General features: G+C 54.9%; 3 protein-coding genes across 4 annotated transcripts; 2 read left to right on the forward strand and 1 right to left on the reverse strand.

Annotated features, from left to right (window-relative positions):
• The first annotated feature begins 2,642 nt into the window (after positions 1-2,642).
• On the forward strand, positions 2,643-4,677 carry MFSD6L (major facilitator superfamily domain containing 6 like). The gene has a single exon (XM_057423933.1). The coding sequence runs from the start codon at positions 2,668-2,670 to the stop codon at positions 4,675-4,677; it is 2,010 nt and encodes a 669-aa protein (XP_057279916.1). The 5' UTR covers positions 2,643-2,667.
• Positions 4,678-12,241: 7,564 nt separating this feature from the next.
• Positions 12,242-26,683, forward strand: LOC130607124 (bMERB domain-containing protein 1-like). 2 transcript variants are annotated; one of them, XM_057423980.1, is made up of 7 exons: positions 12,242-12,348; positions 18,087-18,207; positions 21,318-21,391; positions 24,730-24,844; positions 24,975-25,048; positions 25,717-25,871; positions 26,419-26,683. In XM_057423980.1, exons 1-6 carry the CDS (start codon positions 12,282-12,284, stop codon positions 25,833-25,835), a joined length of 570 nt encoding a protein of 189 aa, XP_057279963.1. In that variant the 5' UTR covers positions 12,242-12,281; the 3' UTR covers positions 25,836-25,871; positions 26,419-26,683. The 2 variants fall into 2 exon arrangements, with proteins under 2 accessions (XP_057279963.1, XP_057279964.1); XM_057423981.1 differs by having other exon boundaries at positions 24,975-25,015.
• A 6,941-nt stretch (positions 26,684-33,624) lies between these two features.
• CCDC42 (coiled-coil domain containing 42) lies at positions 33,625-38,011 on the reverse strand. Its single transcript, XM_057423935.1, has 10 exons — positions 37,827-38,011; positions 37,455-37,571; positions 37,022-37,124; positions 36,814-36,918; positions 36,417-36,614; positions 35,492-35,713; positions 34,762-34,875; positions 34,581-34,637; positions 34,334-34,492; positions 33,625-33,961 (listed from the first exon to the last, which is right to left on the reverse strand). Exons 1-10 carry the CDS (start codon positions 38,009-38,011, stop codon positions 33,890-33,892), a joined length of 1,332 nt encoding a protein of 443 aa, XP_057279918.1. The 3' UTR covers positions 33,625-33,889.
• Positions 38,012-68,869: the final 30,858 nt, after the last annotated feature.

Here is a 68,869-nt window from a genome sequence, read left to right on the forward strand (position 1 = left end):
TGAACCTCTGAGTACACTTGGGATTTTGCCGTGGCTTCGCTACACAACCTCTCCACATCTGGTCTGGAGCCTCATGAGCGCTGGTTACATCCCTCCAGTTGGACGTCTCAGCAACAACCACCTACAACCCCAGCAGCAGCAGCAGATCTCCTCTGTGAGGTCAGCCGGCAATACCTCTGCATCCCAGTCTGCCATGCAGTCCCAGCCTGTCCATGTCTGCTGCATGGGTAAGAGATGTAGAAGAGTGCTCCTGGGATTGATGGGTGGGCAGGATGCCTGCAAGACTTCAGTTCTTTTCCTTTCCTGCTGCCACGGTGTACAAACACTCCCCTGGTTTGCGGATGGGCAATGATAGGCTCAGATGAAGCCGCTGTGAAGGATGATGGTGCAGGAGGACCCTGACTGCATTCCACTCTGTGGCTGACAAAGAAGAAACACAGCGTGTATTTATTGACTTTCTGAATGTGACCTGTGGTTTCTGCACTGTCTCCAGGGAGTCTTCCCTAAATCCACATTGAGAGGGGATATGGGGGGTTCCCTCTATGGCACTATTCTCTCAGCTCCCTGATAACTCATTACCCGGGTTGCCTTCACTCAGGGGTGCTTGCTTGGATCAGCAGCCCAATGAAAATGCCCTTTAGCTTTGCCTATGTGCAGAGCAGCTATCCCCAGTCATGCATGGCTGTCACTGACGGGGAGTCCCTGTGCTACAGGGTGATGCTGACCCAGCTGTGGTGGCTCTGGCACACCCCTGTGTTAGCCCTGATGGCTGGGGACAAACCCATTCCCTGTCCTGTCTGCCCGGTCTGCCCAGCCCTGGGGAGCTGCACCTCTGGAAGTCACTTCAGCTTCTGGAGTCACACCAGGAACAAGGAGCTCCTCTGCAGGTATCGCAGCCTGGGGCACCAGAGAGCAGCTTCCCTTGTGCAGAACTGCTCTGGGCCCTCCTGGCTGGTTGGGTCCCACGGAAATCTGCCAGCTCTTCTTGCATCTCTTGCCATCTGCACAAGGCTTTAAAGGGCTCAGCCCTCAGATTTCCCTGTTCCCTCTCTTTGCCGACAAGCACACGGCTGCCATGCTCCCGCTCCTGTCCACATTACCACCTGGCACAGCAGGCATCATCGCTTCCCGTTCCCAAGCTAAAGGTTTATCCACCCTCACTTTGAACGTACCATGCGGTCCAAAACAACCACTGACACTCGTGGGGGCATAGCAGCTCTAGAGCTGGCAGCATGTGATGGGGTATTCAGCAGTGTGAAAAGCCTCCACGTCCCAGGAGCTATTTAATCATAAACCAGCACCAACAGCTGAAAGGTCCTGTTGGGCAACAGCAACGTGACTGTTTCCTAAGGAAGCTCCTCGAAATGCTGGCAGATGTAGCCCCTTGCTCCCAGCTGAGCCAAGCACAGTCCTCAGGCCTTAATGTTCTTCCCCAGGAGTCACAAGGCTGCAAGATCTCAGCAGCAGCATTCGGTTTTTCAGTACTGTTCTTCACCTCACAAGTCAGACACGGCTGATCCTCACCAACACCACACCTGAGCAGTGAGCGCTTCGGTCCTGGAGGAAGCTGAATGTCAACAGGACGCTCAGGAACAAGTCAGGAAACCCCTGCTTGTCCTCCTGTGCTGCTGCATAGGGTAACACAGAGCTCAAGGGAGGACCAGTGGCTCTTCACATCTCTGCTTCCTCGGGGCTTCACTGGGGGGGTTCATGTACCCTGGCACACAAGGCAATTGCTTGCAAAGCCAAGAGACTCTGTGCTGGGTTAGAGTGTGGTCTGTGGTGTCCAGAGTTTGCTCTGTACAGCTGTAAATGATGTAGATGGATTATAAGTTATTTGTATAGTGTCAGAGGTGATCTGTGTCAGAAGGTGCAATCCTTTTAAAGCCATTTAAAAAAAAAAATATATTAAGCCAATAGAAACTGTCAGTTTGGTTGGTTTTTATATTTGTGTGTGGCTGGGGAATAAGCTGGTAGGAACAGAAAGACATCAGTGCCATTTGGCCCTCTATGGCTAATGTCTTCCCCCCACCTTGGGGCTACACACTGTGTTACACAGATAGAGACTTCATGGCCAAAGAGTTCTTTACAAGGGCCTGTAGGGACAGGCCAAGGGGAATGGCTTTAACCTGCCAGAGGGGAGACTGAGATGAGCTCTTAGGCAGAAGCTCTTCCCTGTGAGGGTGCTGAGGCGCTGGCACAGGGTGCCCAGAGAAGCTGTGGCTGCCCCATCCCTGGCAGTGTTCAAGGGCAGGTTGGACACAGGGGCTTGGAGCAAGCTGCTCCAGTGGAATGCAACCCAAACCAGTCTGGGATTCTATTCTGTGAAATAGGGAAAGCGTTTCCTGTCGCTTTGTGACCAATGCAGGAGGATTCGGCTCTGAGTCCATCCTGGAGTTTAGCTTTTCTTTCTCCCTGCGCACGGGGAGCTGCACAAACATCACCTGCCCCTGGGACCCGCCCCGCCCCGGGCCACTCCTGCCCCCGCCCGCAGCGGGGCGTTGTTTTCCCCGCGGCCGCCAGGTGGCGCTGCCCCCCCCCCCCGTCCCATGGCAACGGGGCGGGCCCGGGGCGCGGCGCCGCGGGCGGTGGCAGGTGCGGGGGTAGCGGGGGCCGGGGCCGCGCCGTGCAGCTGCGGTGCCCGCGGGAGGAGCATGCGGCAGCGCCATGAGCCAGCAGTGGGACGTCGGCCGAGCCCTGGCGCTCTCCGGGCTGTTCCGTGCGCTGCAGGGCGCGGGCCGGGCCTGCGCCGCCCCGTTCCTGACGCTGTACCTGCGGCACCTGGGGCTGCCGGCCGCGCTGGTGGGGCTGGTGGCCGGGGCGCGGCGCCTGGCGGCAGCGCTGTGCGCCCCGCTCTGCGCCCGCTGCCCCCGCGCGGCCGGGAGGCGGCGGCTGCTGGTGGCCGGGGCCGCGCTGGGCTCGGTGGGGGCCGGGCTGCTGCTCACGCTCGTCCCGCCCGCCGCAGCCGGCGCCCGCTGTAACGACACCCGGCAGCCGGGGCACCGAGCGGCCGCCGGGGGGCCGCGTCCGGACGCCGGCAGCTACGGTGTGCAGAGCGTGAGTGCTGCGCCCACCGCGAAGGCCGTGTCAGAAGGAGCGACGAGAAGGGCTGCAGGCGGTTTAACAGCGAGCGGGAGGGCAGCGGTGAGCCCCCCAGCCTCCCGGGGGCTGTTTGGCCTGGCAGATGTGCTTGAGAAACAAGGCGGAGGGGGTGGTGAAGGTGGCACAGAGACAAACGGGGACCTGGGTGGTGTCTCTGGCTGGACACCGCCTGTGAAAGCACTTAACTGGGAGACACGCGAGCCAGAAATGCCGGATTCCGGCGGACCTCCCCCGAGTGGACGCGAGAAGGAAACGAGCATTCTGGGTTCTGCTGCAAGAGGTGCTGCTGGTAATGCTGAGGAAAGGCTTTCTGCTACCAAGAGTAACGAGCTCCCCGTGTTTAAAACAACCCTTCCGACTGCTGGAGATGCTTATGTGTCTGGAAATCTTTCAGACCACCAGAAAGATTCTCAAGATACCGGCTTTGAAGCAACGCAAAACATCTTTCAGGACAGAGAGTACCAGATTTTCCTTATGGTGCTGGGTGCTGTGGTGCTTTGGGAGCTGTTGGCCACTTCTCTCGAATGGACAGTGGATGAGAGTCTCTATGAGTTCCTTGACTTTGTGGATGCGACTGACGGTTATGGCAAGCTCTGGATTTGGAGTTACTTGGGTGCTTCTGTAGGTGCCTGCAGCATTGTTGTAGTCGTGGATCATCTGAATTGCTTCCTGAGCAGTTCCATCACCCGCCTTGCTGTCCATTTCTATGGCTACGCTCTCCTGGTAACGCTCTCACTGCTTGTCACCGTCTTCTTTCCCATCCACCTTCCCAAGGAAAGCAAGCGCGTTAACAGGAGGGGCAGAGCGCTGGCACTGCTGTGGGGCGATGGCCGGGCAATGCTGTACACCAGCACCGTGCTCCTCACCGGCGTGGCTGGTGCTGCCGTGGACAACTTCCTCTTCTGGCAGCTGGAGGACCGAGGCAGCAGTGAGCTGTACATGGGGCTCTCTGTGGCCGTGGGGCTACTTGCTGAGATGTTGCTTTATTTCTTCAAAGGGAAGTTGCTGAGGACTTTCTCAAGCAGCACAATTGTCGCAATCAGCCTCAGCCTCCTGGCAGCGCAGCTTCTGTGCTACTCCTTCTTGTGGACTGCATGGTCAGTTCTCCTCATCCAGATTTTATCTGCCTTCAGTAACGGTGCTTTGTGGTGGGTGGTCAGCATGACCGTGGATGACATAGCCACGCCGGGCACGGCGAGGTCCCTGCACGCTGCTCTCCAGGGCCTCTGCCATGGTGGAGGAGCAAGCTTGGGCAGTTTTGCAGGAGGATTTGTGGTGGAGCACTTTGGCCTGGCTGTTCTGTACCGGGCGTGCTGCGTGTGCCTGGTGCTGTGGCTCTTCCTGTTCTTGATCGTCCAATCTAAACTGCCACAGCAGAAGAAAATTAATTATTCTCGTCTCCTGGCTGCTGGTTCCAGTGATGGGAGTGACTCTGGTGAGGAGAACGAGAGGGACTGGCTGGTGAAAGCCGTGAAGGATGAAAGCTTCGGTAGGAATTGGTCACACCGGCGTGGGATCAACTTGAATGCAGGGGGTGGAGTGGTGACGTGGGGTGATGATAATGCCTGGAAATGACCTTTAATTCTAAAGTGCTAAATACATGCAGTATATATCTGACAGGACAGATTTTTATTCTTGAAATTTTATAAATCTTGTAATTTTCTTATGGTAATTTTGCCTTTTTGACTGAATGATTTTGCTTCCAAAATCATACTGAGGTATTCCAGGTATACATTTGCTGAAATGAATGTAGCTGTTTGTAGTCAAAAAAAACAAACTTGAATTCCTGCTCCCCAGAGCTGGTGCTGTGGAAACTGAGCAAAGCTGTGACCTCTACTGACAGAGCTGAGTGAAAACTGCTGCCATGCTGACAGCACACTGAACTTGTGCAAGGTGCTGTATCCGAACTCCTTCTGCTGAATAAGGGCTGTGAATAAAAACATGGTTCATTTGCTCTCCTTTGATTTCTAAACTCAGGTTTTGCTACAGGCTGTCCTCTCCTGTTTGGGGATTTAAGTGTGCTGCGTTGGCATCTGTTGGTAACAGTGCACCGTGTGCGCTCACAGTCAGGGCCTGCTGGCTGGCCAAACGGAGCAGAGCAGCCTCTGCACTTCCTTGTGGTGAATAGATTGTGTGATTGTTTAAGGTGGCAGGCAGCGTCAGGGGTGACCAGGAAGCAGGCTGCCCTCCTGAGCCAAGGAACTAATGTGTGCTGGGAATTACCGAGGGCAGTATTGGTTCCAACGGAACTTGGCACTGACTGAGGTGACCTGGTGGAAGCTGGAGATTCCCCCCCGGGTCAGTTTGGCCTGAGGGCAGCCCTCTTGTCATGTTTCCTTTTTAAAACTGTGCCCTGAACAGGGCCTGCTATGAATGATCCTCAGGCTGCTTTGTCTGCCTTGCCTTTACCTCAAAGGCACAGAGATTTCGACACCTCTTCAGTAGGTAAGATTTGCGTAAAGATTGAGAAGTGGATGGTCTGATCTCATTAAAACACTGGCAGAGAAGCTGTGAGCATTATGGTCCTTTCAGTTACATCAAACGCTGCTGTCAGTTCCTTATGTACTTCCTTGGTCAAGGACAACACCTGTTTATTCCTTTGCAGAGGGATAGATCTTAATAACATCTTCCTAGTGTTTTACAAGCCATGAGATAGGCAGCTGCAGAAAGCAGAATATTTAAATGCGTAATCTGTAGTATGCAAATAGCATTGCAATCTGTTACCCTGCTGCGTTCTGGACTCAGTAGAATGGGGTTGCAGGCAAAGAAAAGCAGTGCCACTGAAGATAATCTTTCTCTGTATGCATCAATTCCACATTATCTGTGTATCAGATGCTTTCAGGGTAATTAGGTCTGTCTTTTCCTGACACAATCCACTCTGCCATGCAGAATACTTTACTAGAATGACTATAGATAGAACTGTCCTCGTGCCAAGAATAGCTGGAACTTTTCATTAAGATGTTACTTTCCCCCAGGAATTCAAACTCAAGTTGAGAGCAGTTTTAGTGTCAAGTATTTATCACAGCCTTATTATATAATACCTCAGGAGCTCTATTTACCTGCTAATAGAGCATCTTTCTTCAGTCGAGTTATGTAACGTAACTGCACATAGCACATCACGGAGCCATCAGCCCTTTTGTGAGAAGAAAATGATGCAGGAATAGCTGGAATGTTTTAAAATGCAGTCCCTTCTTTAGCTGGAAGTGACTGCTCTCATTTGAAGCCCATTAAACGGATGATAAATTCTCCTTTTACCTGCTTTGGCACAGAAAACAGCTGCTGTAATTCCAGCTTTGCAAAGAGAAACCTTGAAATGAAAAGTGCTTGTGTGTAATCCATCCTGTGACTGGGGCGGAGGGGTGGTGACAGCGTCATGCTTGTCTCGGCCACGGATGTTTAGATGTGCTGAGCCACTGCCCTTAAGAACAGGGAGGATCTAAAATATGGCCCAAAGCTCACCTCTAGTATAATAAACTTGCATCATAAGATTTATTATGATTTTTTACACGTTATTAATACAACAAACATTTGGTGCTGATTCGGGGGGAATCCTTTATCCAGTTTGACACATGTTCTGAGTTACAAACCGCTGTGGAAGTGAATGTGGCAGAGGGCTCATTCCCTGAAGACATTGCATCAATTTGATGAAATCATTTTCCACTGAGGTTTAGACAGTTTCTGTCTTTGAGCTCTACAACATCAGTGACTCCATTTCTTCCTCTCTGATGGTCACAGACCCTGCAAGGCAAACGGGGACAGAAGGAAGAGGCTCAAATTAAACTGTGTGAGACTTCTTTGCTCTGAGCGTGGCTTTTAAGAACATGCCAAGGAATGCTGAGAATAAGATGTAACTGAGAAGAACTAAACTGCCTCTGGGGAAGATAGATTCTCATGATGTATTTCCAACCACATCAGCACTTATTTTTGCACTGCTTTGCAACTATTTGCCAAAAAAAATGATGTTGCAACTTCAGGGGTTTTAAGTTTTTATCCTTAATCAGCACTGTAATGTTAAAAGTGATTATAAAATCATGTAACATTTTACTGTTTGTCTAAATCATGGTGAGCTTTAAGCAAATTTCAGAGGCTTATGTGTACAAATACTTTTTTTTTTGCCCCTTTGTGTCAGTCCAGGGTCTAAGTTGAGCTGTCCTTCTTCTCTGAATACAGTTCTATTTGATTGAGCTCAGGAGGCAACCCATAGTTAGTGCTGAGGAACAAGTTCAGCACAATGCTGGTCTTTGTAGCTCTGAGATTTGAAATGCAGCATAGCCCGATGTGTGTGTACTTTGTGAGAGGTTTCAAAGGATCTGGGTAAATCAGTTTTGTTAGATAAGGCCAAAAACTGACAAAGGGCTCTTTGCTTATCATGAAACACTGCAGGTAGTTTTAGTGCACCGCTGATGCAGCTGGACTGGAACCCGAGTAACCCATTGGATCAGACACCTTCTCCTGCTGTCTAAAATTCCATTCCTAAGTTAGAAGGAAACTCAAATAGCAGAATGTGTCTTTCTGGCAGTTATTTTATGATGGGGTATTGCAGATGCTTCCTTCAGCTCCTCTCTGTGTGCACCTCACATCTGCGATTGACTTCACAAGTGTGGCACTCAGCATATGAAATCAGGTAAAACTCGGTGGGCAATGATCTCTAAATGTTCGTTTTTCCTGTGGATCTGATCAGCATAGTAAGATCCTTTCCAGTATTCTCTGAAGATTTCTACAATCCAGCAAACAACCGCAGCCTGCGCCTTTGTGGACTGCAGTGAAACCTGCCCAGATGAATTCACACAGAGCTTTTGTAGTTTTGCAGTGAGTTATTTCCCAGCATCGTAGATATGAACCATTGAAAGTAGGTCCATTTAGCTGTAGTTTCACAAGATGGGGAGAGTGATGTTTTAGAGAGCTGTGGGGTTATTCTGCATGTTCTGAATCTTAAAAGCAAGAGCTTCTGAATTGTCTTTTATTCCAGGATGGGGTGTGACATCTCTAAAGCACGCTCTGTGCTCCTTGGTGCTGCTCGTGGAAGCATTTCTCCTTTTGTTCATCTTTGAGGTCCAGACAAGACATTCCCATGCTGATTTGAACTCTGAGGAGAATTATGGTTACAGCATGATACCAAAATTCCATGTCTATAATATGGGTCCTGTATAGAATCCTTGAAAGTATTGGGCAGCTCGAGTGTTGCTGGCATCAGCCCTGAGTGGTACTAATGCAGGAAGGGGGCGGGGGGGAAGAATCTGTCTTGAAATATCTTGACACTCTCGGCTTGGCATTACCTATTGCTGTATTTATCAATAGGGAGCCAGTGTAAAGGAATCTGCTCATTTAGACTGTGCATTTCTCAGGGAACTGATACTTGGGGGGGTTATTGCATGGTTTCTCCCTGGGGCCTGATTTTACTCTTATATAAATGATATTTCTGTCCAAGGGCAATTTCTCACTTCAAGTTGGGTATGTTGAGACCATAAAACTGTGAACCCAAATGTAGAGGTGAGGATGAAGCAACTTTAGAATTAACCTTTGCTTCACCTCTAATAGAAATCTTGCCTGAAGAAATCCAGGAGCAGAGCCTCTAGTTACCTTGGCTTGAGCTCGCTGGTACAGCAGACAGGGACGCTGCAGTTTTGAAACCTTGAGAACATTTCCGCCTCTAATTAGGTTGAAAGGTCAGAACTAGGGGGGTAGTTACAACCCAAAATAGCATGCTTGTGTTAACACGGGGGTTTATTGTTGGGAAAAGGAATTTTGAGCCAGAAAACACAGCCACGTGCTGAAATAACATGAATATTCAAAGTGTGGCTTTGAGAAACATGAACCTGATGTTTTGATGACTCCTAAGGAAAATACTAAATGACTCCAGTTATTATGACATGTACATGCATTAGGGTCCTTGGGACCTCACTCCTTTCTCAACAGTGACGAATTAAATATACGGCTTCCTTCTGTCCTCAAGATGCACCTGATTGAGTTGGCAAAGAAGGGCCCTGTGAGCATCACCTGGGATATGTTTTTGAAGGCTTGGAATCAGTTCAATGTGCCTTAGTGGTTCCTATTGTCTGCTGTTGCCTGCTCAGGTTGTTTCTTTAAAGACTTTCAAATGACTTTGTCCATTCTCATGGTTTCCAAGTTGTGTTTTAAATCTGTTGGCAGCCCTCAGGTACCTGGGAGATTGTGTTACTCTTGCTTGGCACAGTTACGAGCTTACCATGTACATGAAGCTGCTTCATTCCTAGAGAAGTGACTGTGTACAGGGAGATATTTGTGCTTTTAAGAAACATTCTGCTCATGCCCTGAAAGCGCTGCTGCTGGTGACTCAATTCACACACAGACCCACGGGAAAGTCACCTCAGGACACACTAAAGCCTCTCAGCTGAGGATGTAGAGTGCACGTGGGGGAAGGAAGAGCTGTGGGGTTCGCCTGCCAGGCAGCATGTTAGATTATAGCTCTTTGTGTGACTCTGGGCTGTTTGAATCCCATGTTTTTATTAAGTCAGTGCACAGAATGGGGTGAATTCACGCTGCAGCCCACAGCAGATCTGGCTGCTCATGGCACAAGGAATCCTGTCCAGTACTGGACTGAAGAAGTGATCAAAATATTTGCACATCCGTTTTCTCTGCATGGGGAGCGATCAGAACGAGGTGAGTCACTTCAGACCTGAGCTCATGATCACAGTGCTGGTGGATGCTCATCATTTAATGAACAGTATTTAATGGCTGTTCTTACCTTTCCTATTAAGACAGCCAGACCACTAGATCTTGAGGTGGCTGTGTCCCTCAGTAGAGCTTTGCCTCTCTAACTGGGGCACCATCCCCCTTGCTCGTGTTCTGGTTTAAAACACTGGGCTGGATCAAAAGTCAGCAGCTCCTCCCTAGGTTTTGGAGATGGGAAGTCCAAGAAATTGCTCAGATTTCTGTCAGTTCCAGTGAGGATGTTTCACACAGATTAGCTTGGCTGCCTGTTGCACTGGGGAGGGGAGCAGCTAGAGGCAATGCTGAGAGGGGTACAGAAAGCAGATCCCACACTCTGGTGTCTCTCTGCAGGGGTTGATCCTCCAGACCCATCCCTTACAATGCCACCCCTCTGTTTTGCTCACTGAGAGCTTATGGTTTTGCACCTATAATCAACTTCCAGCAGTGACTGCCAGCCAGATGAGAGGGGAGAAACCCCCTGGCCTGGCCCTCACCTCCACAGCCATCACTCCTGCTGCTCTCCAGCCCAGAGGCTTCCTGTGGCCACCCTGGTTTCAGCTGGAATGGAGTTAGCTTTGTTCTCAGTAGCTGCTGTAGTGCTGTGCTGTGCTTTGACTTCAGGGTAATACTGATAACGAGTGGTTTTGTTACTGCTGAGCAGTGGTTGCAGAGCATCAAGGCCTTTCCTGCTTCCCACCCTACCCCACCAGTGAGGAAGCTGGGGGAGCATGAGGAATTGGGGGAACAAGGCTGGATCAGCTGACCCCAACTGATCCCACACATATTCCATACTAAATGATGTCATACTCAGCATGTAACACTGGGGTAAGAAGGAAGTGAGGGATCACTGGGAGGGATGGCATTTGTGTTTGTAAGTAACAACGTGTGATGGAGCCCTGCTCTCCTAGACATGGCTGAACACCTGCCTGCCATGGGAAGTGGTGAATGAATTCCTTGTGTTGCTCCGATGTGGTTTTTGCTTTACTCACTGAACTGCCTTTATCTCAGCCCACGAATCTACTCTTTTACCCTCCCAGTTCTCTCCCCCATCCCATCCCAGCAGTGTGTGAGCAGCTGCTTGTGCCTTGGCTGCTGGTTGCAGTTAAACCACAACAGTGGCACTTCCCAAGATGTGCTGGAGGGTCCCTGAGCCAGCCCTGCCCTTGCCTTGGACCTGTGCCCTTGCATGAAGCCAGCATGGAGATCTTGGGCACGACCTGCAGAGAAACGTGTCATACAATCATACCATAGAATCCCAGACTGGGTTGGGTTGGAGGGACCTTAAAGCTCCTCCAGCTCCACCCCCTGCCACAGGCAGGGACACCTTCCACTAGAGCAGCTTGCTCCAAGCCCCTGTGTCCAACCTGGCCTTGAACACTGCCAGGGATGGGGCAGCCACAGCTTCTCTGGGCACCCTGTGCCAGCGCCTCAGCACCCTCACAGGGAAGAGCTTCTGCCTAAGAGCTCATCTCAGTCTCCCCTCTGGCAGGTTAAAGCCATTCCCCTTGATGTCCCCTGCTAGCTCAAGAGATGCATTCTCCAGGCAGATAGAGATGATGCTGAGTTCCTGAACCCCAGCAGCCACAGGCATGGGCCAGGTGACAGCTCTCCTGAGGCCCTTGTCCCAAGCCCCTCTCCAGCTTTCCTGCAGCCCCTTCAGGCACTGGAGCTGCTCTCAGGTCTCCCCTTCAGGAGCCTTCTCTTCTCCAGGCTGCCCCAGCCCAGCTCTCTCAGCCTGGCTCCAGAGCAGAGCTGCTCCAGCCCTCGCAGCATCTCCATGGCCTCCTCTGGACTCGCTCCAACAGCTCCACGTCCCTCTTGTGCTGCTGCCCCAGAGCTGGATCAGGGCTGCAGGGGGGTGTCCCCAGAGCACAGCAGAGGGGCAGGATCCCCTCCCTGAGCTGCTGCTCACGCTCTGGGGGTGCAGCCCAGCATTAGTGTCCTGGCAGAGGATGTGTGTCCCCTCTGTGTGCTTTGGGAAAAGTAGTGCGGAAACAACCGTCACCAGCGTGAGAAGTGTGCAACCCTGTGAGCAGGAGGGTTCCCAACCAACTCCATCCTGCTTCCCCATGCCGTTGTGCTGGGACAGGCCTTCAGGATGGTGGGACCAGTTGCTGCAGGAGATCCCAGCCGGAGATCCCTGCTGTTGTGCGTGCTGCCAACACCCCGCCAACCAACGTCCGGATTTCCGACCAGCGCGAACCCTCAGGTGCATTTTGAACACCTGCTGTTGGGTCTGTCCGTAGGGAACAGGGACTCGTGCCGGGAAGGAGCAGCTCGGTGCCGTGTCACACCGGGCTCGGCAGGTCCCGGGCGGGACCGGAGCGACCCGGGCGCGTTCCCCGCCCGCCCCGTGCTCCGGCGGCGGGTGCCGGGACCGCGCGGTGCGGAGCGGCCGGGCCGAGCCCCGGCGGGGGGGGAGCCGGGGGGTGTCGCGGGGGGCGCGGCCGGCAGAGGGCGCGGCGCGGCGGCGCGGGCAGGGCTGCGGCATGGAGCGGAGCCGGAGCCGGAGCCCGCCCCGGTACGGGTCGCTGGAGCCCACCCGGTGGCATCCAGGTGAGGGGGGGGGGAACAGCCGGAACCAAACCGGCCCCGGACAACCCGGGCACCCCCGAGCGGACCGGCGGGGACCGCTCCCCGGGGCGGTGCCGGTACCGGTACCGGTGCTGCCGGAGCTCCGGCAGCGGGAGGGGTGCGGCGGGAGTAGGGGACGGAGGGAAGGGAGAGAGGACGGAGGGAAGGGACTGAGCGCGAGGAGGGAGAAGGACGGAGGGCAGGGGGGTGGCTGGAGGGAGCGGAGCGCTGGAAGGAGGGATGCAGCCCGGTCGCGGCTGGTGCTGCCGGGTGTGACCGAGAACGGGGTCCCACCGCCCTTAGCCGCCTTTTTCCGTCTCTAACCGGTTCCTCCGGTGCGGAACGGGGTGGACACAGGGGAGACACGGACGAGGGGGATTGTCCTGGGCAGTCCCCGATCTTGGGGTGGGAGCAAAGAGGTGCCCAAGCTGGGCTGTGGGCAGCATCCTGAGGAGGGGAGGCTCCTGCAGTCCTTCTGCCATGACATCCCTCCGGGGTCTTCTCTTCCTGGTCCCTTATCCCCCTGCATCCAACGGGATAGGGACAGGCAGTTGGAAAGGCAGGGAAGGAGCGATGGAGCAAACTCCAAGCATCCTGCTTAGTACGGCTGTGGAGGGGTAAAGCTGCTCAGCTCCTTGATGAGATGCCTGAAGTTTCAGTCCTTCTCCATTGTGCCTTTTAGCATGGCAATGGCTCTCTGTTCACCTCCCCTGCCTGGGAACTGTCCCTGTGGAGACTTTGCCCTTGCAGGGTCTGAGCGCTTCCACACCTGGGTCCTCTGCTCCCAGCAGCTGGGTGACATCAGGGTGCTCCAGCAAGGGTCCAACACTTGCTGGACTCAGGGTGCTGGGTATGGCCTGAGCATCCCCCCTCAGGGGCCTGTGAGCAGGGTTGTGGTGGCTTTTTGCTGCTTCAGTGCAGTTCTGTAAACCCCAGCTGCTGGGGGACCTTTGTGCTGGGGGACAGGCAGGAACACGGCAACAGCCAGTGCCTGGTCTCTGAATGATGCTCTGCTCCTTGCTACCACCCCAGGAAACCTCAGGCCAACCCTGTGAAGCCCCGAGCAGCCTCTTGTGCTCAGGACGTGACACAGGGCAGTGTGCACACCGGGGGGCTAAGCCCTGGTGACACCCCTGTAAGGCCCCCAGGCACCCCACCTTGCACTCTGGCTGTTGTTATGGCTGTCTCACAGGGCCCCGGCAGTGCCGGCTGTGCCGGGGGCTGCACAGACACAGCCAGAGGGATGCCCCTGCCTGCAGGGGGAGAAGGATGCACACTTGTCCCTGGGGCACTGGAAACTCCTGTGGTTTGCAGCTGGGATCCCTCCAAGCGGAGCAGGAACCTGTCCTCTGGGACCGCTGTGCTTGGCCAGGCATTGGTGGTCCTGGAGGCTGGTGTCTCCCGTGCGGAGCAGGGAGGGTGGTGGGGACACAGCCCCCTTTGACAGGGCAGCCCTAGCGCCGGGGGGTGCGTCACCATCAAGCTTGTGGAGCAGGGGCTGGTTCTGACAGGCTGGGTGCCCCCTGGCCACCTGCTTCCTGCAGCACAGACAGCGCACGGCTGGGTTAAAGGCACCCGGGATGGAGCTCAAGGGAAGAGCTTCGACCCCTCCTCAGCACAATGTCACTCAATCGCCAACTTTAATCACGAAGCAAATTGCTTGAAACAGCCCCGCGCTGGTGCTGCTGTGACTCATCCCAGGCTTGCTGCTGCTGTCTAAATATTTTCACCAAAGCCATATGGAGTGGAAGACTCCGGCTATTATACTCCTCATTAACGGTACTTGCTCCCCGTGGGCCATGTGTGATGATGAGCATCTCCAAGTTTCAGTTGAAGCTTTCTCCCCTTCCCTGCATCGCCAGGTTGAGATGATGCCAGTCCGGGGTGCTTTAGGCAGCATGGGGATGGCTTCTGTGCCTGGCTGTGCTGTTGTGTGTGCAGCTGTGGGAGCAAAGGGAGCCCTGGCCAGCGCGGCTGCACATGGGCATCATCCCTCCATCCCCAAAGGGAGACTCAGGACTGTGAGCTTGATCCCAGCTCTAATAAACCTGCCTTAATCCCTTGCTGGTGCCAGGCACTCAGGGTGTAAGAAACCCATGTGCAGCTTTGGCAGAACCATCTCCATTGAGATCTCTTGCCCAGCTCTCTGCTGCAGGATGCGCTGTACTCCGAGTGTCCGAACTTGCTGTTCCTGGTTGCTGGATGGTGTCGCTGGCACCGTGCAGGTCCATGGACACACAGTGCCCTCTGGTCTCACCACTGCCTCAGGAGAGCTGTCCCCTGGCCCATGCCTGTGGCTGCTGGGGTTCAGGAACTCAGCATCATCTCTATCTGCCTGGAGAAAGCATCTCTTGAGCTAGCAGGGGAGGTCAAGGGGAATGGCTTTAACCTGCCAGAGGGGAGACTGAGATGAGCTCTTAGGCAGAAGCTCTTCCCTGTGAGGGTGCTGAGGCGCTGGCACAGGGTGCCCAGAGAAGCTGTGGCTGCCCCATCCCTGGCAGTGCTCGAGGCCAGGTTGGACACAGGGGCTTGGAGCAAGCTGCTCTAGTGGAAGGTGTCCCTGCCTGTGGCAGGGGGTGGAGCTGGAGGAGCTTTAACATCTCTTCAACCCAAACCCATCAGGGATTCTGTGATCCCAACCAGCTGTCACTCACTGATCACTATGTGGAATCACTGAGGAATTTGGAGGGATCTCTGGGGTTATTGTGTTCAATCCCTTGCTCAAAGCAGGCTCAATAGATCAGGCTGCTCACAGCCTTCTCCAGGAGGGATCCTGGATCAAAGGTGGAGATCCCCCAACTCTGTTCACTGTTCCAGTGTCTGAACAACCCTTCAGCCTCTTCTCTCAGTCGCTCCTTGTCCATCCCATGCTTCAGTCCCTGGCCTCAGATGTTCAGGTCTTGGCAGGATGACCTGTGGTCCTGGGCAGATGCCTGTTCATCACCTATATGGATTCATTGATTTCTCTTGAGGATCAGTGGATGGCTTTGATGCAGAGTCCTCTGTGTCCCCTTACCCCAGCCTCCTGCCCAAGCACCACCACCTCCGCCCTTTGCATGCACAGGTGAGGAATCACCTCTCCCACCTGGTATGGCTTCTGCTAATGAGGATGATCAGGGAGAAGCGATGCCCCACTTGTCACAAACCCCTGCACTCACCCAGCGGGAAGCAGCTGGCTGAGAACCCCAGCCAAATTGTCTGCCACCAGTGATCAAAGATGTTCTGGGTTATTCATCCTCCCACCCAGGCCGGGAGTGACAGTCCTCCTCCCCCAGAGCCACCCCTGTGCTCCTGGGGGGTTAGATCTGTCCTTGGCTAATGAAGGCTGCAGCAAGCTCATAGTTGTTGGCGCATCTCTCACATCATCAGCCCTGTCGGTTTACCCTGCTCACAGCAGCATCACTTGGAACAAGGCAGCATTTTCCCAACAGGTCTGGAGCTGCACTGAAGTACAGCCTGACCTCAGGGAGTGGCTGCCTACAGGCACACGCCGGCTGTACCATGTACACCTTCACGTGTGGTGTCACCTGTGCTGGCCACCACCCGCAGGGATAACCTGCTCCGAGACACTGAGATTGGGTGCAGCAAAATCAGTCACAGAGTGATCCTGGGTAATGATGTGCCCAGAAATGATGCCCTGGGCAAGAGGAGCTCTGGGGTGGCAGAGCAACAGGATGTTTTGGATGAGGGACCTCGGCATCCCTGTCCCCTAGCAACTGCACTCTGGTCCCCTAGCAACCACAGCCTGGTCCTGTAGCAACCACAGTCCAGTCCCCTTAGCAACCCCCTTCAGGCCTGTAGAGACGAGGCTAAGGGAGGGTTTCTATGCAGATCTGCAGCAGAGCCAGTGAGCAGGAGCTGAGGGAGGGCAGCGCATCCTGCCCTGGACTTTGTCCAACCTGTGTGTCTATCAGGCTGTCCTGTGCTGGCTCCTGAGAGCATCTCGACAGCTCAGAATGGGGAGTGATCGAGGATTCAGCATGCTGGCATGAGCTGAATGGAGCCTTCATGGCTCAGAGGAGAGGGAGGGAATCTCCAAGTAGTCATGAGTTTCTAAGCCAGAAACAGCAGACAACTGTTCTCCAAACCAGTGACAGTAACCCAAACCACTCATATTTCCACTATAAACCCTCTCTGCTGCCAGCCTTGGAAACATACCTCACGCTGGGAAGGATTTCTCAAGCAGTTTCACATAATGGGTAGAGGACTAGTGGATACACAGTGTTTTGCCTTGTGCCTTAGTGCTGCCCTGTAACCCTCAGCACTGGCCTGGGTCCCGTTTGGGATCCCCATAACCACACGCTCCAGCTCTGACATCTCCATTTCCCAGATCTCAGCTGCCTGGAAAATCCTGCTCCTGCAGTCAGTGCTCCCTCTGTGCTTTTAGCTCTCCTTGTGCAGGGGAGCTGCACCCTGTGAAGATCCGAAGGAAGCAGAATTTGCCCCTGGTGTTTGTGATCTGGCTTTGCTGTAGCTGCCGAGCCCCCTCTCCCCAGCCTGTGCTGTGTGTGTATGAGGGCAGAACCAGATTAACCTGCCTGTGGTAAACGTGCTGCTGCTTGTCAGTGATAACAAGCTCAGTGATGTCTCCCAGAGCCAGAGCAGGCTGGGAGGTGGGAGCTGGCCTGAGTCAAACCTCCCCTATGCCAGTGGAAGGGGTCCGGAGCTCCTGTGGGATGTGCCGGCACTGTGGGAATCAGCACGGATCCCTGTGCAGATCAGTGTGAGCATCTTGTGCAAAGCAGGGGGACATCAGAGGGACATCTGTGTATGAATCAGTGGAGATGGGGGAGGCAGAACAATAGACAGAGGATGCTGGGCTCTCATCCTGACCCTGAGCTTGCCGCTCTGCTCCTCTTAAACGGAAATCACAGCTCCTTTTACCCACATTTTGCCATGAGTCTCTTGCCCTGAACAAGTGACACCCCTTTCCCAGCCCGTTTCCCCAAGGGGGTTGTAGAGGTGATGCTCAGTGCTCCAGAGGATGATGAAGCCAAACTGGCCTGCTGGATACCTTAAGGGCTTTTTTCCCCTGTGAGCTGGGAAGGATGGGTGGGGGACTTCTTCCATCCTGTGATAGAAGGGGCGCAGCCGTAGGAGCACCTCCGTGACTCCTCAGCTTGTGCTGTATGGACACAGCATTTGTTCCTGGCACGTTCTGGAGGAGGGTGCACACAGAGGCTCATGGCTCTGTGCTGGAAATGCCTGAGGCTTGAAAGAGGTGCTCCTGCCCTTCCCTCCCACAGCTTTTAGCCCCTTGTCCTCCTGCCCAGCACTGGTGTGAGCAGGGTGTGCTGCAAAGCAGCACCAGCAGGTGAAATGCTGCTTGTTTCTAAGGCTCAGAGAGCTGCTGGCCTCTGGGGTCCTCTTTCCTGCAGGCACTTCATGCACATTGCATGTGTGTATGGAGCTGTGCTCAGTGGGACGAGCTGGCTGTGACCTAACTCACAGTGCCCAGCTCACACAGAGCGCAATCAAACCAAGCCCAGTCCCAGCAGCTCAGTGCCTTTGCTTACACTGGTGACCTTCCATGTGCTTGTTGGGCTGTTTCCTCTTGCAGCACCCACAGGGTATCAAGAAGCCTGCTTAGCGCACATGCTCAGGGGTTTTGCTGGCCTGGGGCTTGCAGGGGGTTCCGTGCTAGCCATGTGGTCCCTCTCTGTCCTCAGCACCCATCTGAGGTCTCCTGCTGTGTAACGTGACTCCTGTTCCGTTTGCAGAGGATGAGATTGTCTCCATGGCTGACTCAACCACCACCATCGATGACATTGAAGGGGAGCTCTTCAAAATCGAGCGGATCAGGGAGATCCTGGTGAGGAGGGAGTCAGAGCTGCGGTACATGTGAGTACCTGACCCCTTCCCAGGGTCCTCCAGCGCCTTCTGCCTGCCCCATCGAGCATGGAGCATCCCAGGGATGAAGCAGCTGAGGCTGCTTTCCACCTTGTTCCCACCTGGAGGTGCGACCTCTCCCTCTTCTCTGGCCTTGCTCTTGGAAGGGGCTTCGATAGGCGCCTGTTACAAAGCTGCCACTGATGCTGTGATGATTTGAGCCAGCCTGTTCCTAAGCAAACAGTTTATGGCACAGGCCAAACTACACTGAATGTTCCCATATTCAACCACGAGCACCTCATCTTCCTAGTGGCTCCATACTCTGCCTCAGTGTGTGGCTCTTGGGCTGCGCTTGGGAATGGACCTGAGGTTTGGGGGCAGCGTGCAGATCTGTGCTGCTGAACAGCCACACAACCACGGTTTTCCCTCCCCATTGCGAAGTACTACACATCCTCCCAGCTCCTCTGTTCCTCCCCCATCCCCTGAGTGCTGGAGTCAGCAGCACACAGTGGGGCTGGAACAGTACTGGTGCCTGATGCCTGTCTCCGTGCCCCATCCTGCTTTCTGTTCCCAGCACAGCTGGGGAAGGATTTTCCCTAGGGTCTATTTCAATGATCAAAGCAGGTACAGAACATTTTCCCTGGGTATATTGGGAAATGTTATGGTTTGGGAGGAAAAGGACAGCATTCCATAGTCTGGGTTAAGCTTTTTAATGCCACTACATTGCTATAGTCAGCCCAGTCCTGATATCCCGAGCTGGCAGTTCAAAAAGCCTGGGATTTTTACTGGGAATGGCAAAGATTGTATTTCCTGGGCTGCAGCACTTGATATGTGCTTTGTTAATGTGCCTGCGTCCACACTGGTACCTGCACTAAGGGGTCACCAAAGCCTGGAAGTGCCTGTGTAAATCCACTGCCTGGGGAAGCTGAGAGCTGGTTTAGGGGCTCAGGCTTGGAGCAGTGATGTCTTGGAGGCACGGCTCCCCACGAATGTATTGTTGAAAAGGACTTTTGGAAACCACAAAGTGTTATCCTCAAATGCTTTCCAATGCAATCGGTGCCTAAACCCCACAGGTGCTGTCACACCTCTACATCCCCCACTTTTCCTATCCCTTTGTTTTCTTTCTTGGCCAGCCCCTGGAAAACAAGAGGAAATCGCCCACAGTGACCACACACGGGGGTGGGCATGCAGGAAGAGATCACTGGGAAGTCTGGGAATGCCAGGATGACGTCTGGGTTGGCTCTGCAGATCACAGCAGTGGGGAGGAGTGTGGGGAGGGCTGAGGGCTTCCCTGGGCATCACTGCTGGAGGAGAGAGGTCCCAGACCTGGCTCTGCAGGACAGGGATTAAAAGGATGGGAGCTGGGGCAGTGAGGGCTTTATTTTTATCCAACGGGAAGATATTGTTGTTTGGGGTGTCTGGACTGTGGGGAGATGGACGTCCCCTCTGGTTGCTGAGGAGTGATCCATCTGGTCAAATCATGATCAGGATCTGTTTTGATGGAAACAGACTAAAGCTTTCCAGTTTCTGGGATGTCTGTGCTCTGGGAAACAACAAAGCTCCAGGTAGTTCCCCTTTTATAGGGCAAAAAGAAGGGTCTGATTCCTATGGCAGACTCAGCTCCACACCTCACCTGCTCAGTGCTCTGATCAGCTCCCTGGGACGTGCAGGGCTGCCGTGGCTATGGCTGAGCCTGCAGTGAGTTTTATCCCCAGTGGCAGAAGGAATCTCAGCTCCAGCAGCAGCCTCCCGGGTGCTGGTCTTTGCAGCTTTATTGAACTGAGTGCTCATGATTGCCCATTTATTATTCTCATGATCACTTTTCACAGCATTAAATTCCAATTTAATGTTAATATTTCAGTTGCCATTTGATTTTGATTTTAGTATCACCAGCAATCAGCCTGTTGCCCATGTGTCCTGTGCAGACCTGCTTGGTGCTCCTTGTACAAGCTCAGGGCTTGGCCACCATGGGACTATGAGCAGGCAATAAAAGGCCAAACACCTCTCCTTCTCCACGTGCAGCTCACAGACATTGGCTAGATGTGGTAGGCAAACAAAGGAAGACGTTGTCAGATGGAGCAGAAATCTGACAGAGCTAAGAAGAAGTCTCCCCTGCCTGAGCAATATCTCACAGGGTCCCTCTTTAGGCACCTAAAGTCTCTCTATTTTCCCTTCCCTTATTGATACCTCTGGTGTCCTCTGCTCAGCTGGTAACGCTGCAGCTTCAAGTAGCTCCAGCAAATGACTCATCCCAGAAGGGGTGGATGCTGTGACTCAGTGGAAGGACCAGCAGGATTATTGAAGACGCAGACAGGGCTTTTACTAACATGTACTTCAAAAGGCAGCAGAGGCACATCTGTTCTAGGTGGCATCAGCTCATAAGTCCGTTATCACAGCAGCAGCTTTTCCTAATCATCCCAGAGAGGGATAGTGTGTGAGGAGCCCTGGGAGGGCTCAGAGCAGAAGGAAAAGCATCAGGTTGTCATGCTTTGGTGGGAGATGTGGATGGCCAAGGTTGGCCCCAGGCTGATGTGACCTCAGAGACTGCTGGAAGGGCAGGTGGGGCTGGGCAGCCCTTGGTTTGTGCTGACATTTGCACTGAGCCCATCTTGACCAGTGTCTCGCTGCTGTGTGTGGTTTGAGCTGGAGGTGGTTTCAGTGCCCGCAGCCCCAGCAGGCTCCTTTCTGCTGTTGACATGACCTTGTTTCCCAGTGGATGCTGCAGCATTCGCACCATTCCCTCCTCTCCTGTGGTTCCTTTTTCTGCCTTTTTCTGGTTCTGCAGTAAGGCAGCATGAAAACGACACATCTTTACTGTGGCAGCAGCTCCTCTTTGCTTTTGTGTTTTGCTGTTTGGGGATAATTGTTTAGGAGGAGAAACCCAGCTCCTGTTGCGTTGTGGATGTGCCAGGTTTCATCAGAGCAATGAAACCTTTTCTTTGCCAGCAGCCAGTGGCACAACCCATGTAGCTCTACCAACGGCTCTGAGATGACGTTCCATTTCCCATGGGAAGGCAGGTAAATCTGTGCTCCCCGCTTCACTGCCTTCCAGTGCTGGTTGGGTGCTCCTCTGGAGCTTCTGACCCTTTCCTCTCTCAATGGTTCCCTTTGTGTCTCTGCAGGATGGATGACATTCAGCTTTGTAAGGAAATCAGCCGGCTGAAACAGGAGCTCCAACAGCTCATCGCGCTTCCAGGTACGGCTCCGTAAGGCTCCGGAGAGCTGCACCCTGCCGCTGCTCTCAGCAGAAGTGTTTCCATCAAACACAAGAAGCTCTTGAAGGGCTCCCACCCCAGGGTGCTCCGGAGGCGCTGCTGCTGCGGGCAGGGTGTGAGCCTCAAGGAACATGGGTGTCTGAAACAAGAAAGGAGAAAAACCATGAGTCCCTTGAGGGAGAGCATTGGTCTGGTCCAGGAGGAGGACAGGAGGCGAGGGAGGTGCAGTGAATGCTGGCACAGTGGGACCTGTTGTGTGCACTGAGGAGGGTTAAGATCAGGAGTCATTGTCAGAGCACACCATGGAGAGTCCTCTCTGGAGGTAGCAGGAGGAGATGCCTTCAGAGGCCTGAAGTACATGAAAAGCCATGGATTCTTGCTGTGGCCACGTCAGAACTGCGAGTCAGTGATGGGGCAGGGAAGGATTCCTGGGTGCAACAGTAGGATGGGTGCTAGGGACATGTCACACCTCAAGGGCATGATGATGTCCCTGATTTAGGTGAAATCATTGACATTGAAAAGAGGCAAACAATCCAGGGCAACCTGGATGAAAACTTCAGCTGAGAGGAAATGCTGCTTTTGTCACCCCCTTTATCGTGACCAGTGACCTCCATGCTCCTGTCAGAGCAACCCTTGTCCCTTCACAGCCCAGGAAAGGTCAAACCTCATTTTTCTAAAGGATCCCACTCAAAGTATTCAGAGGAAAGCACATCCGAAGAGCTCAGGGTTTGAATGAGGAGGAACAGGAAAGGCTTCCCTCCAAGCTGTGTCCATCAGCTATGCCTCCTCCTAGGGCATCCTCATTCATCCCCCAGTAAGGACTTTAGGTTCATTTTCAGAACCAGGTGGGAGACATATCCCTGCTTATTTGTACCTATCCAAGCATTAACATTTGGCCCTCAGTTATCTCCACCACAAGCCTCTCTCTGAAGATGCTGCACTCACGGAGACCAGTGAGTGTGTAGCAGGGGGCGATGCCTGGATGCAGACAAGGGACCAGCTGTGCACATCTGTTCCCCAGAGCAGCAGCTCAGTTCATAGGTTCTATACCCAAGGTTATCCTGAAGCCAAGAGTGGCAAGAAACCTTGACTCTTTCTAATGCCATAGTGCCGCTATGATGTGTGTGCTTGTGAGTCTTCAGCATGCATTTAGAGTCCAACTGCTGCTTAATATGCACGTCTTGATTCATTTACTACAACCTGACTGCATCCAGAGGGAGGTTTAGACAGGGGAGGAGAGCAGTCTGCCATAAAAATTGGAGCTGCTTGCAAAGTGTAGACCCGAATCTGTGAGCTTTTAATCAAAGACCTTCTAGTTCATAAGACAAGACTTGACAAATGCTGGCTCAGGACCAGAGATAAACTTGGCCTTTTCTGAAGCTGCAGAAATGTGGCTGGCTTCCCCTCATCTGCTTCTGTCTTTTATTTCTATCCTTTTTTAGCACTCCCAGGTTCAGATGAGAGCAGAAACGCTGCTTGCATCAGGGATGCTCTTTTTGTCTTCTTTACAACTTAGACTGTGCTAGAAAGATCCTGCACATCACTGGTCTGGTGGGACTGTGGCAGCAGATCATCTGTAACAGTGGGCACTGAACCTTGGTTCAGATAAAGACTGAAACACGTCAGAGCTTACTCAGAGCTCAGCCAGACCTGTGGCTTGAAACCTCACCAGACCAAGGTGCCTTTCCTGATTCAGAGCGATACCATGGTCACGATGGGCTCTGACATCAGCAAGTCAGGAAAAGAAGTGTGCTGTTTATGCAGTGGGTATGTGAATGCTGACATGCTCTAACGCAGGGCTGCAGATTGTTAATGAACCCCAAGGAGCTGGTGTGTTTGTGTGCACCCCAAGTTGCTGATTAGTGTGGCATCCAAACGACACTGTGAAGTGCTCCTATTCCTGCCAGGCAGGTGGAGCAGAGGCAGTGCCCATAGTCAGGAGACTCCGGGTTAACTCTTCATGGTAGAAGATCATCAGCCCAGATCTCTCTGCCTGGAGGCTCGAGCTCACTCCCTGCACAAGACGATTGTAGGAGAACCTTTGTTTGCTGGGGATGTTCCTAACAACGTGATGATGAGAAGTTCCCCCTACTCAGAGACCTGCAGCAGCACCTCTGATCAATACATAACAGACTTTAAACTACAAGTCAATACATAATTTAGGTAACTGCTGAGACCCAACCTACAGAGTTTGCTCCACACTGTGTATTTCTCCATTATTATTTAGCTGAAGGAAGACTGGAGATGGATCCATTCTGTGCTGGATTGATTTTGGAGCCAGCTGCTGAATTCAGAAATGGCATTAAATAGCTGCAGCACAGATGGTTATAGTTTCCACCTTAGGTAGCTTTCTATTTGTATTTAACACTCCTTAGCCCTATCTCTATCATCTTCACATATGCCATTTTACCATTATGTACCAATTTATATAGGACATGACTTCATAGCGAGGTGAGAGTTTTCCAGGTCCTCACTAACTCACTGCCCAGACGTATGTGGCACAAGTGAGTCCCACCGTGCTCAAGGTAGGTCAGTCTGAGGGTTCAAGTGACAACCAAGGCTCATTCAAAATAGCCAGGCAGGCACCTGCGGTCAGCCTTGGGGTGGGAATGGAGCTGACAGTGGTTTGGAACGTCAGATGTAGAGGATGAGCTCACTGGGACCATGTTTAGCTAAGGGAATAAGGCTCAAAGCCTGTGGATCATACTGGTTTTCGTGTTTCTGTAGGTGTGGGCTAAGTGGTGGGATGCGTTGTTCGTGAAGCATCGGCATTGTTGCTAATTCCCTATAGACCTGAGGCCCTGGCTGGGTTCTCAGCCACATGGAAGATGTGGCTCAGAGATCTCTGGATCCAGACCCAGCTCAGGGCGAAGGGTTGTGCTGGCATGGGAAGCGTGGGGTGAGCACATCCAGGGTGAAGGGTGACATCCGAGTCTGGCATTGCTGAGCTCCTTCACACTGGTACACGGCCTCTCCTGCAGCACAGGGTGAAGGCCCCAGGGGAGCTGTGGTTGTGGAGCACGCGTTGAGGGGCTCCTCTGCAGAGCTCAGCTGCGTCCTGCATGCAGTGAAAATTCACGGGAGAAGCTAAAACTTCCCAGAGTGATGGCACCGACCCTGACCCCTCCCAGCCAGGGCGTTTGGGATGAGGTGGCTGCTTATTTAGCAGCTTATATCTGCATCCAGGTGCTTACCTTGGGTTGGCTTTTACCCCCACACTCGTATCTGTTCCGGGGTTAAGCAGGAGCAGAACAAGCATTGCCTTGGCATGGGTGGGATGGCCCCTGTATGTGTGTTAAATGTGTTCCCTGTGCTGCAGAGAATGAGAAGTCCAACGAGGAGAGGCAGAAGGAAGAGGAGCTGGTGCAGCAGATACACAAGCTGGTGGAAACACGGGATTTCCTGGTGGATGATGTGGAGTTTGAGAGGCTCAGGTAGCTGGATGCTGAGGATGCTGATTCCTTTGCGCTGAGGACAGTGCAGTCTGTCCTCTGCTCTGCACCGTGCCATGCTCCTCGTGCCTTGCTGGCTCTTCCTGAGTGGTAACCAATCTCTTTGTGACAGGGAAAGGGAAGAAGACAAGGAAATGGCAGAGTTCTTGCAAAGTAAGCTCTCCAAAAGCTACCTCCAGAAAACAAGTAGGTGGTTGATGAGTTTTATTCCTTCCAATGAACCTCCCTGACAGTCTCTCCCCTTCCCTAAGCACTCTGGCTCCAAGATTTCATTGCTCTTCATGGGGCCAGCTTACCTGGACGCCATCTGTTGCTAGAGGAGGGTGTGGGGAAGTGGCATCTGGGGGATGCTGGTGCCTGAGGTCCCATTATGGCAACATCCTGAATCAGTTCAGAGGTTATGCTTCCATTTCCCTCCTGGCATTTCCCAGCCATCACATCCTATGAGAATGGGAATAGGTTCTTTTCTGGCTGATACACTTCATCTGACTTTCCAAAAAGCTCCTTACATTTCATCACACCATTGCCTAAGGTTGCAAACTGTGGTATCCATCCAGCCCTACCCTCTTCATGGCCTCTGATGGCAGACCACCCTCTTCCCTGTGCCTTCATCATCGCTGCAGGAACACCTTCCCAGCATGGTGGGCGGCTTTTCCAGTCCAGGGTCCCTGTGACTGTGTCCCACCTGTGGATACCTATGAAGCATGGATGGTGATGTGCTTCCTGGATGCAGGAGCTCATGTCCAGCTGTGGGGCTGAGGAGGGTCAGCATCTTAGCCTTGGAAAGAGCTCTAGGAAGCAGTGATGGGCCTGTGCCCTTACCATCAGGCACACATTGATTCCTCTTTCCACAGCTCCTGCCAAAGAGAAGAAGATGACTTCCCGGGGGCAGCAAACCTCTGCACCGTATGTGACCAAGACGGGCCTCACCCTGCTCAAGGAGTGCTGTGGCTTCACCTGCTCCATCATGTAGGCCACCCCCAGCCCCTCTGCACAGGACAGGACCATGGTAGTGTACACATCCTGGGAAGCTGGGCTGGGCAAGAGGGGCTTCCTTGGAGTGCTGACATGGCCACGTGCCTGCGCGGGGATGGTGACCCACACACGTGCCATGAGGGACCACCCCCCGGAGGGGCTGCCATCATGTCCCAACTGTAACATGGGTGAAGTGAAATTACAGCACCATAAATGTGAGTCCAGACCTTAGAGCTCATCGCAGGGCAGCTGGAGAGCTCCCACCTTCCTCCAAGCCTGGGCCTCACCCAGTGGGTGATGATCATGACCAAGCTGAGTGACAGGTCCTGACTGTGACAAGCACTGTGTAAGAGGAAGATGATGGGAAAGGGGTCCAGTGGGTTGTACTCACTGTGGGAGGATGCATCTCATCCTTCATATCGCTGGAGACTCCTAGAGCTGGCCTGACACCCCAGAGTTGGTCTCATTGGCATTAGGTGCTCTATAAAGCAGGGTTGTGTCCCTAGCCTCTAGAGAAGGGAGGCACCAGGGGGATCCCATGCTTGCAGCCCATGGTTTGCTACCTCTCTTTTCCTCCCCAGGTCTCCAGCCAGAGTCCACAACCTGCTGAGGGTTTCAACTTCGTCATTGTTCATGCTTCCCACTGCAGCACCACCACCGAAGAGACTTCCCAAGCAGGCTGGTGCAAGCTTGAATGATGGCATGTGTCCTTGGTGCCATGTCAGTGGTTGTCTCCTCCATGACTTCACACAAACGCCGAATTCCACCCGAGCTCAGCTTGGGAGAGGTGTGTGCAGCAGCAGCAAGCGAGGCCATGAGAAAGAGGACCAGTACAGTCCTGCATATGGACAGTGATAAAGTGTTGGAGAACATCGTGCTCCGCCATCCAAGACACGCTGTGGCCACAGATGATGTCTCATCCTCGGCCTTGTGCCATCTTGTGAGTCTACGGGTGATTCCTGAGGACTCTTGGTGGGGAATGTCTCTGGTCTGGGTTTTGTTGTGTTTGCATCAGTTTTATTGCAAGGTGCTCTATGGCTCTGGGTAGAGCTGAGCAAAGCGTGAGGGACGTTCCCCAGAGCTGGCTGAATGAAGGGCTAATTCTTGTGTTCTCACCTGAGCACAGACCTGGTGTGTTGAGCTCTGGGCAGATGAGTTGCTTTCCCCACCTCGCTAAGATGGATTCAGTTTTCAGCTATAAGAAAAAGGAGGAAATCAGAGCAAAAGAGAAAGGGAGATAAATACAGAACAGGGCAGGAGGAAAGGAAAACCAAAGAGGAGCCTGGAAACGTGCCAGGGGAAGGTGGGGAGACACCTTCACTGCCAAGAGGGCATTCAGTCCTGCCCTCCAGTGCCCCAGCCAGCGCCTCTGGGCTTGGGACCAGGAGCTGGACGTAAAGCCCTGTGCCAAAGCCTCATGGCACCCTGAAGCCACCCAGTGTCTCAGTTCCCATTGTCCCTTCTGAGCATCCCCTGTGTTGAGGTGGCACAGCCAGAGCTGCTGATGCCCATTGTGGCAGGACAGGGGCTCTCCTTCTCCCTGAGTGTGAAGGTCTCTCACACCTCTCCCCCTGCCCGCCCTTCTGCTCCATAGGCTGCTATGGCTTCACTGGGTGTTCTGGGGTGGGCTCCTATTTGGGTGGCTGCCCAAGAGCTCTGGATGCCGTCTGGCCAAAAGGCTCCAGCTCAGTCTTTCTGCAACTTGCTGTAGGGTGTTGAGATGGTGCTCAACACTGCCCATCGTGTCCATGCCAGTGAGATGGCCACAACCTATTTGGCCCTTTCCCTTTCACCTGATAGCACATTTGTCCTTCTAAAACACAATGCAGGTGGGATCCTTCCTAGTGCAGTGCCATGAGCAGGTCCAAGTCCCTCCTGAATGTCTTCATCAGCGCTGCCAGGAAACCCAGTGTGTGGGAACCTGTTCTCCAGCCTGCGCAGGGGGGGTTCCACTCCCTTGTCTGTCTTGAGCAATCTCCTCCTCATATGGCTCAGCAGCAGCCAGAATAGTCCACAAACTAAACCAGTCCTTCCGCACATATTGTCCCTCTGGTCTATTGCATACACACCAGGCTGCGAGGTCCAAATGGGCCAACACAACACCTGGTCACCTCCAGCAAACTTGACCCCACTTTGGCTTGTGTCACCTCTGAGTCACTTCAGTGTTCTCAGTCTGAGCCTGCTGACTTTGTGCTGCTCATTGTTAATGTCCTACAGCATCCTGCGACCACCACCTGACAGTTCCTGGTGCTCTCCTTGCTTGGGGGAGGCTTCGCGAGCCTTCTGTACATCACAGGGGCAAATTAAGCCACAGGGAACTCCCCTCTGCTTTGCCAGCCCTGTGTAATCAAGTGAGGTGCAGTACATGGGGCTGTTGTCCAGCCAGGGATGCTAGGACATCACTGGTAGCATCCATCCTATAGGTCGTGGGACAGATGAGGCCACTCACTCCCTGCTCTTACACAACTGTCCAGTAGATTGCTTTGCTTGGTCACTCTACAGTCATGTGTGTGGTGCCATGTGTTTGCTTGGATCCACACAGAACAAAGGCTCCAGACCTAGAAGCCCTCCCCTCACTGTCCTTGCCTTCCCCAGGAAGGGTGGGCAGCTAGAACAGTTTGGTTGGTTGGACCAAGAGGGAGCTAAAGAAGAAGAGCCCATGATTCAGAGCTTGCTCCTCTAATTCATCCCTACCTCCAACCCACAAGACCCCAAGACCCAGACTTCAGCTGAGCAGTGCTTGACCAGGCAGGAGGATGGCTTGGGGCACATGGGCAAGGTCCTCGCCTGGTTTGTTCTGTGTTTGTGTGGCTGGTCATGGAGAAGGAGGCTTCTGTCCTGGTCGTACAATACTATTTGGCCTGTACTTTAACCCATGGCAAAGGTGTGCAGCGCACGGGAGCGACACTGTTTCATGTGCAATGATTTCAACCCAAATAAATGTCTGTTGGAAGCTTGGTTTGGAGGTATTTTCCCTGCCTGGGACCTCTGCAGAGGCTGTGTCACACCAGGGTGGTTGAAGTGGAACAGAAGCAAGATCCTAAAGTCAGGTTGACTTTGGAGCTCCCTGGTATTGCAGTGGTACAGAGCAGCTCCTGCTGCTGCAGCAGGATTCCCAACCCTCCATCTCTGGTTCTTTACCTAACATTTCACTTCTGGGCCAGGCTGAAAAATCTTTGGAAAGGTAAAAAACAGCCTCCCTGGGTTTGTATCCTTTATTTGTCAGTATACTGATACACTGGTTCACTGAGAACAGCCTTCTGTCCTCACCAAGCCTCAATGGTACCATTTATAGACGGGTTGTGAGCACTTTGCTTAATGGAGCACTGAAGGGTGTCTGGCTGCACCACCTCTTCTCTTGGTCTGCCTCCTGTATCCCACCCTCCAGGAGCTCCGGAGCAGGGCAGGTAGGCCTGCACACTGCAGGGCCTTTGGTGGTGACTAAAGAACACCTCATGGTGGACGTGCCGGGGAAGACAAGGAGGTGGGAGATGGGCTGAGGAGGAGCAGAGGGGCAGGACGGAGTCTGGGCTTTGCTGGGTCTTGTCAGTCGTGCAGGACCAGGGAAGCTTGCATTCCCCCACAGGTACGATGTGCTCTTATGCCAGTGACTGCTGAGAGGGGAGCAGGAAGCTCTGGCACCCACATCTTCTCTTGGATCAGGCGGCTGCAAACTGCATGGGCTCTAATTTGGGTTTAATGACTTCCATGTCTTTGCCATCTGGCACCCAGTGGTGCTTGGCATTCCATGTTCTGGATATGTCCTGGATAAGTGCTAATTGTGGGGATAACAAACCAGCAATGTCTGAAGTGACTTCTGAAGTCACTGCTGAGGACATTGGTCAGTGCTAGCACAGGGCTGTCCCCACGCTCCCTTGCAGAGTGCCCCAGAGGCGAGGTAGCACGTCTCCAAGGGAAAGCATCCTAAGGGACCTTCCCGTACAAGCGTGCTCTGTGTCAGAGCATGTTCCTGTCACTGGGGCTGTGCAGTGGCCTCTCTGCATGTGGCCACTCGGGGCACAAGCCCCTGAAGTGGGAACCCCCCCAGGTGCTGGGGCAGAGCTGCCCTGCAGAGCAGGGAGCAGTGGGGGGGACCAGCGGTGCCTGCTCATGCCCACGCGGGTGGAATCGCAGGCTGCTCCAGAGGAAACGTTGACAGAGTCCACATGAAACCAATAACATCTCCATGTGCTGGGAATTTGCCATCAGCAAGAGGCAAAGCAGACTGTGCATTTAGCCAATGCTTTAATCATCTCTTCTCTGTGCCAAGAGAAAGAAATCTTACAGAAAAACCCACCCCAACCCGAAAAGCACAATGCAAACAAATCCAAGCCCAGCAATTCCCCAGGGAGAAGGCAGGTTATGAACACAAAAAGCTTGTTCATTACACAAAGCATCATAGAACTGAAACCCTAATACCTAAATAGGTCATTTTAGTCTTTCCTTCCATATTCCCATGGCATCATCAGTCACAGTGGTTTCGCTTTGTCCAAAAAAGTACATTGGGCATTGGTGGGATCTGCTCTTTGCTCTGCTAGTGTGGCATAAATGGCACATAAGAAAAGGCAAAATCTGCCCCCAAGCATCAATTGCTGGTCTCTGACTTTCTAAAACGAGGTATTTCAGTATGTGGGGCATGGATAGTGCCACAGAACTGAGCAGCTCCAGCAAATGATACTGCAGAGCAGCATCCACATGTCCTGCAGCTTCACGTTCAGGATGGTGAGGGCTGCTGGGGCTGAGCATGGCATCAGGACCAGACAGGAGCACAGGTCATCAGCTTGCCCTTTGAGTTCAGTTGTAAGGGACATGCTGAGTGTGATGTACTGGCTGACAGACACAGCCAAGCCCAGTCTGCTCAATGAAAGGCAGAAAATAGATTGAAACAGGTCAGAAAGCTCCTGGTTGGACCAAGGCCTCTTGTTTCCTTTCTGTCCCATGCTGAAGGTTCTGAATTCTCTGACCTGGCTCAAAGGGCTTCAGGAACCTGCCCCATCGTCTGTCCTCTGCATAAGCTCAGCCTGCAGACAGCCTTGTCCATCACTTGCCGAGCGGCAGGCTCAGAGCTGCAGCCCCGCTTCCTCCTCTCCCATTAGCTCGCCCCAGCTCCGCCTGCTGCCCCCAGTGAGATGCATCGAGGCGATGTGGCGAGCCGTGGCAGTGGGCGGAAGGAGAGGGGACAGCTGAGTCACCTCTCCGATGGGTGGAAATGCTGCGGGTCCCTTCGGACACATCACTGCTGAGATTCACAAGGCCACAAACGCGCATCCTCGGCTCACATGAGTCATGGGCTGGCTTTCCCAGTGCAGGCAGCAGCTCCTGGTGCCATCACCAGAGCCCCTGTGAGGCACTCAGCAACCCCTGGGATCCCCGAGGGGATCGCTCTCTCCTTGTGCTTTTCCTCTCTTCTGCTGCTGTGTATTTGGCCTCCCAGAAGAGCAAGAGAAGGGCCGGTGCCCAAGGATGCTGCTGCCTATGGGGTGAAGGCTCCAAGATCCAGCCCTGGCACAGAGAGCTGCTGTCTCCAAGGAGGTGACAGGCTGCTCCCGAGGCCTGGTCCCAGGCTGAGCATGGATCACTCCATGCAAAGACAAATGAATATATTTGTTTCCCATTGAGAAATGGATTTTCCCTGTCCTGAAGTGCTCTCAGCGCGTGCCTCTCATTGCCACGGTGAGAGCGCAGCCAGGCTGGAGGTGTCTCATTGCTGGGGAAGGAGGCCCAGGCATGGCAGCAGGAAGGGTATGCCCTTGGGAATTAGGGGAAGGTCTTCTCATACAAGGAATCACTGCAGATCCATAGCCCCCATGTGGGGGGCTACAAAGAGAGCAAGAGAAAGCATTCCATTTATAGAATCATAGAACCTCAGGCTGGTTTGGGGTGACAGGACCTTAAAGCTCCTCCAGCTCCAACCCCTGTCATGGGCAGGGACCCCTTCCACTAGAGCAGCTTGCTCCAAGCCCTGTGTCCAACCTGCCCTTGAACACTGCCAGGGATGGGGCAGCCACAGCTTCTCTGGGCACCCTGTGCCAGCGCCTCAGCACCCTCACAGGGAAGAGCTTCTGCCTAAGAGCTCATCTCAGTCTCCCCTCTGGCAGGTTAAAGCCATTCCCCTTGGCCTGTCCCTACATCCCTTGTCCCAAGCCCCTCTCCAGCTTTCCTGCAGCCCCTTCAGGCACTGGAGCTGCTCTCAGGTCTCCCCTTCAGGAGCCTTCTCTTCTCCAGGCTGACCCAGCCCAGCTCTCTCAGCCTGGCTCCAGAGCAGAGCTGCTCCAGCCCTCGCAGCAGCTCCATGGCCTCCTCTGGACTCGCTCCAACAGCTCCACGTCCCTCTTGTGCTGCTGCCCCAGAGCTGGATCAGGGCTGCAGGGGGGTGTCCCCAGAGCACAGCAGAGGGGCAGGATCCCCTCCCTGAGCTGCTGCTCATGCTCTGGGGGTGCAGCCCAATGCAAGGAGGTCTCAGTGCACCTGCAGGCTCTGTGACCCCTTTCCTACTCACCATGGTCTGGCTGCCTGTGCTCAGGGCCAGCCCTCAAGTGGGCAGCTACTGACACTGGGAAAACAGGCAAGACATGAGGAGCTGTGTGGAGCCTTCCCTGGAGCTTCCCCTGCTTTGCTTCAGAGCTGTATTTACGCTCAGATCCTTGGTCCTTGCCTTTTAGGTAAGCCTGTGCCCAGCCTTGTACCTGGCCAATTCTCTTTACCTTCCTGACTTGACTTTCTGGCTTCACCTTAGAGCTGCTTCATCACTGCAGACTGGCATGGGCATCACTGGGCACAGCCATGGACCTTTCTGCTCTTGCTCTCACACCGCTGGGCTGTGTCCTCTCACTGAGGGCATCCTCCCGCCTCTTTTGCTGCCACCTGAACTCCTTCCCACCCCTGCTCCTCCCTGACAATGATCCCTGCTTCATAGAATGAACATACTAGAATCACTGAAGTGTAGGCACATGGTGGCTGCAGCGTTTACTTTTCCTTGCCAGCTGAGATGCCACTCACCTCCCACTGCTCTGGGGATCTGTTCAGATCTACACAGGACACATCGTGGCCCCCACTGCATTTGCATGTCAAGGTTTCAGAAAGAAATGGGCTCTTCTTCCACATATAACAGCTGGGAAGCAGTTACTGCCCTTCCCTCTGCAATGGGGGCTTTCCTTGTGTTTCCTTCTGCAGTGGCATCACAGCGAGGACACTGCCAGGGTCATTTTCTGCTGATGGATGGTAACTCACTAAGCTTCAATGGCCCAACATGGGTCTGAGCTCAGAGACTGGAGGGGAATTGGATTTCCTGGATGAGTCCTTGCTGACACCTGACTTAAGGTGCTGTGTTTCTGTGTTTATTCCTACAAATTCAAGCTTGCAGATAGCAACAGCAAAGCCACAGAAGGAGCATCCTCTGCTGAGACTGCAGCAAGTGTTCCCTCCCCAAACCCATCCTTCCTCTGCGTTCCAAATATGCAGCCAGCACCAGCTCTGGGGGGCACCCGTTCTCCTTGTCGCTCATGAAAGCAGAGGTCTGGGGAAGGGAGGGGGTTAATCTGTGCCTTCCTGAGCTCCATTTGAGGGGGAAGCTGAATTTTATTATGTAGCACGTGGCTGCGCGGAGAAATCCACATCCACGGGTGTGCTGGCTGTAGTCCCCCCACCCCATTGTGTCATCCCTCCAGGTATCTCAGAGCTGAGTAGGATGTCCAGATGTGAGCAGTAGTACTCCTCCCTATTTGAGACTATATTCCTGTCCCAGCCTGCTCTCCCTATCTTGTGTGCTTTGCATGAGCCAGATCTGCCAGAGAAGGCATCCTAGTGGCATCTGGGATGAAGCTGTGGGATGGAGCTGCTCTGATGATTCCCGTCCTCTCAGGAAATTAGGAGTCACCTTCAGGTACTTGGTTCTTTTTAATAGAATAACAGATGCCAGCAACTGTACAGGACACAAGAGTCAGAAGGGATGAAACTTCACTGGTGGAAGCGACATCTATGTCGGGCACTCTGTCCTGCTCTTCCCACCCTTGCTGAGCCACTCACGTTGCCATGTCCTGTAGGTACAGCTGCTCACTGGCGGTTCTGTATGTCCTCTTTGCCCTCTGTGGAGATGTCTGCAAGGTCTTGGATACGCTGCTGAATCTAGGGTGGGGAAAGGAGATGGCAGAGCTCAGAGCAGGGATGGGAACAGGAGGCGGAGGGGAGCTTGTTGGCCCTGCACCACCAGAATGGGCTTTTGTGGGCGACTCTGAGTTCAGGGCAAGGGTGAGTAAAACCAAACCTTGGCCATGGATTGATCTGCGTCCCCTCATCCACTGCCCCAGCCTGGCTGCCCTGCCTCCTGCCCCACAGGGACCTCCTCAGGTGAGACAGGTTTGCCTGGTGTCCCCTGCCCATTCCCCATGCCCAAGAGTGAAAAGGAAGGTGTCTGTTGGGCACGATGATTTCTCTCACTTTCCTTTGGGCAGCTGAGAGTTATTCCTGCTCCTCCTAGGGTTAAGGGCTTGGCTCTACCCTGTTCAGTTGTCTATGGCTGACTTCCACTGGCACGTTTAGTTTGGCGTTCATCTGTCTGTTGGCACTCTGGAAGAGGTTGAGGATGGCCATCCTGATGGTGTCCAGCTCCAGGGCTTTCTTGGGACTTGTTTCCTGGATGTCAGCCCAGCGAGTCTCCTGAGAGGAGAGGAGAGAGGCAACATGGGGACATGCTCCAGCAAAGATGCTGCTTCAGCACTGAAGACCCTGGCTTGGAGACCCTAACTTCAGCACTCATCTGTTTTGCTAGCAAGAACCTGTCCTTGCCCAAGGCTGTGGTGGTTCAGCTTGGCGTGGTGGAAGCAGATCCAGGAGCCACTCCAGAAACCTCCCCCTGTCTGTGCCAGCTCCTGCAGTCCTCACCCTGGCAGGTCAGGTCCTCACTGCCCAGCAGGGCTGGCTGGTACCTGGGAGCAGCACATCCTGCTGCTGGCCTTCCAGACCGGCTGCTTTCCAGCTGTGCCTGATGGGACCCAGCTCCCGGAGCCTGCAGTATCCAATAGTGAATTTGACTGGGCCCCCTCGGAGCAGTGCAAAAGGAGCAGAGGTCAACAGAGCTGGGGCATTCCCGTACACTAAGCACTGGCTGCACATTGATGTGCCTCACTACAGCCCAGGTCAGCACCGGTCTGGTCACTGCTGGACTGGTGAGGAGGGAGGAGAAGGGGTAAGCCCTGATGAGCAGATAATAAAAATGAACAAAGCCAGCTTCACCCTGAGCCATGAGCAGTGAGGACCATGAGATGTGCCACACTGAAGCCCAGTGACAGGGAGGATGCTGCAATGGTGAATGGGAATGATTACAAGCAGGCCAGACAAACCCAATGGGCATGTGGCGGAGGAGGCTTGGGTTTTGTGCCAAGACAGATCTCCCCAGAGCCTGGTTGGCTGATCTGTGAGCTCAAGGAGTGAAAGATCACGATAGCTTTGTGAGGTGGGCCTTGTTTTAACCCCTGCTCTAACCTGCTCCAGACCTGCTCTGTCATTCTTCATCCTACAACCCCTTGGGAGGACAAAATTACACATCTCCAATCACAAAGGCTCTCCATGATCCCATGGCTTAGGGGTGAGCCATCACCTGCTCTTAACACAGCCATGCCTTGGGAATCTTCCCCTGCCCGCCCCTCATTTCCTCACCCAGAACTGGATGTCTTCTTTAGCCTGGTCAAAACATTGCTGGAGCTCCACCAGCTCGTGTTTGTACTGCAGGATCTCAGCTTCTTTCTCCGCTATGTACTGGTCCAAGAACACCCTGGCTTGCTCGGACTTTTCCTTATGCCTCTCTTGCAACTGCTCCAGGTCCCTGAGTACCCTCAGCAGCGTCTCGTAGGGCGAAATGACTTCTTGGATGTCCACAAACTGCAGCACAGGGCTCCTGGTGTTAGTGATCCCCCTGCCCTCCCATCGTCGTGACTGCACGTCTTGTGCTGCCTCGGCTCCCTGCCCTGACCAGGGACAACATCTCCCATTGCCAAAAGATCTTCCCTTCTTGGCAAGACCATTGCCCCCGTTGCTTTGTGGGCATGGCCCCATTCATTGTATGATGCCAGTCCCACAGTTGTCACTGCTGGAAGCAAGGGGAGATCTTGCACCTCTTCCCCAAGGAGCAGAGAACACACAGCACAACTGCAGCTGCTGAGTCAGCTGGACACGGGAGGGGGCAGCTGGGACTGCAGGAGTGATGCATGGAGTGATGCCCAGGCACAGCTTTTGTGCCAACTGCCTGTGTTCCCATTCCCAGGCAGCTTTTCCCTACTCCCAGACCATCAATGTGACATGAAAGTGACACCAAGGGGTCCCCATCCCCCTCAGCCCTTTGCTCTTCCCCTTTCTAACAGATTTTCTTTAGTTTTCTTAAGCAATCATCCCCCTTCTGATTCTCCTCCCCTAATTCTGGTCCCCTTGGCTCACCTTGGTTGCAAAGAGCTACGTCTCATGCCATCTGAGGTCTCTGGGTTTGAACAAGTGTTACGATTTCCCTGGAGTTGCTTTGTCTCCTCTGGGCTTAACACCCACACGGGGCCCTCCTCGAGGCCATAATCTCCCTCATGTGCAAACTCACCTGTGAGCTCTTCACCACATCCTCCAGGTATCCTTTGAAGATGGAGTATTTCTGCACTTTGCTGTAGAGTTTCTCATGCTTGTTTCTCCAGACTTCCAGTTCCCTCTTAGCTCTCAAGAGCTCAAACTCCTTTTGTACCTTCTTCTCCCTCTTTCTGGCAGCTTTCTTCAGAGCTTGGACTCGCATCTTATCATATTCCTGGTGGTGTTTCCCCACCAACACACACAGAGGGAAAGGGAGCCATAGGAAGACAGAGCCGGGTCACTCGGCAGCACCGGGAGGAGAAACCTTCCCCGGGGAGAGACCGGGCCTGGAGCTCCCCGGCTGGTTTTCACTGCCAGCGCTGCTCCTGCCGGCTCCGGGCTCCAGGGGGTGCGTGGCTCAGGCCGGTGCTGACCTTTGCGATCCTCAGGGATTCCTCCGTGTGTGTTTTCAGCTCAGCCTCCTGGGCGTGCAGGTCCCGCCAGCAGCACTCCACGGCTTTCACCCTCTCCTTGAACTCCTGGCAGCACAGAGCGAGCGCGACTGCTGCTCGCACCCACAGCCAGACCCTGCCCTCTGCTGCCCTCCAGCAAACCCTCCCAGCCATGCCCCAGCCTCCTCACCTCCTTCGCCTCCAGAGCCTCTCCCATCAGTTTGGCTGCTTTCCTCTTCTCCTGGAGGCGGATAAATACGGACAGGGAGTCCTCCTCTTCCGGCTGCAGCTTCCTGCGCACGAGGTTTCCTCGAGGTTATGTGCTGCTCCGGTGCCTTGGCAGGGCACGGGGTTGCTCTGCCCTCAAGGTCCTGAGTGGGGTGACTGGGCACAGCAACCCAGCACTGGTTTAGATCCCAGCTGTCAGCACGGCACCCCCACCATCCCCAGCAGGGATCCCACACACCAAGCCAGGGGCTGTTACAGGGAGGAACAGGGCTGGGGAAGGGAGCTACGAGAGGAGACTGAAGTGGTGGAGACAAGGGATGTGTTTGCTATGGTAGGGGAAGGAGGTTGGAGGAGACAGGAGGACGGGATGGGAGTAGGTGGAGGAGCCCCCTCACCTCCGCAGGTGCAGGATGTTCCGCCTGTATTCCATGCAGAAATAGGCCAGCAGGTCCTCATCGTCCATGGTGCCCATTGCTGCAGCCACCGGTCCAGGTCCTCCCAGCACCGCTCCTCTCCCAGGTCAGAGCTGCCCTGGCAGCGTGTGTGCAGGCAGCAGGGCAAGGGGTGAGCCCCTGCATGCCTCTGGCCTCTGCCTCGTCCCTGTTGTTCCCGAGGTGGTGATGCCCACCAGCTGCCGGTGGTAGTTGCCAGGCACAGTTGGAAGATGCTGATGTGGTTGCCTGGACACGGCAGCGAGAACCAACCACTCTGCCCAGGGCCCGGCCTCTGGGAAGCTGAGCCAAGGCAGAGTCCTTTCCTCTCCTCACTGTCGTTCATCATCCCCTGTGTCCTGTGGCCTCTGCTGTCTTGTGCAGGCATTGCAGGGCCCCCGACATCCGCACCCCACTGCCCCCAGGACCAGGGCAGGAGCTTGCTCCCTCTCTCCCAGAGTACCAGATGGAAGGACAGTGAAACTGAGGCGCATACGCAGGGATGCTGGATCACTGCCCATGGTTCGCTCCCTGTGGGACTGAGCTCTACCACGAGCTAAAATTCAGCTGCTTGCTTGGTCGGTTGTTTTTTCCCCAGGACAAGGTGTGTGAACAGGGTCTGCTGCCCAGTACAAAGGGGTGATATTCATGGGCCAGGTGGAGGAAGACCTACAGAGAATGGTGACTTTTGGGTCTGCTCCAACAAGAGATTCCACCCTCTGATGTTTTGCTCCTGTGAATCTCTGGTCCCTCATTGGCTCTACCTACAGGAGCATTTCAGTGAGCTACTGAACCTGGAATACCTGTAGGAAAGGTTGCTGCTCTCTGGCAGGGGAAGAAGTCTTCACGTTACAGCCCTGACACACATCAGGGCAATTGTTTTCAGGCAAATGTCACCCCTTGGCTCATTGTCAACCAGTAGGAGCTGGAGCAAGACTGCCCAATCCATCTGGCACTGAACAGCAAGATGTATGGTCCAGGAAAAGGACCATGTGTTATATGAGAGATGCTTCATTTGAGACAAATGACTCAAGGTAAAGCAGTGAATACACCTGGCTTTTATCGCTGAAGTTCAAAACGGTCCCACCAGCCACAGGTGACTTCCCCTGTGTCCATCCTGAGGTCATCATGGGGCTGTTCCCATCCCAGCAGGTCAGGTGGATTAACCCTGGTCTGGAGTGGTTCGGGATCTGGGCAGGGACAAGCCTTGACTGGGAACAGGGCTTGTGCCTGCCCGTGAGTGAGGGGGCTCAGCTCCATCTCAGGAAAAATCCTGCCCAGCCGTGCACCCCCGGGCTGGAGGAGCTGCTGGTGCCCGGCAGAGCACGGGAATGCACTGGATGAGCACCCAGGAAGGTCTCAGTGTGTCTCAATGCCCAATACTTGTGTGGAGCTGGGAGGTGAGCAGAGTGTCAGGGAAGTGACCATGTCCTGCACTTCTGCATGAGCAGAGCTGGGATCAGTCCTCTGCCCAGCAGGAGGGAAGGCGAGCAAGGTGGGATCAGTCCCTGCATTCACAGCCAGGTGCAAATGCCTGCAGACAGCTTTCTTTAATGTTTCTCATCAGCATTTCACCCTCACACCCAGGTTTTATCTGACAAACTCTTCCTTCCTCTATAGACTATGCATTTAAAAAGTGTTTCTTCCTATTATGCTCTCCATAGCAACTGCATCAGCTTGCTGTGGATAAATTACCTCTGACTTGACATCTCTTAGTAGAATATAGAAAATGCCATTTCTGAGTCACAGCTCCCTAGAAGAACCCTTTTCTTTTCACCCCTTGGTACACCCCCCACCTTTCTACTCTTTGAAGGAAACTTCATTTGTGTTTTTCTTTCAGATCTCCTCTGCTCTTGAAGCTCCTGGCATTGAAGGCTGATGGAAAGCTGACACACACTTTCCCTGCCGGCCTTCAGAAGCTCCCAGCACAGTACATAACAACCTTGGTGACTGCTGGTCCCTCTAAATCAGACAATCACAGATTGGCTTGGGTTGGAAGGGACCTTAAAGCTCCTCCAGCTCCAACCCCTGCCACGGGCAGGGACCCCTTCCACTAGAGCAGCTTGCTCCAAGCCCCTGTGTCCAACCTGGCCTTGAACACTGCCAGGGATGGGGCAGCCACAGCTTCCCTGGGCGCCCTGTGCCAGCGCCTCAGCACCCTCACAGGGAAGAGCTTCTGCCTTAATGGCAGACCACATTGGGCTCTCTATTGACGTGATTTTGAATGGCTGAATCTCTTCCCAGCATTTTCCCCAGTTCTTAGGTCCCCCAAGATGAGCTTCTACCCCGGGAGAGCATGATGCTGCATCTTGGTGGGCACAGAGAGCACGGGGATGTTCAAACACGGTATCTTCATTGAGTGTCCAGGGCTTTTTGGAGTTGGGAAGCAGCTCCCATGTGGAACTGGGGCCGTCTGAAGCCGAGGGAAAGGCGCTGCCCTGCTCCAGGAGCCTCTCCGACCCGAGGCACCTCCAGATTGGCCCGAGGTCTCTCTGGGACACTGTGGCCGCAGCCCAGGAGAGGGAGCGCTTACTGCACCAGTGCGCGGTCCCCGGGGCGCTCCCGGCGCTGACCCGTTCCCCTGCCCGGCCTCCGCGCAGCCTTCCTGGTGCCGGCCCTTCCCCTGTGTGCATCAGGCTCCACCACCAAGGCAAACTTGTCGAGTTCCTTTCTTGCACTGAGTTATCTCTGTTCTCACGTAGTTGGGTTGCAAAAGGAATAGACGTGAGCCCACTAAGGAAATGGGTGTACAGGCTTTGCTGGGAAGGGTTATTCCCCACTTCCCTGCCATCCCTGGTGCTTCAGATGCTTGCTCCCAAGCTGGCGTGGCTCCTGTTTCACTGCATGGGGCAGTGAAGCAAGGAGATGGTGAGTTTGCTGCCAGCTCTCAGTGCAGGAGCACAGCAGCCTGGATATGTGGGAGAATGAGAGAAAAAGGGAACACTTTCTGATTGGAGAAGGTCAATTCAATGCAAGTATCCAGGGAGGTTTCCATTTTAAGGCCTCATTTGTTGAGCAAATCGTTATAGCAGGTATAAGAAATCAAACAGGACAGTTTACACATTTATGCACAGCGTTCTCCATGATCAAATGATGATGCAGCCTGAATAAGAAGCAAACTATGACTCAGTGTCCATATATCCCTGTGGCAGCAACAATCATTAGGCACTGCTAAAATGGGTTTATTCATTGGCTGTGCAATGAGGATGCAGCAGCAGGAGGATGAGGTACGGGTCTGTTTCCAGCCTTCAGACTTTGCCTGTTCCCAGCTTTGAGAGCTGCTCTCCAGGCCCACACATCTGGACACAGAAGCAAAGCAGCAGCACACAATTCTTTTCCCCAGGAATAGTTTTCTGACTTTTTTTTACTGCCTAAACTGCTCAAAACATGCATTTCCAGCAGACAATGGTGAAGGCTCATAGGTCTGCCCCAAGGCAGGTGAACTAACCCTTCCCAAGGGCTTCAGGGCAGCAAACTTCCCTTCCCCTAGTTCAGTTCAAGCTGGGGTTTGGATTTTGTCTGCTAACAGTGCATTTAAGTATCATTACCCAGCTTCATGGTAGATGTCTTGCATGGAGACATCCCCATGGCTCAGGCCATCCCAAACTCCCACTGTAGCTGATGAGAGGGATAAGCACTCCCAGGGCATAACAACTGAAAGCTCCTGCTTCTCTCCATGGACTGTCTAGGGCACCTGCCACGACCAGCTCACATAGACATATCTAATCTAGCCACCTTGAGCATCCTTGCCAGGCCCTGCCCCCCCTCCCGTGGCAATCAGGCTGTGGGGCGAGGACACGGCAAAAGCCCAGGCAGTCAGTTTGTGCATCAGTCACAGCAATGCAGTGTTTGCTGGACCCACACGTCTTGGGTGGGCTCTCCTGGTGGGGTTTTAGGAATAGCTCTGGCATGGCTCTGGACTTCGATCTCATGGGGGCACCCAGAGCTGCCCTAAGTCCCAAACCACCTGAGTTCATCTTTCATGGTGCAAATGATCTCAAGATCAGAAGCATCAGATGAAGAGCTGTTTCGCAGGGAAGCTTCGACAGGCACAGCCTGCCCATGGCAGCACCAGGAGGGCACTGGAGGCATGGAGGTGAGCAGAAAGAGCCTGCTTTTACACCTCAGGTTTCATTGGTTTTGCTGGATGAGTCACGCCCTGGGATGTGGCACCGGTTGGAAGCTGTTCTCATACGGTCCAGCCTTGGTACAGAGATGGTGACCTGATCCCCAAGGTGTGCCTGGGCAGTGCTGCAGATCAGAGACCCCAGCACTCAACTGCTCTGCAGCACACCCAAGTCTTTTAAACATCATGAGTTTTCTGCACTAACCTCAGTTGGAGCTGCCTCACCTGCAGGGCTGCTGACAAGGTCTTGCCCTCCCTTTCTTCCCCATCAAAGGTTTGATTCCAGCTCCACAGGAGCTCAAATGCACAGCAGGATAATAATGCAAAGCTGGAGGTCCTCAGGTTTCTTGGGCTAGCTCTGCTTTGGGGCTTTGAAAACCCTCCTGCAAAGCCTGGTGGCACCGAACCCCACACGGGACTCCACTGAGCTCATCAGAAGTGGCACCGTGGTGGTGAACACCAGGCAGATGACAGAGCTGCTGGGCAGGAGGAGACACACGATCCTGGTGTCAGAGCCCAGGGAGCAGAACAGAGAGATGTCTGGATATCCCAGTCCCGATGGCACCGTGGCAATGAAAAGGAGCCGGTGTCACAAGGTGCTGTACAGATGGGGGGCACAGAGATCTCAAATCCAAGCAGCAATGCTGTCTGCCAGAACAGGGGGTGGAGGCAGGAGCAGAATCCATAAGATAACATTGGTGCTGGCTGCTCTGTGGGATGCCACACAAGAAAAGGTTCTGAGGCGCTGGCACAGGGTGCCCAGAGAAGCTGTGGCTGCCCCATCCCTGGCAGTGTTCAAGGCCAGGTTGGACACAGGGGCTTGGAGCAAGCTGCTCTAGTGGAAGGTGTCCCTGCCTGTGGCAGGGGTTGGAGCTGGAGGAGCTTTCAGGTCCTTTCAAACACAAACCAGGCTGGGATTCTGTGAAATCTATTCCAAATGAATAACAGGAACCTGCTCTGGATGCTCCCCTGCTCCCATGCAGTTTTCATGCATCTGATGTTTCCTCCAGACCTGCATTTCGCACCCTGAGTGCTTGCAACCCCATAAAGCCCAAACCCACTGATGTTACTCAGCCACACCACACAAACGCCATTCAGAAATCCAGGAGAGAGCCCCAACAACCTCCCTTGAACCACTCCTGCAGCCTGACAGTCCCCTGGGGGGATGGATCCTGATGGATGTGTTAAGCTGCCATAATCTGTCTGTGCCTCCTGGAGTCGAAGGGAAGCCGGGTCCCTCATCCCCAGCTGCTCATTCCCAGCCCTTCACACCCCTCGTGCTGGCACAAGTGTTTGGGAAGCTCTGCCCTGCCCCAGCTCAGGGAACCAAGTGCCTGGAAAACATAGCCAGCATCAAAGACCCATCGAGGGTCTGCAGAACATTTGTGGGGATGGAAACGTGCCCAGGAAAGGGAGGGTGGTGGAGACGTGGGGAATGGGAGGACATGGCTTGTCTCCTGAGGACAATGCTTTGCACTGATGCTCCCAGCCTGAACAAGATCACCTAGTAGGGCTGCAGTCCCCTCTGGAGACCCAGGGCAGCCCAAAGTGTTATACACCTCATAGCATCACTTCCTCCTTTCCATCAGGCCATCAGCCCAGTGAAAGGAGGACATGAGGCATATTTGGTGTGAATTGTTCATATTAGTGTATAAAGCATTTAAAATTCACCCTGATTTGGTCTACCACTCTAATGATGGTTTGATCATCACTCCCTTTTTCTGGCCAGGTTTCTTCCTCTACTGTTCTCTCCAGCATCCATACAAGCTCTCCAGAATGCTCACCCCGAACACATCCCATGTATCTACATTCTCCTTTATCCCACCTCTCCTGCTCTGGCCTATTTCCTCACCTCCCCTTTCATTAACTGTCTGGTCACGTCTGGATTGTTATGAAGATGAAAGCTAAAAAAAGAAAGCACCAAACTCCTCTGCCTTCCCTGATCCTGCTCTGTGCTTCCCTCCCACTGAGCAGTGAGCTGAAGCTCTTCATTTTCCTCCCTGCAGATGTTCTTTATTCTGCCTCCATGCAGCACCCTCTGCCTTCCCATCAGCATCCTGCTCACCCCTCCAGGTTCAGCCTTGCTCATGTGCTCTCCCCTTCGATGCTGCAGTGTTGGAGGGCTTATGCAGCCACCCCACTCCTCTCCCAGCAGGTCCTGCGTTTGTGATGTGAACATTTCCCATGGAGCTGAGATAGTCCTGCTTGGGAGCTACCAGCATTCCTGCTGTCCTTGCCCTCAAAGATCCCCTGCCAGCAAGGTCCCTGTGGGCTGATGCCTGCTTTTCCATTGAGGTCCGTATCCCATGGCTTTTGCCTCTGTTTTGAGTCCCGTTCCAGCTGCAATATCCCTGCAATTTGCATTTGTCCCTTCTTCCTGGTCAACTTTCACTTGCAGCTGAAAATGAGTGAAGAGCTCAGATTTGAATGTGGCCTCTCTCTGTTTTCCACCAAAACAAGCCTCATCCACAGGCTCCTGCTCTCCGCAGGGCACAGCCCTGAGCCTCCTCACCGCAAAAATGAGGAGGTGATGCCATCCCCAGGCTCCGGGAAAAACAGCAACGCGTTTGAGCAGCGCGAAGGGGATGGTGCAGCCAGGGAGCACACCCCGGGACAGCGGGCACCTGGGCTGAGGAGCCAGCACTGCGTTCTGTGCCTGTCCTCTCCATTGCACAGCCCCGCGCTCAGCATCATGGGTCAAGTGTTTCGTGCTGCTGCCTTGGGAAGGAAGGATGACCAAAAAGCTGAGAACACCCCAGAAGCCACGTGGCATGACTAATGCTGGCTGATGCCCCATGGCCTTCAAGCTCTGGGGCCTCCAAAGCGAGCTCCTGGGCTCCTAGGGAAGAGTTGAAGGTGCCCAAGCCTGAATGTTGGGCACAGGAGGGCTGGGAAGGAGGGATGCTCAGGAAGGGTGCCCATCCTGCTGAGCATCCCGCAGGCAGATAGACAAGCTACAACAAGCCTTCGGTGACCGTCCTGGTGATTGGCAAATCCCCTTCCATCATGCTGGGATGCTGGATGACTTTGCAGTGCTTGTCTGAGCTCTGGGGGATGTTTCATCTCAGCTTCATCAGGGCTTGGGGTCCCGTAGGCCTAGAGCTGGGAGGGTGCAGAACCTTCACTGGGAGCTGCCTCTGCAGTTCTGAACCCTCTACACATAAATAGAGCCACACTCAAAGCCCCTGCTCAGGGGCTCCCCACGTCTCGCTGGCTCCTTCCCTCCTCAGCAGCTCTGCACTGGGAGGATGGACGTGTCTGTGAGATGTGAGCGCTTGAAACCCTGCCCAGCCCCGGAACACTTCCCATGTCCGGGGGCCAAAAGAGCCGGAATGGCCGGTGCTGTCCTGGGACCAGCGAGTTCCGAGTGCGCGCCCTGAGAAGAGACAAGGCTGGGGGAGAAAGGCAGCGTGGGTGGCACAACAGGGCCATGCGGGCTGCGGGGGGGGAACCAGGGCTTGGTCCATGCCTCCCGTCTGCCCCAGGCACGTCCTCTCCATCACAGCCACTTCGTGCAGGAGCTGCTCTGATCCGAGCTGGCCTGGGGATGGGGGGAGCCGGATGTCTGTGTGTCCTGCCCGTGAAAAGCAAGGGGTGAGGTGTTATCCTGACTGCTGCCTCTGCTGGGGAAGGCAAATAGCCCAGGGGAAGCCCTCCAGCACCCATGGAGTGCGCAGGGAAGCACCCTGTGCTGCGTAGGGAAGCAAGGGGACCAAGGAGGTGCCTTATCCCAGCTTCCACAGAGTCTATTCAGCATGCGTCCTGAATCACAGCAAGGAAATTCAAGCTATGCACAGGGCACGAGAGTTCAGAACAAGCCCAAGTCGCCAGCTGGCCATAAAGGCCTGGCCAAGATGAGACAACAAAACCTAAAAATTCAGGCCAGTGATGGGTCTCAAGGAGTGCAGCAGCTCTTGGGGATGGTGTCAGCTCACTTCTGCTTCCCTGAGGAGCTGCAGTCTGGGGGCAGCCCATGATGGATCTCTATAGGGTCCTGCATGGGAACTGCATCCCCTGGGATGGCGCAGGCAGCCAAAGGTCCCTCTGCACCCCACAGCACCGCCTGGGCAAGGCTAGGATAGAGCCAGGGGAAGGGCAGGGTCCTGACTCTCCTCTGCTGAGCTCTGGAAGGGCCTGGCACTGAGATACAAGCCAGTATTTTCCTCTTCAACCTTTACCAAGACCAGGACGTATGGAAAGCCCTCAGCTGATGCTGCCAGTATATCCCCTTGGCTTTCAGTCCACAGGGTTGCTGGAGGGGATAGAGGGATAGAGGGTGCCCAGGGTGAGCGTCCAGGAGAGCACAAGCAGGGGAGCTGGTGTCAGCTCAGGCAGAGAACGGGCAGCACAAGGTGCCCCAACGCTCCTGCCATGCAGGTTTGCTCCGCTCCTGCCTCTCCCCGGTGCCTCTCTTCCCACCTTCCTCGCAACTGAGATCCCTTCTGACTGCTCTGGATGGCTCCAGGCTCCGGGAATCTCCCTTCTCCAGCAGTGCAGCGGAGCTGGCAGGGCCCCAGCACCACTTCAGACCCTGCCCCGGGGCCACGATCCTGATCCTCGTGGGAACTCCCCCCCCCCCCACCTTTTCCCCTGTGTATTTACATACAGCTGCTGCTCACTGATGGGCTTCCGGGGATGGAAACCTCATGCAGCTTTTCGGAGTGGAAAAGCATGGAAAACCTGCCACCGTGGGCTGCCTGCGAGGCAGACGCCTGTTTCTTCGAGGATCATTTGCTCCCTTGCTTCCCACCAGCATCCACTGCAGCGGGAGAGAAGGGCTCTGTGTTGGCCTCAGGAGCCCAGGGCTGGAGGGCTGCTGCCTGCCCTTCCATTCCCTGTGGAGCAAAGCTGTTCCCAGGGCTCCTGCCTGGCCACTGGCACCCGAGTCTGGAGCAGTTTTGAGGCCAGAACTCAGCCTGGACAAGTGATGGCCCATAGCGGAGCATGAGGCACAGCTCTGTGCATCCATGGCCTCGGTCCTCTCCACCCTGCCATTAATGGCTGTGTCCCCTCTGAGGGATGAAGGCTCTGAGAAGGCTCAGGGGGGACCTGATGGCTCCCTACAAGTGCCTGACAGGAGGATGGAGCCAGGAGGGGCTGGGCTCTGCTCCCAAGGAACAAGGGATGGGACAAGAGGAAACGGCCTCAAGCTGCACCAGGGCAGGTTTAGATGGAGCTGAGGAACAATTTATCCACCAAAAGGGCTGTCACTGGAACAGGCTGCACAGGGCAGTGGTGGCGTCACTATCCCTGGAGGTCTCTGAAAAGACACATGGATGTGGCACCTGGGGATGTGGTTTAGTGGTGGCCTTGGCAGTGCGAGGTTAACAGTGGGACTCGATCTTACAGGTCTTTTCCACCTAAAGAATTCTATGATTCCATGATTCTGTTCCCAAGCTGAGGAGCAGGGATCAGCACCGGGGCTCAGAACCCAGCATGAGATCCCCCAAATTCTGAGCCTGCAAAACCAGCCAAGAAATGCCCTGCCCATGGAACCAGGGGCAGATGAGTGCGGTTCATGCCTCACCCTGCCCTTCAGTGGGGAAGCGAGACACAGTTCATGCCCGGGGCTCGCAGGTCATTGCTGTGACACGTACCCCGTGCACACACCGGGGTGGGACCTCGCGCACCCAGAGGCTGCAGGGACTCCAGCCAACCCCTCCTGGAGCCCGAGGGCTGCCAGGGCCCGTCTGGGAGCTCAGGAGCAGAAAGAGCCCTGGAATGCAGGAGAAGAACGTGTTTGTGGTGTGGTTTTCCTGTAAAGTCCTGGGCTGTGGCTAAAGCACTTTGCAAAGCACAGAGCCTGTTGCAAGAGCTGGGTGCACAGAGACAGGCAAAGGAGAACCCACGGCACGTTCCTGCTGCTCCTGGGCAGGCAGCAAGGAAGGGCTTGCTCCAGGGATGTGCAGTGGGACTGGGATGGAGCTGGGAGCCCCAGGGCGTGCGGTCCTGTGGGTCCCCTTGCATGCTGGAGAACAGACCCACAGCTTGAGCAGAGCCCATCCCTACCCAGGACACCTCCCCAGCATCGCCCCTGCAATGGGGTGAAGCAGGCTGGAGCCTGAGCTCTGGGATCACACTTACAGCAAACTCCCACTGGTTCTGGGGGCCCATCTGTAGGCACGGGAACTCCCTCCCTGCTTTTCAGAGGGTGCTGAGCCAAAACACCTGCAAAACCAGCCCTGCTGGGGCTGGGATCCTGCACCCGGAGCCCTGCTGCTCCCAGGAGCAGGAGGAGCCAGAAGGTTCATACACTTAAAGCAGGGTTATCACTTGTAAGCCTAAATCAACACTTGCATTTCCCTGGGGACACCAATAGTGACATTTTCCTGCATGTCTTTTGGAAGGGGTCCAGCAGCCAGGAGGACGGGAGCCAGCGCAAGTCCAGGCTGCTGGGCTGGGCTCTTCTGTGCCACAGGGCACAGGCAGGAGGACAGCACTGCCCAGCCCTGCCTTGTCCCACAGCCAGGGGCACAGGGCAGCAGTGCCCCATTGCTGGTGTCCTGCAGGGACAGCCCAAGTGAACCACCCTCCCTTGGCTGCCCAGAGGCACCCTGATGGGCACGGAGCAGTCCTCGCATGCCCGTGGCTTCACCACAGCACATCCCAGCCTCAACAGGGCTGTACAACTACAAAGTGATGGAGTGGGGAGGAGACGGCCCAGGTTCTGGTGAAGGGGCTGTCCAAGGAGCTCTGAGAGATGGAGGGGGCAGGAGCTTCTCAGGAATGGGGATGGAGCATTTGTCCAACGGAGTCTCCAGGGTCACTCCCTGTTGTGCAAGAGCTGCTTTAGCCAAGCCACCCTCAGTACGGACACCCAAGGGGCCAGGATACCCACCTCTGCTGGGACACCCAGCTGCACACAGTCCATGCTCCCCAGGCTGGATAACCAGGCACAGTCAGGGCACACGGGCTGCCGCAGCCCCAGTAAGCCAAGGAACAGCACCATCACTGTCCTGTCCTGCCCGTCCACCTCTGCCATTCCCCACTGCAAATGGCCAGGGTTGCTTTTCCAGGTGGCTTTTCCCAAGGGACACCCACCGTGGGGTGCTGAATCCCTGCTTCCTAAGGAGGGCAGCCCCAAGGCTCCCGCTCCATGTGTCCCCGCAGCTCCTCTGCCCCATCTCCTGCGGAAAAGGCACTTCTTAGGAACCCTGTTGAGGGCCCTTTCCCTCTTCCCTCCATCTTCCAGACCTCTCTCAAGGAAGCAGAGGATATTCCCAGCACAGCATTCCTGCTGCCAGACCACAGCGCTCCGCTTGCCCTTTTGTCTCATTTCTGGTTGCTTCCCTCCTGCTTGCTCGCTGCAGCCGTTGCTCTGGAGTTAACCCCGCTTGCTGCCAGGGATATGTCAGCAGTGCTCTGCTCCCCACAGCCCCCATCACCGCGTGGGGTTTGCACGGCTGAGGCTGGGAAACGCAGGTGGGAGCCAAAGTCGTGCCCAGCAGCCCAGAGGCCTGGCTCCCAGTACACATTTCCAGGAACAGTGGCTAAATTGTCCAGTCTTGGCTTCAATCCCCAGGAGTTTTTCACCTCCTCTGGTGTTGAGGCACTTGGAGCATCCTCCATGTCCAGTCTTGTGGTTGTGACAGCCCCAGGCAGGATGCCGGGGCTCAGCTCCCACTGCCAAGCAGTGCTCCTGCAAGCAGGGAGGGCTGGAGGACATTGAGGGTGTCCCAGTGCTTAACAGGCTAATAGAATCCCAGCCTGGTTTGTGTTGGAAGGGACCTTAAAGCTCATCCAGTTCCAACCCCTGCCACAGGCAGGGACCCCTTCCACTAGAGCAGCTTGCTCCAAGCCCCTGTGTCCAACCTGCCCTTCAACACTGCCAGGGATGGGGCAGCCACAGCTTCTCTGGGCACCCTGTGCCAGCGCCTCAGCACCCTCACAGGGAAGAGCTTCTGCCTAAGAGCTCATCTCAGTCTCCCCTCGGGCAGGTTAAAGCCATTCCCCTTGGCCTGTCCCTACATCCCTTGTCCCAAGCCCCTCTCCAGGTTTCCTGCAGCCCCTTCAGGCACTGGAGCTGCTCTCAGGTCTCCCCTTCAGGAGCCTTCTCTTCTCCAGGCTGCCCCAGCCCAGCTCTCTCAGCCTGGCTCCAGAGCAGAGCTGCTCCAGCCCTCGCAGCAGCTCCATGGCCTCCTCTGGGCTCTCTCCAGCAGCTCCACGTCCCTCTTGTGCTGTTGCCCCAGAGCTGGATGATTTGGGGTACAATCCCTGACCCCTCCATCCTTACCCGTGCAGCATCCAAACAGAGCTCGCAGCTCCACAGCTCAGCTTTTGTGGAGCTTGGAATTGTCCACCAGGCCAACGGGCCTCCTCTGGGACTGCTCGGGAGGATTCACTGTGCTCTGAACCCTGTGTCCTCTTGAGGTCTAGGGAAACCGGGCATGGAGAGGCAAGGGTCTGTCCCCGATGACACAGGGTTCACCAGTGACAAGGCACAAATCCCCCCGAGCAGCCTGGCAGGGCTGAGAGAACATTCCTGCTCCATGCAGACTTGTGCAGAATGAGGGGAGGGAATTTGCCTCCCTCTTCCCATTGGGTGGAATAGGGTTCATCTGAAACAGTGCAGGTTGGAATTCTCACTGAGGGTGGCATCCTCACTCAGAGCCTGCTCCAGCACCGCAGTGCGTGAGACATCGCAGGAGGTATTTGCTCCCGGTGCACTGCATTAGGGAAAACGCACAGGTCAGCCCAGGTGAGGACTTGGTCAAGCCCAGACGCTTCCTGCTCCTGAGATTTGGCACTGGAGAGAACAGGAGAGAGTCAGGCAGGAGGTCACTGTAGCTCAGAGGGCACAAGAGGAAAACTTTGAACTAAAAGCCCCTCCTCGGCTCAGAACCCATTGTGCCCCTCCAAAACCCCTCTCTGTTACAAGGAAGCCGTGCGGATAGGAGATGGTTGGTCCCAGCAGTGTCTCTGGACAACAGCAGCTTTGCAAAGCAAAGGTTGGCTGGGAGGGCTCCGCCAGCCGCGCTCTGCTCCCACCAGGAGCCCTCCCCACTATCTGCCTGTTTGTGATGAAGGGAGACAAAGCAACCACGACAGGAGGAAACCACTTTGCTGAGCAAGGCTCCTCCCATGTGAGGGGTGGGAGAGAGCTGTCTCTTGGCACTGTGCTTCGTTTCCATCCCTTGGGAAGGGCTCTGACACAGCTCGGTAAGAGCAGTCCTGGGTCCTGCTCGCTCTGCCCCAGCCCCATGCCAGCAAATGGGCACCTCCTGGTCAAGGGGAGGCTTTGGTTCTCCCATCACTGGAGTGTTCCCATCTCATGTGTGGAGGGGGCTCACAGTGCCCAGGGCTTTCATGCCTTCTCCTCTCGCAGTGGGTCTGACCCCGCTCACACCGCACCACTGATGCGCCCATGAGTGGCTGCAGAACCCCCTTCCCTTCCCCTGGCCCTGCCCAGCGCCTCTCCATTGTGCAGCTCTGCAGTCTGAAACCCAGACACCTCGAGGGAGACACGGCACCAGGGCCCTGTGCAGTGAGCTGGTGGTGAGCCCAGAGAGGGGAAAATCCACCACGGGCTCCAAAACTGCTGTTCTTGGAAACCTGGCAGGACGGGAATGCAGGCGCATAGAGAGGGCTGGGGTTTCTGCTGTTAAATAGCAAAGCAAAGCAAAGCAAGGCAGTCAGTGTTTCCATTCCACTCAGCTCCCTGCTCATTTGGCCTGGCTTTTCATTGCAAACTGGGATGAAAAGAAGACTTCTCACACTTTTCTATTGAGACTCATTGATGATGAACGGGTTGAAAGCAAATCATCCCTGATGCCCTGCCTCAGAGAAGGTGGCTTCTGAGTGGTGTGTGCCATGCTCCCATCATGGTGCTCTGCACACTCATGGTTCCCAAAAGACTCCACACGTGTAACTGAGGAAGCCTGGGGGACATCAGGGAGGGAAGTGACTCTCTATGGTCCTCTATATGGCGCTTGTGGGGCCACCTCTGAATAGCTGGGTCCAACTTTGGGACCCCCCAGTATAAGAACAACACTGTCAATCTGGAAAGATACCAGTGGGGAGGCTCTGGGATGGTCAGTGACCTGAAGCACAGGACGTACAAGGAGAGGTTGAGAAAGCTGGTTTACTTCAGCCTGGAGAAGGTGAAGGGGGCTCTGGCAGTCAGGTGTCTTCAAATCCCCAGTGGGAAGGTGTAGAGATAGGGTCTCTTCTCCGAGGTGCACAGCGAAAGGACAAGAGGCAACATCCACAAGTCACAAACAGGGAAACACTGGTGGGATTTAACCAATGATCCCCTTCAGCATGAGGGTGGCGGGACCCAGTGGAGCGAAGGAATCTCCATCCTTGCAGGTACCCTGACCACAGCCCTCACCTAACTGATCTGTTGGCCCCATTCAGAGCAGGGGTTGGACCAGAGACCTCCAGAGGTGCCTCTGAACCGCAGATCTTGCGTTCTGAGAGCATCAGCATTGCTCAGGTGTGTCCTTGAGGACTTGAGGATTTGCCTCTCCTGTTGATGTCCACAGCCCATGAACCTCCCAAAGGACTGGCACAGCAGGGAGCCCTCTCAGGGGGATTCCCACCACCAGCCTTTGGGTGGCAGAGACCAGACCGATGCCATGAGCCTGGAGGATGCGGGTGTGTGTCTGGGCAGTCAGAGCCGTGGCCCCAGACCCTGCTCTTGAGACCAGAGGAGCAGTTGCATTTGTTCACGACTCATCCTAGCGAGCAGGGACCAGCGCCCAGGAGTCCCTTAGCAAAGGGTCCTTCATGCAGGGCTGCAGCCGAGCCCTTCCTCAGCTTCCCAATGGCTTTGCCTTGCGTGTTTGCAGCTGCTCTTTGGTGTCTTTGCTGCACAGTGGTTTCTTCAGGCAAAGAAAGGGAGAGGGTTTTCCCCCAGCCTTGCCAGGAGGCTGTGCTTGAGACAGAAAAGGGTTGAACCTGGTTTTTACCCAATTCCTCATTGCAGAATAGGTGCGACACTCGGTGCCGGGGTCCCGGTTGCGGAGGGCAGAGGCTGTCAGGCAGACAAGGAAAACATGGAGACTCAACAAAGGTGCACAGTAAATGCGGTCACATCCTCCCATCCGGCTCACACGTGGGATCTTCCTGCCTACCTGCTGAGCACCACATCCTGCATGGGGCTGGCTGCACTCTGCACGGCCCTGTCCCTCCCCAGGGGGACTCATGTTGTGCCATGGGGCGGCCAAGCCTTTGAGCTGGGCTTGTCTCCCTGGAGGTGCAGAGCCAGGCTGGCTGCAGATGGGTACTGGCCCCAGAGGGGTGTGATGGTCCCTGCCTGGGCACGTCCCTCCCGCTGGAGGTTGGTTGCTGCAGCTTCATGGTAGGAGCCACTCTCAGGCAGCAAATGGATGTTTGCAGATGTGGGGAGACAGGAAACATCTGCATTGTCATAGCTGGCGGCTCCTCTCTAAACACAGGATACGTTCATTAAACAGCCCTTTTCCCTTCCCCGCCAGACACTGGGAGCCAAGCCCACTTTGCTCAGGTGGGACAAGTAAAGCTCCATGAGCTCCCCTCTGGTGCTGCATCCTGGGGCCATGCATGTTGTGGCCAAGGGGGTCTTGCGGGGGGAAGCCCCACACCAGGACCAGTGCCCCACTGTGCTGCTGTGGGGATGCTGGGGCTCACCCCAAATGGGGCAAGGCTGCTCCCTGAGGCTGATTCCTTCCATGGGTTGCTGATGCACAGTGAGCAGACAGATGGCCAGAGGCCCCCACTGATCCTGCATGGGCAGAGGCCTCGTCTTTGGTGTCCCACAGCACCCCTGCACAGCCTGGTTTATATGGTCATTCACAAAGGAGGCAGCAAATACTGGTACCACCTCCCATAGCTGGACCTGAAATGCCACTCCAGAAACTGGCATTGCATTTGCTTCCTTCCTTGGTCTTGCTTTTAATTTGCAAGGCTGCAGAAAATGATTCCATCACCAAGCACCATCACCATTCCATCAAATGTCTCTTTTACCTCCAAAGACAATTACTGACACCTTTAATACCATCTGGGAGTCCAGCAGAAAGCAAAATCTGCTTATGGAAACTCCATGGTGAAGAGGAAATGGGATAAGGGAGGTGATGAGGAACATTCTACTGGACGCATTCCATTTCAGACCCTGCTTTCCCCGGTACTCCTGCAAGCTCAGGTAAATGGTTAAAAGGACTTTCAAAGGAATTCATAGAACCGTGAGGCTTGTCAGGGGCCTCTGAAGATCATCCTGTCCAACTCCTGGGCAAAGGCAGGGCCACCTTGAGCAGATTACACAGGAATTGTTCATCTCAGGATGAAATCAAGCCGATGTCTGCATCAAGCACAGACCGAGCTGGCCCACTGGTCACCCTGACACCGTGGTACCCACACTCTGCATCCTTTGGGCTGGGTTTCCCCGTCACAGCTCAGTGTGCTCCCTCTGAGCAGTCCCTCAGGGCGCTCCACATGTGAGCCCCCCATCCTGGTCAGTCTGTCCGCAGCGGAGCAGTGCAGCAGAGGGGTGGATGTGCAGTATGTGCGGTTCACCCTCTCTGGAGATAAATGGAAGCCTCTCGGTGCTAAACTAAATTAACCTTGAAAAATTCATGTCACAGTTGACTGCAGCAATTAGCTGTTTTTAATGAGCTGCTTCGCGCAGGCTGCTGTGTGAAGGTCCTGGAGGAAATCAGTATCTACCACACATGGCCCTGACAACTGATGGCGGATAGGAGCCAGCAACCCCTTCTCACCCCTTCCCAGTAAGGAATTCCCTCATTTGCAGCTCCAGTTGTCTGCACACAGGTTTATGCACCTGAGTGCTTGGATGGAGCCCAGTTTGATGGTGTGCCACTGCTGTTCAGGAGAATGGGGAAGACTCATTTTTTCACAGATGCTGGGGAAGGACAAAGCATAACAGTGTTTTTGTGTCAAATCCCTGGGGAAAGGGCAAAGAAATGGTGGTGGAGCTGCAGTCTGATGCAGAGCTGTGCACCAGCTTTCCAGCTCTGCTGCAGTGCTTGACCACATCTGAAAGGGACCCGGGATGAAACCCGGAGCCAGCCCTGCAGGAGCCGGTGCTGTGACTTTGCAGGGAAGGAGAGGGCAGCCTCCTGGTCCCACTGGGATCTTGCCTCCAAGCAGGGTCCCTGCCCTGCTGCTCTGGGTGCTCAGCTCCTGATGAGGTGCAGCAACTTCCCTGCCACATCCCACACTGCACCATCCTGGGGCTTCTGCCCTGCTGGGAACTCCCTCTCCATCATCCAGCCGAGCCCGTGTTGCTGAAATAAAGCAGCAGCCTTGACCCTGGAGGTATGGGGAGATGCCAGCCATTGCTGACTCTACATGCAGAAGACACATGCTTAACTCATTGCCCTTGTTCCCATCCCCATGCCTCTGCTGTGCCCCAGCAAGAGGGAAGCAAAGCAATGAATTCATTAGGGACTTGTAACGGCTGGGGACTGGGAGGGGATGCTGGGCTGTTCTGCCACCCTCCCGGATGGGACATCACATCAGGCTGCTGCAAGAGCCCTTTTCCTTCCTGGCAGGAGGCATTGCCACCACATCACCTGGTTTTGTGGGATTCAGGAGCCCATGCAGCCCCTGGCACTGCTCTGTGGTGAGCCTGAATCCACTTGCAGTCTGCAGAGCAGCTTAAACGGATGCTGGACCAGATGTTTGGCTCATCTTCCCCTGCTTGGGTCTGCAGCTCGTTGCTCCCACACTGCACTTCCCCGCCTGCTCTATCTCTGCCTCCCATCAGGGGCCCCATGCCGCTCTGCTGAAGGTAGTCGCTATTTCCTGCTGTGTCCCTTGAAGCCAGAGCTCTTCCGAATCAAATCCCACCCCAGACATGCCTCAGCTCTGGAGGGCCCTGCCCCTCATCCTGGTGCTCTGCACTGGGCTCCAACAAGCAGCAGCACCGTGGTTCAGGTGCCAGCGCGGCTCCATGTGTGACCTGTAGCTGCAGGACTGACTTCCACCAAACACTGATGAAAGGTCCCAGACCCCACATTTGCTGTTTGCAGGCCCAGGTTAGAACAAAGGGATTCCAGGAGATGCCTCCTACTCCTTCCCAGCTCTCCCTTCTCGCTGTGGTTTAAAGTAAATACCAATAAATCTGATGTGGATTTCTCTCAAGTGTAACCTCCCCTCATGCACGACCTTGGTTTAGCACAGAGGCTTCTCCAGTTCCTGTTTTAAAAGTTATAACCCCATAAAACAACTCCTGAACTAAAAATGTGGAACAATTCAATATTTATTCACTCACCACTGGAAGAACACCAATGCTTTGTTTTCTTTCCCTAGTGCAGTCGGTCCACGGAGCTCTGAGAAGTCCCTGCTCTGTGCTTACACCTCCAAGTACTCAAAACCCAACTATTCCTACATAAACAGTGGGTCCCACACGTGCATAAGGTGCTCAGACCAAGCTTTTCACAGTGAAAATAGCCTCATCCTGCGACCTGCTGGCAGTGCCCATCCACAGGTACCAGGAGGTCACTGCAGAAGTACCAAGTGCCAAGGGGAGCTTCTTTCTAAAGTCACCATGTGGCTGTTACCTCTAAACCTGAAAGTGGTGCCATCAAAACCAGGTTCCTCGTGCAGGCCCATCCTGGATGTAATTGAGCCTTGGAATCTGCTGCAGTGTCCAATTCTCACGCCAGAAGTGTCAGAGGAACACGAGCAGCCATGGCAGGATGCTGTGTGGTTTTGCTGTGATTCAGCAAGCTGCATCAACAAAATCTGTGGCAGTTTGAAATGGACCAAACCAGAATCCAGCCCAGTTGTTTTTCCAAGGCTTTGTCATTTCCTGAGGAGTATCATTAAAAGGGGATTGAAGTGCGTGAAACCTGTGCCAAACGTGGCGGATTTTGCAATCACCCCAGAGCTCTTTCTAAGTATGCGTGTGCAGTGCTCTGAAAAAGGACAGATCCTTCTAGGGTTGGCATTGTTTGCTCAGATCTACTTTCCAAGAGTTGCTTGCCCACCTCATCACTTGCACAGCCCTTTCCTGTTTGTTCGGTGCTACCTCAGGTGCTTACAATGGCAGCTGTGGCTGCCCCATCCCTGGCAGTGCTCAAGGCCAGGCTGGACACAGGGGCTTGGAGCAAGCTGCTCTAGTGGAAGGTGTCCCTGCCCGTGGCAGGGGTTGGAGCTGGAGGAGCTTTAAGGTCCCTTCAACCCAAACCAGGCTGGGGTTCTGTGATGCTTCTTGCCCCAAGTGTACTCTGTGGACTCTTCATTAACGATGTGGAGTTTGCCACCAGCTGCACTGCCCCTGGTACTGCCCCCAGACCTTCACTCCCCTCTGGCCGCCACGGCGCAGCGCAGCCAGAGGTATGAGGAGCACCCAGCTGGGACAAGTGCATCCCATGGAGGTGGATGTCTGTGACTCAGGAGCTTGTGACACCTCCCTGGTAGGACCGCCGCAGATTTGCACTGTGCTGGCTCCTTCCATGGAGCGTGACTCGCTCCTGCAAGGGCTCTCTCTTACTTCGCCCCAGGGTCTCCCAGCTGCATTGCCCAGGGTCTCCCAGCTAGTTGGGATGGCCCCCACTCACACTGAGACACCCTGCTCTAGGGCAGTCGGCTCACCTAGAATACAAGTGAACTTGCCCTGGTGAATGACCCAGTCCCTGAGCCCCAGCCCCAGGCAGCCCCAACGTCCATGGCTCCCGCAGCGCTCCCTGTGCTCTCCCAGGGCAGCATCCCAAAGTGCTGTGCCCGCAGGCCCCAGGCTGCCTTGCTGAAGGTCACCCGTGCCTGGCCCTGGCAGGGTGACAGCTCCGACAGCCGCCGCTGGCACGGGGAAAGCGACTGCAGCAGAGCAGCTGCAGGCTGCAGGGCTGCCGTGAGCCGGTAATCCATCCCTGGGGAGCGCGGCTGGCACAGCTGGAAGAAGGGGAAGCTCAGCCATGAGCTGCTGCTCCGCAGAGGCTCCAGGCAAAGAGGCTGGGGCGGGATGGAGTGGGATGAGATCGGGATGGGACGATACCGGCAAGCCAAGAGGCTCTGTCCCTGCCTGGGTTACGCAGCCTGGAGACAAGCCCCCTCTGGTATGCTGGCTGCGCTGAGCTCGCACACCATGTGCGCCTCATCACCCGCTCCCCGTGCCTGCAGAGCCCCGGCGCATTCTTCAGGGTTTAATCATCCTCATGGGGGTGGGCAGGTTCCCAGGGCGGTGAGGGAGCCTGGGAGAATAAAGGGAAGGGAAGGGAAGGGAAGGGAAGGGAAGGGAAGGGAAGGGAAGGGAAGGGAAGGGAAGGGGCTGCTCTGGGAGCAGGGGAGCCAAAGTCTGCATGACCCCGGTTGGGTTATTTATAAGGGCTGAGGTCAGGGTCTCTGGCTCGAACGCACTCATTTCGGTTGCATGCGCTAACGGACCCAGGGCTCCAGGGCCCTGAGATCAGCTTCCAAATACAGCCTGGTCCCTGAGGCACCGAGCCACCGCATCGGCTCGGGCCCACAGCCTCCTGCTCACCAGAACTCATACACAAAGGGGCCTTAGAGACAGCGCTGGATTAGAGCAGCTCACAGGGCCGTGGACAGGAGCCAGGACCTCAGCCCCAGCTGCCCGGCTCTCAGCACTGGCACAGCCCTGCCCACAGGGGTGGAAATCCCATAGCCCAGCACAGCTTTCTCGATGTTTCCTTGCCTGGAGGAAGGGAAGGCAGAGCTGCCATCCCTCCGGCCCAGCTGGGACCTGCCATTCCCAAGGAGCAGCTATTTGTCACCTCCTCCAGGTCTGAACCAGCATCCCCAGCACCGCTGCTGCTCCAGGAGCATCCCCTTGGTGAATCCTGAGCATGCCGGGCACGGAGACTCCCTGCTCCCGCTGTCGCAGCCACTTCTGTGCCTGGGTATGGGGTGAGATGAACCAGGGCACAAACACAGTTGGTGCCGGCGCTAATGGGAAGCTGACGTTGCTCGGTCCGGCCAACAAACACCGCTGGGGATCTGTGGGAAAAGCAGGATCCGTGCTGCGGTTCACGCTCCAGCAGCTGCCTTATCTCTGGCAGCGTTATCTCCTGCAGACTTGAGCTGGAGCTGCTTTGTTTTGAGCTGAGCACAAATGTGTCAGGTTTATATTTATAGATTACACCACAATCCCATGGGAAATTAATTTGCCCACCAGCAGAAATTCTGTCATCGCACGCATCAGTCAGTCTGGGAATGGGAAACTCCAGACCAGGGCCTGCAATCAGGGGAGCAGCTTAAAATAATAACCACGGGAGGATGCGGGGACTGAGCAGATGAGGAGAGCTCCTTCCCAACGGCACATGTCTTGAGATAGGGGCATTCTGTGGCTCATCCATAGCTGAGGGGCCAGAGGCTTGGCACAACTCCTGTCTCAACAGTTCCCCCAGGGGGAGGAATTGGCTCAGCACACACATGCCATGGGATGGGGAGAGCCTGGGCAGGGGACTGTGGGTCCTGGACACCATCGTGTTCCCACTGCTTGTGGCATGGCAGCTCTGGGTGTCTGTAGTGAACCAGGTTGTGTCCCAAGTGGGATACATCCCTTGGTGGTCCTGGGAATGCAAGGCAGAAGCAGAGCCTTGCCTCCATGGTGTGCTCTGGTGGACACCCTGCCTGGCAGCCATTCAGTGGGCCTGCGGGCAGCCTGGACCTGAAAGCTTCCTTCCCCTTGTAGATGTGGTGCAGACGAGGGTGAGAGCATCTCCCAGCCCACCAAAACCACCCCAGATCCACAGCCCGCCCCAGAGTGGGGCTGGAAAGTGGTCCAGGGGCTGATGGGACCGTGAAGGAGAAGAGAAGGAGAAGGAGGAGCATAGTCTGGAGGGCACTGATCTCCCAGGCAGCACACACAGCATCAGTTAAGGTCCTTTGTGGCTTAGATGGTGATTCAGTGGCTGGACCCTGCTAGGACTGCAACGCATGCAGCCAGCACCAGCCACAAAAAGGAAAGGTTCAGTATCCACCTTGTCCCAGGTCCATCTCCCTGTGCCACAGCTTCCCCAGCAGAGCCCCTGCCTGCTTCCCCTGAGCTAAGCCCTGAGGGTTTTTTCCCAACAAGCCACCTCCAAGCTCAGGACCTCCCTCAGTAACCAATGCAACCTCTTGCTCTCTCCATCCCACTCCTCCCTTTTTATCCATCCTTAAACCCAAAGTGCCTTCCAAAGTGAGGCTGACTCATCCCACCCTTCTCCAGAGAATCCCACCCCCAGTCCAGCTGGGTCTGACAGCCAGAGGGATCATCATCCCCTGGCTGGTGGGAGACCCCTTCCCTTTGGAGGCAGCTCTCCTGCGGCTCCATCGCTGCTTTCCCAGCTTTGCAGACAAATTGCACTTCTTTCTCCAAACCCACAGGTTCCTTTAAGCCTCAAAATGCTCCTGAGAGCTTTTATCCTGCCCTCCTCCTCGGTCTGGAGGACAAGGGCTGGGCTCGGGTGCTGTTATCGAGCTGGTAATAACGCAGGCGAATCCCCCTCGGGTTTAATGACTAAATCCAGCCTGTTTTCTCATGGAGACACTCCCACCGTTGAAAGCACGGCCTGAGCTGGCGGCAGCCTCACTTATCACCAGAACCACCAAGGCCACGCCAGCCGCTGCTTTTCCCCTCCTTGTCCTCTGGTCTTTAAGGGCAAAGCCGTTCCGGGGGCTGAGGGATGGATGCGGAGGGAGGCTGGGGCGATGCTCCCACACTGATGGGGCTCCAGTTTCACACGGAGCCCGGCAGAGGCACGGGGCCGGAGCGGGGCTGGGAAGCAGGATCCGAGCACTCCGGGCTGGCTCGCTCACCACATACCTCATTTTCCCATATAAGGCCAAAGAGAGCAGTAACTCTCCTGGCAAGCGGATCAATAAAAACAGATGGTGGGCTCACAATTAGAGATTAAGCACATACCAATCCCGGACAAACAGGCCATAAATCATACGTGAGGAGGGTATTTATAGTTTAGATCACATTCCTTCATTCATTCAAAATGGCCCAGGAAAGGAAAATAACACAAAATTGCTCTTTTCTGCTTTGTTCCCGCCCTGCTTTTTCAAAGCTGTGCTCTCTTCTGGTGGGGGATGCTCCCAGGCCGTGAGCAGGGATCTCCTGGAGGACACCACGAGTGACCAGCCATGAGCACAAATGTTGTCAAACGGGCATTTGCTCTTTACAGTAATGGCCAAGCACTTTTTTAATGCAGAAATTACTGCCTAAATTAACTTGTTCTAGAAAATAACAAACTCCTTACTCCTGGGGAGCCAAGCTGGAGGCAAATGCAACAGGACAGGCAGAAAACACCAGCCAAAACTGACTGGCTATGAAGATATACAGAGGCCTGAAGAGTGGATGAATGGTCCCAGGCTTTCCAAAGCACCTGTGTGACTCCAGTCCAGACCTCTAGGATGGTTAATTTTAATGGGAACAAGGGCCTGGGCACTCCAGACTTCAGGAAGCCCCATCCCACTGCAAGTCATGCTCTGAACTCCCAGAACTGTATCAGGAGGATGGAGAGGTTTCTTCTTTGGGAACGCAAAGGACTTCTCCACCTGGCTGTGGGAAGAGGCGTGTTGAGCAGAGGATGGCACGGGGACAGCAGGCTGACTGCTGCAGAGCTGCCCTGTGCCCAGAGAGGGATGTCTCCCCTCCCTGTCTCCTCCTCCTCATCCTGCCTCCACCCTCTCTCTCAGTGCATCCCCACCATGGCTTTGCACGTTGTGCCAGCACAACGCTGTTTTCCTTCTTGACACAGCTCTTCATTCTGGCGGTTTGTGGGGGTTTGTGCGCTCAGAGACAGGAGAAGCAATCCCAGCCGTGACGCACGTCTCGAGATAGCGATCGTGCCGGCATCCACTGACAAGCAAGTCTAATCAGCATGTGAAATAGCTGTTAGCTGCCCGCTATCATCACCGATCTGTTGACAACACAGCCCGCGTAATAAATCAGGACTTCAGATCATGAGGCTATCACAGCCCTCTGCAAACTGCTGCTGTGATGTTCTACAGCAGCCCGGCCACCGCAGCGCAGTGACATCCCCACCTGCGGGTCAGGGCAGGCTGTGCCTGGGCATCGGGGGCCATCACAGTGACTTCCTCTCAGAAACACGTTTCATCTCAAAGGGCTGCACGGCAAAGAGAATCCACTGCAGGGGAACCCCGAAGCACGGCTGGGGCTATTTCATGTCTGCCAAGGCACGAGGGCCAGGATCCTTCCCAGAACTGTTTAATCTACCAGCGAGGCTGTAACCCGTGCACCATTTATTCCATGTGCTTATATCACCACCTGGGGCTTTCTTTCTGCAGAGATAAGGCCCATAACTGTCACGGTTGTCCTGATGCAGGCACCATGTGCTGCTTGCAGGACAGTCAGCCCGTGACTGTCTCCAGCTCCCCCATCAGCGAGCCACCGCTGCACTCACCTCACACACAACTGCTCCAGCCTTTGCCTTTGAGTATGAAATACACTAAAAGATGCCTTTGGGTATTTGCTGGAGCGAGGTGGAAGCAGACTTCCCCTGAAGACAGCTCTCTGAGGGAAAAGGTTTAACTTCTTTTTCTTTACCAAAACTTCTACATTTTTGCTCCAGCACCTCTCCCTGCCCTGAAGCATCTTCCGTAACTCCCATTCTTTCATTCAAAGCAAAACGAACAGTGAAATCTTTAATGTAAAGCATTCACAAATGCTTAAACTACCAGAGAAGCTTAAAAGATAGTTCTTGTAGCCTTGAAGCAAAATCCATCCCTAGTTGTGCTTGGTGCTGTGCCTCTGCCAGAGGAAATAAGGAAGAGCCTGGTGCATTTATAACAGGAAAGCGATGCAACAGAGGGTGTCCACAGCTTTGCAGGGTGTCACACTGCTGACACCAAGCAGGAGCACTCGGGACGCAGCTGGGTAGCAGGTGAATGATGCCTGCCCTGGTCTCGGTAAGCCCACTGCCACCCCAGCCCCATCCCTACTGCCTGTGGAGGTGGCAAACTGCAGTGAGGAGTTGTCAGCAATCCCCTCCAGGCGATATTTAGCAATCCCCAGCACTGGGGATGCAGATGAGGTGTGAAGCACTGATTGCGGTTGTGTTCCTCCCACACCCCTGGAGCCATCCCTGGTGATGCCTCAGCTCTGGACCTGCTTCCTGGAAGCAGGTGAACACCTCCTGCTTTCAGCCTCCTCCACCTGCACTGACACAAGCAGCACTGGCTTTCACCCAGGCAGACGTTGCCGATGGAAATGCCACCCGTCCCGTCCCCATGAGTCACCTCATTTCTGCACCCCTTTGGGCACCTGCTCTTTGCAGGCTCAGCTGAACCTCCCCTGGGGACTTGTGGACATCCTCGGCTGTGACAGTGGCTGTGGAGGGCTCGTGCTGGGTTGGGTCCAGACCACAGCAGAGCCACGTCCCCATGGGGCAGTTGCACTGCTGTGAACCACGCTGCCAACCCCCCCGGCACAGGGTTATTTACAGGCTGTGTTGATGCCATGGACACCAAGCCAGCCATGGGGATTGAACCAGAGCACTTCAATGAACCATGTGAACTGCTGCACAGGGAGGAGGGAGCCAGCCCAGGCTGCCCGCAAAGCTGGACACGCACCTTGTGCTGCCCCGTGCTCTGTGTCAGCTCAAGCGGGCAGACGGGAATGGCAAATATTGCTCAATCAAACAGGAACCGTAAGCTTGCCCATCCATGTGCAACGCACTCGCTGGTGGTGGCGGTCCACTTGCTCCTGGGGAGCAGCAGCTCCTATCTCACTGCTTTCATCTGGTATGAAATCACTCCAGGAATCCTCCTTTTGCTGTTACTCAGCCTCCTCCGCCCTTGTCAGTGAATGTGATAAAAATCTGCCCTTCATCAGATTCAAGGAGAAGTTAATCAAAATATTTACACAACCCTCAGGATCCTGCTCTCGCCAGGGCTCTGTGGTGTCCTCATTGCAGCAGGGCCCCTGCGAGCATCGCCCCAGCTCGGAGAAGGAAATTGCAGCCCTGTTGCCCACGGGCATCTCCCATTGCCCCCATGGCCATTGCCCTGGGCTCTCTGTCCCCATCCCACCCTGTGGCACCGGCTGCAAGATGTTGTCTGTCAAGCAGCAGAAAGCCTTTCACACCAGCAGGAGCAGGCCTGGGCTCTGCTCACTTGCTCATCTGGCTGGGCTGCAGCAATGAAAAGCACAGCAAGTTAAAACCTGCAGTTCTGCACAGCACCGGACAGGGACAGCATCTCTGCTGAACCCTGCCCATGGTCTGTCCAGCACAGGGCTGAGCTGCCCATCGCCTGCAGATGATGCACATCCCAAAGCCCAAGGCTCTGGGATGTGCAGCCCCTGCCCATCACCTGTGGGCACCCAGCTGCTGGATGTTGGAATTCAGCGCTGCCCAGGTGGTTCCTCCACCTTTGCTCACATGGAGAGATCATTGCTCACATAACAGTGAACACAGTCATACTGACCTCGGGCTGTGCCAGAGAGGATGTGGCTGCCCCATCGCTGGCAGTGCACAAGGCCAGGTTGGACACAGGGGCTTGGAGCAAGCTGCTCTAGTGGAAGGTGTCCCTGCCCGTGGCAGGGGTTGGAACTGGATGAGCCCTGCTGGCTGGTCCCTGCTGACCCAAACCAGTCTGGGATTCTATGATGTATCAGGTAGTACCCAACGGGACCCACTTGTCCCCGCCGGGCCACCAGCCCTCCTGTGGGCTCGCAACTCTCTGTCCACCTCAGCTCATCCCTCCATACCCAATGGGTCTGTCTATCCCACCTTGTCCTACCCAAACATTCAGCTATTCCCACTGGTTGTGTTTATTGCCAAAGACCTTCCTAGATGTGATGCTTCATCTGGTGGCCCTTTCCTCTCAGATTTGCAGAAGGACTTGGTCGTTTTCTGGACCATCCATCTAGAGAAGCACAAGGGGGCTGCCCCATGCAACACACTACAGGCAGACATTACGGCCCACAGGCAGATGTGACAGGCGATGTTTTCATGAAGAAGTAGCAAACCCTGTCTGAGAGGACCTAGACCTTGGTTTGCTTTCATTGACAGTCCCCACACCTCCACTGCACTCTGACAACATTCAGCAGATGGGAGCTGCCTTCGCTGCTGCCCGTGTGTGATTCCACGGCGTGGCCTGCAGCCTGGCTCCTCAGTTTGCATCCCTTTATGAAGCTGTGGTGATGAAGGTTAGGTGCTATGTTTTATTTCCACCTTTCACTGCAATTTCCCTACCCGTATGAGCACTGACATGTGGGCCAGCCCCTGCTTGGCCAGGTGAGCCACATCCGCAATGCATTTCATTTGCATCCTGAGTAGCTGTGGTGGATTTGTGAAGTCTGGTTTGGACATCTAAGAACAAGGATCTAGGACAAGGTCATCTTTTTGTTTAGGTTTGCTTTGGTTTCTTTTCCAGGCAGTATAAAGCAGCCTGTGCTACTTTGCTCCTGCAGATAAGCTTTTCCTGCGCCATTGTTACAGGTTATTTTCCTTGATGTACTCTATTTCTGGCACACGCAGCGAGCCCTCACATCCTTCCCTATCTCTGTGTTCACTGGAGTTCAGTTAAAAATATTTCTGGCCTTTATCTTACATTTCCCATGCTAAATATATCCTTTAGACCTTGTTTCTGCTTCTGAATCACCGGTCTTTAAACAAGACCCTACTGGGTATTAAGAGCCCCCACTAAACAAGAAACAGCGCTGGGGTAATACCGCAGCAGCTCCGGCAGCCTCCCCTCCAGCAGTAGCTCTGGCACTCAGTCTGCATCCTGCTGGAGTCCAGATGGGCGGTTTTGATCCAGCAGAGAAGCATTAGTTCAGCTCTGGACTTTGCTCCCACACACTTTTATCACAGGCTCTTGAAGTGCATTTGAAACCACTAAATCTTCTCCTATTAACAGCCCGTTTACAGATGGAAAAGGTATTTCTGCAGTCTTGTGGGGGCTGTTTGTCAAGCAGGTTTCACTAATATGGGCTTCCTGTAAATAAGACATGAAATATTGGTGGTGGTTCCTCCTGCGCTGGGGGTTTGGAGCTCCAGCAACAAGTTGGTGTCCGAGTTCAGCGATGCTGTTGATGGTGGTGGGTCTCGGTGTCCTCCTGGGCTCCCCCCACTTTGCAAGAGAATTAAAGGCTATGTAATGGCCATGGAGCAATTCCCACTGGGAAGTTAAATGAGGTCCCAGCCTTTGGGGCAGAGGGTCTGTCACACACAAACCAGGTCTCCCCCTCCCAGGAGCACCCCAGGCTTGCTTTCCTGTGCAGTTTTAAGCTCGTCTCATACCTCCTGGGGAACCCGACACTCCCCACATGGGCCTCATGCCAGTCCCAGCAGTGATTGAAGCTTCCAGAGCAGGGACCCGGTTCCCAGCACCACTCACATCGGAAGATCTCGTATTCTGCCATCAGAGGGGGCTGCTGCCGTACCCTCACCCTGACCCTTCACACCTTGCAACTCCTCACTCAGCTGTGTTGTCTTCATTGTAGATGGTTTATTCTGTTGTCCTCAGTTTTTTGACTGAGTCCAGCAGCTCTGGCTGTTCAGGAGTGGCTCAGACCCACGGACTGTGTTCCTCTACTCTTTCCAACTCCAAACACCACCTGTATAAAGTGAAAGGCCCCAAACACCATCATAAATGGCTTTATTTTATTTTGCTAGCCCCTCAGTGCTGCCTACCACCCAGCCAGCAGTGAGGTCAGTACATCCTAAAGGAGAGCTCAGTGCTCGTGGGATCGGTCCTGTTTTTCCAAGCCTACCTGCCAGTTAATGCACACCACATAATACTTGGCATGAGTCACCTCCCAGAATTTTTCCCCTTGGAAGCAGTGGAAATATTCCTCCTACATGCACAGCACGCTGGGTCTGGGCGTGAGTGGAGGCTATGCTGCTGCTGTGCAGTGGTTGTCACTGCACACCCCCACCCTCACCAGGGTGTCCACAGCAATGTGCTGCTGGCTTTTCTCTTAGCCCTTCCTATGGGGATGCACTGGGGCACCGCTGGGCTCTTCCAGCTCTTTGCACAGAGCTGGGTGTTCTTCAGGTCAAGGGAAGATGTCCTCACCTTCCTCTACGTGTCCTCTGCAGCTCTTGTCCTGCAGCTACCAAGCGTGCATCTATGGAGCCTTTGCCCCAGGCACTTGCTGCAGACAGGAACTTGGTCACATTTACAGAGCTCTCAGCTGTGTGGTTTTCACTTTGTACCTTTGTGCTCCAACAGCTCAACTCCTCAGTGGGGATGAGCACGGGGTGGCAAGTCCAGCATCTCCCTCATGCATCCCTGGGTGCCTTTCAGCTCGCTCCAGACTGGGCAGACCAGGTCTGTGTGCTTGCTCTGCGGCTCTGGGGTTTTGCCCAGGTCTTTGCCACAGTTTGGTTTTGTGCTGGGGACGTGGTTTGCCTCCTTGCCAAGCTGCATGGCTGGTTCTCAGCTCCCACCTGGGCTTCGCCTTCTTGCATCTTCCACTATAAAAGCATCTCTCCCAGTCCCATTTGCCTGCTGGGTGCAGGATACCAGAGACTCCTCCAGCACTTTTATTGCTGGCTTTCACGGAGTTACACAAAAGCCATTATTAAGAGAGTCAAGTGCTGAAATCAGGCTGCCTCCACCCCTCCCTTCCTGTTGGCCTCCAGAACCTGCACACACAGCATTTAACCACTGCATCGTTTAAACCCTCTCTCCACGCTCAGGGAGTTTCTCCTCTGGAGCTTTCACTGCTCCATCCTTCCACTCTGTATTTTCCTGGCTCATTTTCTCCCAATCCTGTGGAAGACTCAGCTGCTTTAGAGCCTGGGGCTGTGGCAGAGACCCGCTGCTCTGGTACAGCACAATGATGTAGGGAGCCCCTGCCCCAGCGGCGGGCACCGTTTCTCCACTGCGCAGTCTTGTGCAGAGGAGGGAGGCAGCGAGCGTGGGCACCTCCCTGGGTGCTGGCCTGGGGCTGGGGGAGACCCAGACCTGTTGGGAGCTGCCCTTGCCTGGAGATGGTGGTCGCTAACGTGGGTGTTCTTACAGCACATCAGGGCCAAGCTGGCTCAAACAAACCCTCCTGGATACCCACCCCATCCTGTCCTCTGGAGCCCCCAGTACAAGAGGGACGTGGAGCTGTTGGAGCAAGGTCAGAGGAGGCCATGGAGATGCTGCAAGGGCTGGAGCAGCTCTGCTCTGGAGCCAGGCTGAGAGAGCTGGGCTGGGTCAGCCTGGACAAGAGAAGGCTCCTGAAGGGGAGACCTGAGAGCAGCTCCAGTGCCTGAAGGGGCTGCAGGAAAGCTGGAGAGGGGCTTGGGACAAGGGATGGAGGGACAGGCCAAGGGGAATGGCTTTAACCTGCCAGAGGGGAGACTGAGCTGAGCTCTTAGGCAGAAGCTCTTCCCTGTGAGGGTGCTGAGGCGCTGGCACAGGGTGCCCAGAGAAGCTGTGGCTGCCCCATCCCTGGCAGTGTTCAAGGCCAGGTTGGACACAGGGGCTTGGAGCAAGCTGCTCTAGTGGAAGGTGTCCCTGCCCGTGGCAGGGGTTGGAACTTGATGAGCTTTGAGGTCCCTTCCAACACAAACCAGGCTGGGATTCTGTGATCCACTCCCATGGCTCAGACCCAACACCTCTTTGTCCTGTGGCCACCGCCACAGAGCAGAGGGTCTCAGTGGCACAGCCAGACCTTTCTCTGCAGCTCTCAGGAGCACGGTGCCTTGCCTGGACCTTCCCCAGCAGCGTCCTTGTCCTTCGGCAGCAGCACAGCACCAGCAGGGCTGCCCACGCAGCAGCCCTTGCTCCCACCACTGCCCCACGCTGGGATCTGGGACTCGGCAGATTCCAGACCAGCCCTTCCCAGCCCGTGCTGGAATGGCCCATCAGGAGGTGGCACAGCAGGGCTCCTGCTGTCAGCCCAGCGCCTGCCGTGGGATGCAGGGGAAGGAGCTGGGAACACAAACACATCTTCCTGTGCACATCCCCGCTGCTGGGAGGCTGCAGTGCCTGGAACCTGCCCTTGAACACTGCCTGGCTCTGAGCAGGGCCAGCTCTGCTCCTGCACCATCAGGTGAGCGTGTGTCCTGGAGAGCAGGTACCAGATTCACCTCCAGGCAGAGACCTTGAGTGCCACAGGAAGAACCTGCTTTGTCTGATTCTGACCGTACCTGAAACAGGAGGTTGTGGCGGGATGGGGAGGGAGACAAGAATTCCAGGTAAATCACTGGTGAGGATGGCTGGAAAATCACAGACCGCAGGAAACTGACGGGAGAAAGAGCGAATGAGAGCAAGGGAGGAAGAAGCTTTGGTCCGCCACTACGTGGACCTCCTGTCCCTGGCAAGGCTCAGGGCAAGGTAACCCCTTCCTTGGCACTGCTGCCAACAGCATGGGCACCCCTGGGGTCACTGCACC

This window comes from Pezoporus wallicus, unplaced genomic scaffold, assembly GCF_028554395.1.
Source record: "Pezoporus wallicus isolate ANWC-B61680 ecotype Strahan unplaced genomic scaffold, APGP_CSIRO_Pwel_v1 contig_7876, whole genome shotgun sequence".
NCBI classification, from domain to species: domain Eukaryota; kingdom Metazoa; phylum Chordata; class Aves; order Psittaciformes; family Psittacidae; genus Pezoporus; species Pezoporus wallicus.

Coding starts and splice junctions, on each gene's coding strand:
- MFSD6L (XM_057423933.1), top strand. CDS start 2,668: ATGAGCCAGCAGTGGGACGTCGGCCGAGCCCTGGCGCTCTCCGGGCTG.
- LOC130607124 (XM_057423980.1), top strand. CDS start 12,282: ATGGAGCGGAGCCGGAGCCGGAGCCCGCCCCGGTACGGGTCGCTGGAG. Junction 12,349..18,086: donor GCCCACCCGGTGGCATCCAG/GTGAGGGGGGGG, acceptor TTCCGTTTGCAG/AGGATGAGATTGTCTCCATG. Junction 25,049..25,716: donor AAGCTACCTCCAGAAAACAA/GTAGGTGGTTGA, acceptor CTCTTTCCACAG/CTCCTGCCAAAGAGAAGAAG.
- CCDC42 (XM_057423935.1), bottom strand. CDS start 38,011: ATGGGCAGTGATCCAGCATCCCTGCGTATGCGCCTCAGTTTCACTGTC. Junction 37,125..37,454: donor AACATCCTGCACCTGCGGAG/GTGAGGGGGCTC, acceptor CCTCGTGCGCAG/GAAGCTGCAGCCGGAAGAGG. Junction 36,919..37,021: donor AGGCTCTGGAGGCGAAGGAG/GTGAGGAGGCTG, acceptor CTGTGCTGCCAG/GAGTTCAAGGAGAGGGTGAA.